The following is a 60948-nucleotide window of genomic DNA, read 5'->3' on the forward strand; positions in this document are numbered from 1 at the left end:
ACTCAGCTCCAAGATGTGAAGGATGGTCTACATTTCCCTGAGCCTCGTGTGCTTCAGCACACGTGAGGGGAGAGGTTCAGGCCATGAGGAAGAGCAATAAAAAACACTCTGAAGGCAAGAAGTGGCCACAGCAGCGGGCCAGAGGGCAACTTACTTGGGACAACCCTCTCTGAGTGACATCCAGCGAGCCCAGGATGTCCACGTGCAGGGCTCGAAGAGCTCTGTCCTCCTGCGGCTCCCAGGCAAAAGGGCCTCCTGCCGCCTGTAAGACAGAGTTGCAAAACCCCCGTTCCTCTCAGCTCCTGACCGACCAGGCTCAGGCACGGCCCCACCACTGCTGCTGCACCAGCATCCCGGGAGCAGCGACCTCCCGAAGGAGAATCCAGAAGCCCTTTCCTTTGCCCTGCTCCCAAAACAGCCTTCTGGAGCTCTGGAGAAGAGTGGCACACACCCATCTCCCAGCCAGACAGATGCTCCAGCCAGAGAGGGAAGATCCTTGGCAAGCCAGCAGGAGGCTGGGCCATCCCTGGCCTTCATCTCCTGGGTGCCCGGCTGGAAACACTCACCACAGGGGCTGCCGCACAGCCTGTCCCCTTGCCAGAAGGGCTGTGGGCCCCAGGCTGCTATGGGATGGGCAGGGCATGCTTTGGAGAGCCGGGGCACGAGAACACCACAGAAAGCTCCTCTAGCCAGGCCCACCTGTGTGCACGGGCTGAGATGGGCTGATGGCCCATCAGCATTTCGGGACGGATGATGTCCTCTCCCCACAAGTCTGCCCCTCCCTTCACAAGGCAGCTTTGCTGGAGGTGCGTGTGTGCACAGTTCAGCCCATGGGGCATGCAGGCAGTCCCGGGTGGCGTGTCCAGGTGCAAACCCACGTCACCCCGACATCTCCACCACCATGGCACAGCCCTGTGGAGGCCGCTGCGATGGCTGAGCTGGCACCAATGGCCCTGCAGTATGGAGCTCTCCATGGGCAAGGGTGCCTGCAGGAGCTCTCAGCACGGCCCCGGCACCGGCTGAAGCCCTGGTGTCCTGCTCTGTCCTTACCAGTCTGCTCGAGCTCTGGCTGTACTCGCTGAAGATGTGCCCCACCACATCCCATGGCCAGCAGCTCTGGGAGCCGGAGCTGAGCATTTCCCGGATGAACTCCAGAACTGCCCTCCGCACCTGCCGGGGAGAGCGTGGTTATCACCCTCCTGCTCCAAACCACAGGGAAGTCGCCTGCGCTTGGGGAAGCCTTTGTGGCTCACGGGGAGATGATGAGGGCACGGCAGAAGTTTTTGCTGCTGCCATGGCCTGGCCAGGCTCTGCCCCGAGGGGAAGGGTTTCTCTGCCTTCCCTGGCAGCACTGTCCCTTCCCAAACCAGCTCACCTGGGCGCTGGGGTCGGTGCACACCAGCTGCTCAGCCACCACCCACCGGGGCAGCTTCTTCCTTGCTGCAGGAACTGGAAGAGACACAGAGAGGTGTGTTGAGGCAGAGCTCCAACGGCAGAAGGATCCCTTGAAGCTTCCAAGCTTCACATACACTGGTGGGACAGAGAAGCAGGGCCTGACTCTGAATTCACAGGAGGGAGGGGTGTGCCCAGAGTGACTGTTTCTAGAGGCACAGCTATTTTGTAGGCACCGAAAGCTCTGGTAATGCAGAGAATGGGAGAAACGCCACTGGTACGAGCATCTCCTGTGCAAACCATCCACTCATGTCACTGAGCCTGGAGCATCGTCCCTGGTGTTCCCCCATTTCTAACTGCCGGGGACAGCTTGAGCATGATCACAGGGTGTCAGCTCGGCTGGGGGACCCGCTCTTTGCAGCTCCTCTCGGGTGCAGCTGCACCACTTCCAGCCCATTCCAGCATTCAGCCCAGCAGCCCCAGCCCCTGCCGTGTGTCCCCAGCCCTGGCACTGACCATCAGAGCGGGCCAGCTCTCTCAGCAGGCTCAGGGTTGCCACATGCTGGGCCTTGCTCCCATGCCTCAGCTGGGACCACAGAACAGCTGTGGGCAGGTTTGGGCTGCAGGGAAGAAATTGCATTCCGCATTAGCAGGTGGCTGCCCCTGGCTGCCGAGGACAGGGGCAGAGCTGCCACGGCACAGGGACATCGCCCCGTCCCCTCTCCTTACCCTGCAGCGTCATGGGGCGGGATGGCTTTGCCTTACGGGCCAGGGCAGGCACCTCAGTCACATCAGGGACCTATGGGAACAAGGGTCGTTTGAGAGAAATGTGCATCGGCCTTGAGAGGGACTGAAAAGAATTGGTGCTCTCTGCCTTCCTCCCCTCCCTTGCTCCTCCTGCAGCTTGGCCGAGAGGGAAATGGCTGTGGGAACCAGGCTGCCCCTCCAGCCCCTTCCAAGCATAGAATCAGAGAATGTCCTGAGTTGGAAGGAACCCACAAGGATCTCGAGTCCAACTCATGTCCCTGCACAGGACACCCCACAGGTCACCCCATGTGTCTGAGGATGTTGTCCAGTCTCTTCTTGAACACTGTCAGGTTGGGGCCGTGACACCTCCCTGGGAGCCTGTTCAGTGTCCAGCACCTCTGGGTGAAGAACCTTTTCCTCATGTCCAACCGACCCTCCCCAGCACATCTTCTGCCATTCCCTGGGATCCCAGCATTGCTCTTCCTGCAGCCTTAAGGCACCTCCGTGGCCCCTGGCTCACACCCTGGCATGCTGGTCTGCAGCTGGTCCTGGCGAAGGGACACCCTGCCCTGTCCCGCAGGCTCCCCTTACCTGGCGGTGCCCAGTGGTGCGGGTGGCGAGAGCTGAGCCCCGTGGGGTTGGCATCTGACCTCCCCCCAGCATCTGCAGTACGTGGATGAGGTTCTACAGGAGAATGGGGAGGGGACAAAGAGGAGGCTAAAGCCAGCGCAATGCCCCAGGGAAAGGAGAAGTCCAGCACAGATGGGATGAGGGGAGCCCCCGATGTCAGCTCCCAGGGACATTCGCAAACCCTCCTGCCCAGGGTCCTTGTTTGCCCCCTCTCAGAGCAGCATCAGAGGGTCTCTGCTCTCTGCACAGGGACACTGCTGACAACTCCGATTCATGGAATCATAGAATAATTTTGGTTGGAAAAGTCCCTCAAGATCATAAAGTCCAACAATAGCCCACCCCTGGCACTATCCCATGTCCCTGAGAACCTGTCCTGGTTTTGTTAAAAACAAGTTTCTCTTGTAGTGAATTTTGCCTGTCAGCTAAAGCCTTCATATGAGCTGCATTTTCCTGGAGAACCAGACACATGTTTTGGTAAACCTAGCAATGGAATGCAAACTTATTGATAAGTACGGATGGACATCTTGCGAGAGTGGCAACGAGAAACCGGTGACCGAGAGACTGACCAACGGTGTATAACATGCCATTCACGTGAATACTTCATATAAAAGTGGGAGATGACGAGGATCTCATCCCTTTTTCCTTCCTTCTGCTTGTGGCCGACATTAGGAGAGGACCTTGCTGGTCGTCCCTGCGAACTGAGGCCAGTGACAGACTGAATCCAGCTCCGGTTGGCTACAGAGCCTAATCCAGGACTTTGGGTGCTGGCTCTGCAGTTGCTGAGACTTTCAAGATTGGTTTTGTATATTTTGTATTATTTTCTCTATTCTTATCAGTAGCATTAGTAAAACATCTTTAATTTTTCCAACTCTCTTCTCTCTGTCCTTCTTTCCCTCCCGATCGCCTGTCCTGAGTGGGAAGGGGGGAGAGAGAAGGGCAAAAGGGGGAAGTGGGGGGGGAGAGCTGGTTAACAACACATCTGCCAGGGTTTGATTGTCACCCCGCAATCTTAACCCTCGACAGAACCTCATCTCCATGTCTGTTCAACCCCTCCAGGGATGGTGACTCCACCACTCCCCTGTGCAGCCTCTTTCAATGCCTGACAGCCCTTTCCAGGAAGAAATGCCTCCTCCTGGCACTTCCCACTCAGAACTTGTCCCTCACTGGACGTTACAGCAAAGCTCTGCCCACACACATAGCCCCAGGGAGGTGCCAGTGCCTCCCTTCCCAAGAAGATGAGCCCCAGGGACTCTTGGTTCCCCCTGTCCCCGTCCCCCCCATTGCTCTTTTCTAGCCCAAAGAGCCCAGGAAGCCTCAGGCCTCCTATGCTCTCCCTGCTCCTTCTCTAAGGGCTTCCCAGCTCCCCTGGCACCCCACAGCTCCCCAGCACCGCGTGGCACTGGCACAGACCCGCTGATCAGCCACGCCGGGCACTGCGCGAGTCCTCACCTCGGTGACCTGGGAGGTGTCCTGGACCCGCTGGTGCTGGCGCAGGAGCTGGAGGAGCTGCTCCCGGGCACGCTGGCAGTGCCACTGCTCACACACAAGGACACCAACCACGGCAGACACCGCACCCAGGACAGCCCGATTATCCTGGGGAGGGAAGGGAGAGGCTCTGCTTGGGCGGCTGAAGCTCTGCCTGGTGCTCAGCACGCCCTGGACACCAGTCTGCCCTTCCCACTGGGAGGGGTTCCCTTTCCCTTCTGCCCCATGGGAGAGGGACTCCAGAGCAAAGCCAGCGTTTCCCCAGGCTGGTAGCCCAAGGCCACAGGACTCGGCTGCTTCTCTCCAGGGAGCCTCCATCCCCAGGCACAGTGCCAGCAGGCTCCTGGCTCAGGGGCTTTCCCCCCAGACCCCCTCCCTTCCCCACCTCCCTCTGCTCCACCCCACGGGGCACAGATGGACCCACTGACATGGACACCCCCTCTGCAGCCCCAGCTGTGGGAAGCAGCACTTCTCACCTGTTCCTCCTTGCAGCCCAGCCAATTTACCACCGCGTGATGGAAGAGCGGGTAAATGTCTCCACAGAGCTGTGCTGCCCTGCTGCGAGGAAAGGGGCGGCGCTTCTGGCTGCACAAGTACACGGTGATGCCCTTGGACCATTGCTCCAGAACTGCACCAGGAGAAAGGACAAGGGAGCACATGGGAGTCTGCAGCAAGGGTCTGCCCTTGCACCCTCCCCCAAGCCTGCTTTACGTACAGCCCCAGGCCCAGTCCAGGACCAGATCTGGATCCAAGGACAAGCTGTGCTCTGCAGGTGTCTGGATTCTAACACCCCACTGTTTCTCTCCTCCCCACTGCACCTGTTCCTCCTCAGTGGCCCCTTTGCCTCCAGCACTTGCTACTACAGCCCCTTCCCTTCCCACATACTTCCCTTTCAGTGCAGGGACTTCAAACCCCAGGGAAGAGCAGGGGAATCATAAAACCACAGACTGGCTGAGGTTGCAGGGCCCTCTGTAGATCCCCAGCCCCACTTGCTCACGCAGGGTCACAGAGCAGATCACACAGGATCCCAGGCAGGTTCGAATGTCTCAGAGAAGGAGACTTCACACGCGCTCTGGGCAGCCTGGGCCAGGCTCTGGCACCTCACAGCAGAGAAGTTTCTCCTCACGTTTAGATGGAACCTCCTGTGTTTCAGTCTGTGCCCATTGCCCCTCACCCTGGCGTTGGGCACCACTGAACAGAGTCTGCTCCACCCTCTGACATCCACCCTTCAGATATTTACCAGAATAAATGAGGTTCCCTCTCAGCCTCCTCCAGGCTGAACAGCCCCAGCTCTCTCAGCCTTTCCTCAGAAGAAAGATGCTCCAGACCCCTCAGCATCTTCGTAGCTCCTCTTTGTAAGGAACAGAAGCCACGGGAAGGGACCCGGGAGCTCCTGACGTGTCCTGCCCACAGAAACCTCCCAGGCTTCCCCCGCTCCTCCGCACACCCAGCAGTTCGAGGTCCCGGGTGGGCTGACACCCACCACCTCTCCTCTGTGGTCACATGGAGCCACCAAAGGCCACCCAGCCCCTGCGTGGGCCCTGGCCGAGCTGACACTCACCCCCGCAGATGGTGCGCAGGGTCCGGCCGCTCCCCGCCCGGCTCAGTGTCCTGCGCAGGGCCAGCAGCATCGTTCCCGCGAAGGGGACACAGCGCAGGGCTGCAGAGAAGGGACAGAGGGACCCAGAGGGTCAGTGGCACACAGGGGACACCAGGGTCCATCTCTGGCAAGGCTGGAGCTGCTGGGATGTGTGGGGCATGTCAGAGGGCACCGGGAGGGTGGCCTCCCCGAGGGGGACACGGGGAAGCCCTGTGGGGAAATAGGGGGGACAGAGACCCTGCGGGTTTGTCTCCAGTGGGTTCCTACTGTCCAAGCACCAGGACTGGGCTGGTGAGGCAGAGCTGCTGGCCGGTCCTGGCACCAAGCGAGGAGGCACGGCAACTCCAGAGTCCCCCCAGTTCAAGACAGGGCATTTAGGGAGGGGGGATCCCTTCTCCCTGTTATCACAGACCCCTGCCAAAACCAGGAGGCTGCATGTGCTGTCCCATAGCTGCCAGCCATCTTGCCCAAGGTGACGAGCACAGCCTCATCAGGGACCTTCCCCACCACCTTCAGGTGGCTCTGGAGCTCAGCCATGACAAAGTAGAAGTGGGAGCGGGCCAGAGCCACCAAGAAGTCACTGGCGGCCATCTTCACATCATCCAAAAAAAAAAAAGTGCCACATAGAATTACAGAATCATTTTGGTTGGAAAAGACTCTCAAAATCAAGAGTCCAGCTGTTAACCCACCCCTGGCACTGCCCCATGTCCTGAGAACCTCATGTCCGTCTGTCCAACCCTCCAGGGATGGTGACTCCAGCACTGCCCTGGGCAGCCTGTTCCAATGCCCCACAGCCCTTTGGGGAAGAAATTGTTCCCCAGATCCAACCTCAACCTCCCCTGGCGCAACTTGAGGCCGTTTCCTCTGCTCCTGGCGCTTGCTCCTGGGGAGCAGAGCCCAACCCCCCTGGCTCCAAGCTCCTTTCAGGCAGTTCAGAGATCAGAAGGTCTCCCCTCAGCTCCTGTTCTCCAGCTGAACCCCCAGGTCCCTCAGCCTGCAGGGTCTGGGGTTCAGGATTTGTGGTGCATTCATTTGGGGGGGAGGATCAGGGGGGTGCAGGGTTTAAGGGTTCAGGATTTGGAGGTGTAGTTTTGGGGTGCAGGGTTCTGTGGTTCAGGTTTTGGGGGTGCAAGGTGTGGGGCAGGATTAAGGATTGCAAGGTTTTGGCGGTAGGATTTGGGGTGTAGGGTATGGGGTGCAGGAACTGGGGGTGCCTGATTTGGGGGTTCTGGGTTTGGGGTTGCAGTGTTTTGAAGTGAAGGGTTTGGAGGGGGGAGGTTTTTCGGGTGCAAGATTTGGTGGTGCAGGTTTTAGGGGTGCAAGGCTGGGGGGGCAGGGTTTTGGGGGGCCTGATTTGGGACTACAGAGTCTGGGTGTGCAGGTTCTGGGGGTTCAGGGTTTAGGGCAGAAGGATCTTTGGGTGCAGGAGTTTGGGGTTGCAGGGTTCTGGAGTGCCAAGTTTGGGGTGCAGTGTTTTGAGGTGCAGGGCTTAGGGAAGGATGATATGGGGGTGCAGAGTATAGGGCAGCAGGATCTTGGGGTGCAGGGATTTGGAGTGGAGGACTTGGTAGGGCAGGATTTGGGGGTGGACCGTTTAGGGGGGTAGGGTTTGGGGTGCAGGATTTGGGGGTGCAGAGGTTAGGGGGTGCAAGATTTGGGGTGTAGAGTTTGGGGGGCAGGGTGTGGGGGTACAAAGTTTAGGAGGCAGGGTTTGGGGTGCAGGTTTGGGGGTCCATTGTATCTTGGGGTCTATGAGCTTTCGGTGTGAGATTTGAAGGAAAATTATTTGGGGGTGCAGGGTTCAGGGGTGCAGGGTTTGGGGTTGCTGCTTTTGGAGATTCGAGATGTGGGTGTCAAGGATCTGGGGGTACAGGGTTTGGGTGCAGGATTTGGGGGTACAGGTCTTGGGTTCAAGACTTCGGGGTACAGGGGTTTGAAGGGGACAGGATTTGCAGGTGCAAGATTTGGTGGGCTGGGGTACTGGGGTGCAGGGTTTTGGGGTGAGGGGTTTGGGGGTCAGGATGTGGGGTGGAGGATTCAAGCATGCGTCCAGAGTTTCAGGGGACAGATTTGGGGGTGCAGGGTTTGTGGGGCAGGATTTAGAGTTCAAGGTTTAGGGCTTTGGGGTGCAGGGCTGTGGAAGGCAGGATCTGGGGGTGCAGCATTTGGGGCTGCAGGCTTTGGGGTGCAGGGGTTTAAGGTGCAGGGTTTGGGGCACGCGATTTTGGGGATGCAGCTTGGAGAGTGCAGGGTTTGGAGGTGGAGGGGCTTGGGGGACAGGATTTGAGGCAGCGCAGTGTTGGGGAAGGATCTGGGGGTGCAGCGTTCAGGGGGCAGAATTTGGAGTGCAGGGTTTGGGACTGCGGGATTTGGGGTGCAGGGTTTGGAAGGGCAGGATCTGGAGAGTCAGGATTTGGGGGTGAATGGTTTGGGGGCACACAGGTTTTGGGGGTGCATGATTTGAGAGTGCAGGGTTTGCGGTGCAGGATCTAGGGGTGCAGGTTTTGGGGATGCAGGATTTTGGGTCTGCAGGGTTTGAGGGTTCGGGACATCGGGTTGGAGGATTTTTGGGTACAGGACCTGGGGATGCAGAGTTTGGGAGGGAAGGATCTTGGGGTGTAGGGCTTGGGGGTGCAGAGTTTTGGGGTGTAGGATTTAGGGGGCAGAACTTGGAGGGGCAGGGTTATGGGGGTACAGGATTTGGGGCTGCAGGGTTTTGGGTGCCAGGATTAGGGGTGCAGGGTTTAGGGTAGCAGGATCTTGGGGTGCAGGGGTTTGGGACAAAAGGATTGGTAGGACAGGATTTGGGGGTGCAGGTGTTTGGGACAAAAGGATTGGTAGGACAGGATTTGGGGGTGCAGGATTTGAGGTGAGGGTTTGGGGGTGCAAGGTTTGGAGGTGCCAGGTTTGGAGGGGTGTGTTGTTGGGGGCAGAATTTGGAGTGCAGGATTCGAGGTGCATGCTTTTGGGGTGCAAGTTTTGAGGCTGCAGGATTTGGGTGTTTAGAACCTGGGGGTGCAGAATTTGGGCATGCAGGGTTTGGCTGTGCAGAGTTCTGGATGGCAATGATCTGAGGGTATAAGATTTGGGGGTTCAGTGTTTAGGGTAGCACAGTCTGGGATGCAGAGGTTTGCAGTGAAAGGTTTGGGAGGGCAGGATTTGGGGTGCAGGATTCTGGGGTGCTGGGTTTTGGGGTACAGGATTTAGTGTTGCAGGGATGGGGTTGAAGGGCTTGGGTTTCCAGGACTTTGAGGTGCAGGATTTGGAGGTGCAAGGTTTGGGAGGGAATTCTTTGGGGTGCAGGGTTTTGGGGTGCAGGGTTGGGGTGTTCAGGACCTGGGGATGCTGCGTTTGGGGGTGCAGTGTTTTGGGGTGCAGGGTTTGGGGAGGCAAATTATGGGTTTAGGGTGAAGGGTTTTGGGGGTGCACTGTTGGGGGTGAATGGTTGGTTTGGGGGGTTCAGGATTCTGGGGTGTAGGATTTAAGAGGTGTAGGGTTTAGATGTGCAGGGTTTGAGGGTTCAGGACGTGGGGGTGGACAATTTGGGCGTTTAGGGTTTGGGGGTTCAGGGTGTTGGGGAGGGATTTCAGGTTGCAAGATTTGGTGGTCCAGGGTTTTTGGATGAAGGATCTGGGGGTGCAGGGTTTGGAGGTTGAGGAAATGGGGTTGAAGGATTTGGGGGTGCAGGGTTTGAGAGGTGCAGGGTTTTTGGTGAGGGATTTGGGGTTCAGGGTTAGGGGGTGTAGGGTTTGGGGTGCAGGGTGTTTGGGAAGGATTTGGGGGTGCAGGGTTTGGAGATGCAGTGTTTCAGGGATCAGGGTTTGGGAGGCAGAATTTTGGGTGCAGGGTTTGGGATTGCAGGGTTTGGGGGCACAAGACTGTGGGGTGCAGGGTTTTGGGGTGAAGGGTTGGGTAGAGCAGGATTTGGGGTGCAGGTTTTGGGAAGGAAGGAAGGAAGGAAGGAAGGAAGGAAGGAAGGAAGGAAGGAAGGAAGGAAGGAAGGAAGGAAGGAAGGAAGGAAGGAAGGAAGGAAGGAAGGAAGGAAGGAAGGAAGGGGGGACCTGGGCATGCAGAATTTGGGGGTCCAGGGTTTAAGGCCGTAGGATCTTTGGGTGCAGGGTTTGGAAGTCTGGTACATAGGGTGGGAGTACTTGAGGGTGCAGGGTTCTGGGGTGCAGAGTATGGGGTGCATTGTTTCTTGGGAGAGGATTTGGGGTGCAGGGTTTAAGGGTTTAGGATCTGGAGGTGCAGAGTTCTGGGGTGCAGGGTGTTGGGTGCAGGATCTGGGGGTGCAAGATTTATGGGTGCAGGGTGTTGGGGGTTTAGGGTAGGAGGATCTTGGGGTGCAGGGCTTTGGGGCACAGGATTTGGGCATGCAGGCTGTTGCAGTTCAGGATAGGGGGGTGCAGGGTTCAGGTGTTTAGGAGCTGGGGGTGCAGAGTTTTGAGGCTGCAAAATCTGGGGGTGTACGGTTTTGGGGTGCAGTGTCTCAAGTGAAGGCTTTTCCAGAGGAGTATTTGGGGATGCAGGGTTAGGGGTGCAGGTTTCTCATGTTGAGGAGCTGGGGGTGCAGGATCTGAGGGTTGAAGGTTTGGGGGGCTGGATGAGGTGGTGCACGATTTAGGGTTGCAGATCTTGGGGGGCAGGGCTTTGTTGGAAAAATTTGGGGGTGCAGGGTTTTGGGGTGCAGAGCTTGGGAGATTGGGGTCTGAGGGTGCAGGGGTTTAGGGGTGCAATTTAATATTGCGGAGTGTGGGTTGCACTGGTTTTGGGGTGAAGGATTTGGGGGTGTGGGATTTGAGAGGTGCAGGGTTTTTGGGTGAGGGATTTGTGGTGCAGGATTTGAGAGTGCAGGGTGCAGGGTTTGGGTGGGCAGGATCTGGGGGTGCAGGGTTTTGGGGTGCAGGATTCAGGGGTGCAGAGTTTGGTATTACAGGTTTTGGGGGTCCATGGCTTGGGGGTGAAGGATTTGGGGGGACAGAATTTAGGGGTGCACGTTTTGAGGGTGCAGAGTTCAGGGGTGAAGAATTGGGGATGCAGGGTTTTGGGGGCATTATCTGGGGGGTCAGGATTTGGGGGTGCAGGGTTTTGAGGTGCAGGGTTCAGGTGTTCAGGACATTGGGGTGCAGGGTTTGAGGGAAGGATCTGGAGGTGCACGGTGTCAGGTGCAGGGTTTTGGAGGATTTTGGGGGGCAGTGTTTGGGGGCCAGGGTTAGTTGGGATTTGGTTTGCAGGGATTTGGGGTGTAGGGTTTGGGGGTGTAGGATCTGGGGGTGAAGGATTTCAGGGTGCAGGATTGAGGGGAAGGATTTGGGGTGCAGGGTTAGGTGGGATATGGGGCTGCAGGGTTTAAGCAGGGAAGATTTTGGGGTGCAGGGGTTTGTAGTGCAAGGTTTGGGAGGGCAGGGCTTTGGGGTGAGGGTTTGGGGGTGCAGGACTCACGTGTTTAAGAACTGAGGCTGCAGGATTTGGGGATTCAGGGACTGAGAGTGCAAGCGTTTGGAGATGCAGGAGTGTGGGGTGCAGGGTCTAATGGTGCAAGGTATGGGGGAGCAGGATCGGGGGTGCACGTCATGGGGCATGATTTGGGGGTGCAGGGTTTCAGGGTGTTTTATTTTTGGGGTTCAGGGCTTTGGGGAGGAGGATCTGAGGGGGCAGGATTTGGGAGTACAAGGTTTGTGTGTTCAGAACCGGGGGTGCAGCATTTAGGGGCCAGGATTTGGGCTGCAAGGTTTGGGGGTGCAGGATTTACAGTGCAGGCTTTTGGGGTGCAGGGTTTTAGGGTACAGGGCTTGCTGAGGCAGGATCTTGGGGTGTAGGGCTTTGGGGTGCAGGATTCGGGGTTGCAGAGTTTGGTATTACAGGTTTTGGGGGTACATGGCTTGGGAGGAATGATTTGGGGGGGCAGAATTTAGGGGTGCACGTTTTGAGGGTGCAGAGTTCAGGTGTGAAGAATTGGGGATGCAAGGTATTGGGGGCATTATCTGGGGGGCCAGGATTTGGGGGTGCATGTTTTGGGGTGTAGGCTTTGGGGGCAGGATGTTGGGGTACAAAGTTTAGGGGGCAGGATTTTGGGGTGCAGGATCTCGGGGTGTATGAGTTTTGGGTATGGGATTTGAAGGAAAATGATTTGGGGTGCAAGGTTTTGGGGTGCAGGGTTGCAGGGGCATGTTTTGCGTGTTCGGGTACTGGGGGTGCACGGTTTGGGGTACAGGGTTTTGGAGTGCAGTATTTTGGGGGGGCCAAATCTTGGGGTGCAGGGTTTTGGTGTGCAGGATTCGGGGTTGCAGAGTTTGCTATTACAGGTTTTGGGGGTCCATGGCTTGGGAGGAAGGATTTGGGGGTGCAGAATTTACGGGTGCACGTTTTGAGGGTGCAGAGTTCAGTGGTGAAGAATTGGGGATGCAGGGTTTTGGGGGCATTATCTGGGGGGTCAGGATTTGGGGGTGCAGGGTTTTGAGGTGCAGGGTTCAGGTGTTCAGGACACTGGGGTGCAGGTGTTATAGTTGAACTGTTTTTTTGTAAGCTGTATTCGGTTTTGTAAATTATGTCCAAGATTCTTACTTTACCTCTGAAGCTTTGCAGGTTGTATTCAGGTTCTTTTCTTAGTTTGAGAATAGAGAGCTGAAAGTTAGTCCTTATCTTGAAAGTGTAGGATGTGCATCCAGGAATCTCACATGATTTTATAATGAGCATATGGATAGTGCACATGTGCTGTGACAAGAGGTGAAAAGGACACGAGTGAAGAAGACTACTTACTTCATCCTGAAGACCACCTGAACGACCACCAGAGGACACTGCGCAAGCTTAGAGTATTTCCAAAGATGTCGCAATTGAAATTGTAAAATAGTTGTGTAATCTAATGAATATGCAACACATACATTGTAAACCTAATGAATATGTATGTAACCAAATTGTATAAATGTAATGGAGTTCGAATCAGCTGTTGAAACCAGCTTTGGGTGCGAACCCCTGGATTCCCAGCACCGAAATAAAAGCACCACATGTAACTACGCCCATGGTTATGTTTTGTTTGCTAACACAGGGTTTGAGGGAAGGATCTGGAGGTGCACGGTTTCAGGGTGCAGGGTTTTAGACAGGAGGATTTTGGGGGGCAGTGATTGGGCGGGCAGGGTTAGTTGGGATTTGGGGGTGCAGGATTTGGGGGTGCAGGTTTTGGGTGGGGAATTTGGGGGTACAGGGTGTTGAGGAAGGACCTAGGGGTGCAATATTTGGGCTTTAAGGGTTACGGGGGGCAGGATCTGGCAGTGCAGAGTTTGGGGACAGGATCTGGAGGTGCAGCATTTGGGGGTACAGGTTTTGGGGGTGCAGGGTGGAGGGAATTATTTGAGGTGCAGGGTTATGAGAGTGCAGGATTTCCAGGTGCAGAGTTTGGGGTGCTGGGTATGGGGCAGCAGGATCTGGGGGTTCAGGTTTTGGGGGTGCCTTCATCTGGGGGGAAGGATCTAGGGGTGCAGGTTTTGGGGGTCCAAGGTTAGACGGGATTTGGGGCTGCAGGGATCTAGAGTGCAGGGTTTAAGGCTGCAGTGTTCTGGAGGAAGGATTTGGGGTGCAGGGTTTGGGGGTGCAGGGTTTGGGGCTGCAGGGGTTTGGGTACAAAGTTTTGGTAGGGCATGGTTTGGGGTGCAGGATTTTGGGGTGCAGAATTTGGGGGTTTGCAGTTTAAGTGGACAGGATTTGGCGTTGCAGGGTTCTGGGGTGTCAGGTTTGGGGTGCAGTGTTTTGGGGTGCAGGGTTTAGGGAAGGATGATATGGGGGTGCAGGGTTTAGGGCAGCAGGATCTTGGTGTGCAGGGGTTTGGGGTGGAGGGCTTGGCAGGGCAGAGTTTGGGGGTAGACCATTTAGGGGGGTAGGGTTTGGGGTGCAGGGTTCTGGGGTGCAGGGTTCGGGAGTCCTGGATGTGGGTCTGGAGGATTTGAGGGTGCAGGGTTCTGGGGTGCAGAGTGTGGGGCTGCAGGGTTTGGGGCAGCAGGATCTGGGGGTGCAGAGTTGGGGGTGCATTGTATTTTGGGGGAGGATTTGGGGGGCAGGCTTTAAGGGTTTAGGATCTGGGGGTGCAGAGTTCTGGGGTACAGGGTGTTGGGTGCAGGATCTGGGGTACAGGATTTATGGGTGCAGGATGTTGGGGGTTTAGGGTAGCAGGATCTTGGGGTGCAGGGCTGAATGGTTTGGTAGGGCAGGATTTGGGGGTGCAGGGCTCTGGAGTAAGGGGTGGGAGTGAGGCTTTGGGGCTGTCGGTTTCGTGTTTTTCAAGAACTCAGGGTGCAGGGTTTGGGGGTAAAGACTTTTGGGGTGCAGGGTTTGAAGGGTGCAGGGTTCAGGTGTTCAGGACCTGGAGGTTGGAGGATTTGGGGGTGCAGGGTAGGGCAAGGAAGGCTCTGAAGGTGCAGAGTTTGAAGTTTCAGGACATGGGGGTGCAGGATTAATGGGTGCAGGGTGTTTGGGAGAAGGATTTAGGGGTGCAGGGTTTTGAAGTGCAGGGTATAAAGGGGCAGGATATGGGGTGAACTGTTTGGGGTGCACAGTTTCTGGGGGTGCAAGATTTGAGAGTGCAGGGATTTTGGGGTTGCAGGATTTGTGGGTGCAGGATTTGGGGGGGAAGGATCTGCAGGTGCATGGTTTGTAAGTGCCTTGATTGGGGTCAGAATTTGGGGGTGCAGAGTTTGTGGGGCAGGATTTTGGGTGCAGGGATTTTGGGTGAGGGATTTGGGGTTCAGGGTTAGGGGGTGCAGGGTGTTGGGGAAAGATCTGGGGGGGCAGGGTTTGGGAGAGTAGGATCTGGGGAGCAGGATTTGGGGTTGCAGGCTTTAAAGATGAGGAAATGAGGTTGAAGGATTTAGGGGGTGCAGGGTTTTGAAGTGCAGGATTTGGGGGACAGGATCTGGGGGTGCAGGATTTGGGCATGAATGCTTTCAGGGTGCAGGGTTTTTGGGGGAGGGATGACGGATTTATGGGGCAGCGATTAGGGGGGCAGGATCTAGGGGCGCAAGATTTTGGGGTGCAGGGTTGTGGAGAGCAGGAACGGAGGTGCCGGGGTGCAGGATTTAGTGGGGCAGGAATTGGGGGTGTAGGGTGTTGGGGGGAAGGATCTGCTGGTGCAGGTTTTAGGGTAAGGGGTTTTGGGGTGCAGGGTTTTGGGCTGAAGGATTTGGGGGTAGAGGGTTTGGGGGTGAAGGGTGTTGGGGGAAGGATCTGTTGGTTCAAGTTCTGGGGGTGCAGGGTTCGGGGGTGCAGGGTTTGGGCAGCAGGGTCTGGGTTGTGGGATTTAAGGTTGCAGGATTTGGGGGTGAAGGGTTTGGGGGACAGAATTTCAAGGTGAAGGCTTTGGGGTGCAGGATCTGGGGGTGCAGGATCTGGGTTTCAGGGATGGGGTGCAAGGTTTGGGTGATCAAAGTTTAGGGCAGCAAGATCTTGTGGTGCATGGTTTGAGGGGTGCAGGGTTTTTGGGTGAGGGATTTGGGGTTCAGGGTTAGGGGGTGCAGGGTTTGGGGGTGCAGGGTGTTTGGGGAAGGATCTGGGGATGCGGAATTTAGGAGAGTAGGGTTGGGAGAGCAGGGCTTTGGTGTGCAGGGTTTGGGACTGCAGGTTTTGGGGTGTAGGGCTTGGGGGACAGGGTGTGGGGGTACAAAGTTTAGGGGGCAGGGTTTTGGGGTACAGGATCTTGGGGTGTATGAGTTTTGAGTGTGAGCTTTGAAGGAAAATGATTTGTGGTGCAAGATTTTGGGGTGCAGAGCTTGGGGGGGCAGGTTTTCCGTGTTCAGGAACTGGGGTGCAGGATTTTGCATTGAAGGGCTCTGGGGTGCCGGGGTTGGCCTGCAGGGGTTGGGGTGCAGTATTTTGGGGTGCAGGGGCTTGGGTTTCAGGACGTGGGGGTGCAGGGTCTTAGGGAACAGGATTTCAGGGGTGCAGCATTTGAGGGGTGATGGCCTTAGGGGTCTTGGGGATGAAGGATTGGGGAGTGCAGGGTTTGGGGGTGCAGATTTGGGGTGCAGGGTTTAGGGGGTGTAGGGTTTTGGAGGGGCAGGATATTGGGGTGCAGGATTTAGTGGAGCCAACTTTTGGTCGGTAGGATTGGGGGGGCAAGGATCTTGGGTTGCAGGGTTTCAGGGTGCAGGGTTTAAGGCTGCAGGATTAGGGGGTGGAGGTTTGGGGGTGCAGGGTTTTGGGGTGCAGGATCTGGGGGATGTATGGCGCAGGATTTGCGGGTGCAGGGTTTGGAGGGGCCAAAATGGGGAGTGTACGTTTGTGGGGTGCAGGGTTTGGGGTGCACGATTTCTGGGGGAAGGGATTCAGGTTGCAGGATTTGGGGGTGCAGTGTTTGTGTGTTTGGGACCTCGGGATGCAGGATTTTGGGGTGCAAGATTTGGTGGTTCAGGATTCTGGGGTGCCAGTTTTTGAGGTGAAGGATTGGGGGTGCAGGGTTCTGGGGTGCAGTGTGGGGCTGCAGGATGTGGGGCAGCAGGATCTGGGGGTGCAGAGTTGGGGGTGTATTGTTTTTGGGGGAGGATTTGGGGTGCAGGGTTGAAGGGTTTAGGATCTGGAGGTGCAGAGTTCTGGGGTGCAGGGTGTTTGGTGCAGGATCTGGGGGTACAGGATTTACGGATGCAGGGTGTTGGGGTTTAGGGTAGGAGGATCTTGGGGTGCAGGGCTGAAGGGTTTGGTAGGGCCGGATTTGGGGCTGCAGGGCTTTAGGGTGAGGCTTTGGGGGTGCAGGTTTCATGTCTTTAGGAACTGGGGTTGCAGGATTTTGTGGTGCTGACTTTTGAGTGCAAGTTTGAGGGGCCTTGATTTTTGGGGTACATGGTTTGGGGGGACAGGATTTTGGGTGTAAGGTTTGGGGGTGCAGATTTCACACATTAAGGAACCGGGGCTGCAGAAGTTGGGGGTGCAGGGTTTGGGGTGCAGGGTTGAAGGGTGCAGGGTTATGGTGTACAGGTTTTGGGAGGGAAGGATCTGGGGGTGCAGGGATTAGGGAACAGAATATGGGGGTGCAGAACCTTGTTGTTCAGGTATTCAGGACCTGGGGGTGCCGTGTTTGGGGGTGCAGGCCTTTGGGGTGCAGAATCTAGAAAGGCAGGGTTGGGGTGCAGGGTTTGGGGGTGCAGGGTTTGCTGCTTCATGACATGGAGATGGAGGAATTAGGGGTGCAGGGTTGGGGACTGCAGGATGTTGGGGGAAGGATCTGCGGGTACAAGATTTGGGGCAGCAGGGGATGGGGAGCAGGGTTTAGGGGTCAGGCTTTAGGGGGACAGGGTTTGTGGGGCAGGGTTGGGAGGGTTGATTTTAGGGTGCAGGGTTTAGGGCATCAGGATCTTCGGGTGAAGGGGGTTGGGGTGAAGGGTTAGGTAGGACAGGATATGGGGTCCAGGTTTTTAGGGTGCAACTTGTGGGGGGCAGGATTTGGGGTATAGGGGTTTAGGGGTGCAGAATTTAGTGGTGAAGGGATTGGGGATGCAGGTCTTGGGGAGACAGAATTGGGGCTGCAGGTTTTGGGAGTTCAGGGATTTGGGGGTGCAGACTTTGGGTGTTCAGGACATAGGGGTACAGGATTTGGGGGTGAAGGGTTTGGGGGGCAGGGTTTGGGGTGCTGGGTTTGGGAGAGGTTCAGAACATGGGTCTGCAGGATTTGAGGGTGCAGGGCTAAGGGGATTAGGATTTTGGGGTGAAGGGTTCTGGGGTGCAGAGTTAGGGGGGACAGGGTTTCGGGAGGCAGGGGCTGAAGCGTTTGGGTGTGCAGGGTGTTAAGGTGCAGGATCTGGGGGTGCATGTTTTGGGGGTGCAGTGTTCTGGGGCTGTAGGTTATTGGGGTGCAGGATTTGGGGTTGTAGGAGGCAGGATCTGGGGCACAGTTTTTGAAGTTGCAGGTTTTGGGGGTGCAGGATCTGGAGAGTCAGGATTTGGGGGTGCACGGTTTAGGGTGCACATGTTTTGGGCGTGCATGATTTGAGAGTGCAGGGCTTTGGGGTGCAGGATCTGGGGGTGCAGGGTTTTGGGGTCAGGATCTGGGGGTGTAGGGTGTTGGGAAGAAGGATTTGGGGTGCAGCATTTTGAAGTGCAGGGTTTGGATGGGGGAGGTTTTGGGGGTGCAAGGTTTGGTGGTGCAGGTTTTGGGGGTGCAGTGTTAAGGGGGTGGAGGATTAGAGGTGCAGGATTTGGGGGTGCAGGGTTGGGCGTGCAGGGTTTTTGGGGGGTCTAATTTGGGGGTGCAGGATCTGGGGGTGCAAGATCCTGGAGTTCAGGATCTGGGGGTTCAGGATTTGGGCTGCAGGGTATGGGAGGGAAGGATCTGGGGCTTCAGGATTTGGGGCTGCATTGTTTGGGGGTGCAGGGTTTAGAAGTCAGGTCTAAGTGCAGGGTTTGGGGGTGCAGGGGTTTGGGGAGAAATTTAAGGCTGCAGAGTGTGGGGTGCAGAGCATTGGTCCACAGGATTTCGGGGTGCGGGGTTTCAGGGTTCAGGATTTGGAGGTGTGGAGTTTTGGGGTGCAGGGGTTGGGGGGTGAAGGATTTGAGGGTGCAGGGTGGTGGGGGAAGGATTTGGGAGTGAGAGATTTGGGGTGCAGGATTTGGGGGTGCAGGATCTGGGGGTTCAATGTTTAGGGTAACACAGTCTTGGGGTGCAGGGGTTTGCAGTGAAAGGTTTGGTAGGGCAGGATTTGGGGTGAAGGATTCTGGGGTGCTGGGTTTTGGGGCACAGGATTTGGTGTTGCAGGGATGGGGTTGAAGGGCTTGGGTTTCCAGGACATTGAGGTGCAGGATTTGGAGGTGCAAGGTTTGGGAGGGAATTCTTTGGGGTACATGGTTTGGGGTTTCAGGAGGTGGGGGAAGGATCTTGGGGTGTAGGGTTTGGGGCGGCAGGGTGTCGGGGGCAGGATTTGGGGGTGTAGCGTTTCAGGCTGGCATGACTTTGGGGGTGCACATGTGGGGGTCCCAGTTTGGGGGTGCAGAGTATGGGAATGGAGGATTTTGGGGTGCTGGGTTTGGGGCTGCCTGATTTGGGGGTGCAGGGTTTTGGGGTGCAGTGTTTGGGTGTTCAGGACCTGGGGGTGCTGTGTTTGGGGGTGCAGAGTTTTGGGTGCAGGGTTTGGTGGTGTATTGTTGGGGGACAGGATCTGGGGGTGCGGGGTTTGGGGTGCAGGGTGTACAGGGAAGGAGCTGGTGGTGAAAGATTATGGGGTGGAGGTTTTGGGGGATTTCAAGGAAAATGGGTTTGGGTTGCCGGATTTGGGGAGGCAAAATGGGGGGTGCAAGGTTTGGGGTTCAGAGCCTGGGGGTACAGGGTTTGGGGTTGCAAGGACTGGGGGAAGGATTTGGGGTGCAGGTTGTTGGGGGAAGGATCTGAGGGTGCAAGACTCGGGAGTGCAGGGTTTGGGGGTCCAGGTCTGGGTGTGCAGGGTTTTAAGGTGCAGGACTTGGGGGTGCAGGATTTGGAGTGCAGGGTTTGGGGGGGCAGGATCTGGGGGTGCAGCATCTGGGAATGCGGTATCTGGGGTGCCTGATTTGGGGTGCAGGATTTAGGGTGCAGGTTTTTGGGTTTCAGGGTTTTAGGGTACAGGGCTGGGTGAGGCAAGATTTGGGGGTGCAGGGTTTGGGATTGAAGGGTTTCGGGGAAAGAATTTCAGGGTGCAGGGTTTAGGGGTGGAAGGATTGTGGGACAGAATCTGGGGGTAGATTTGAAGGTTCAGCATTTGGGGGTGCACAGTTTGTACAGCAGAATTGGGGGTGCAGGATTTGGGAGGGAAGGATCTGGGGGTGCAGGATCTTGGGGCTCAGGGGTTTGGGTGAAGGGTTTGCTGCAGCAAGATTTTGGGGTGCTGGGTTTAGGGGTGCAGGATCTGGGGTGCAGATTTGGGGGTTCAGGGTTTAGAGGTCAGGATCTAAGGGGGCAGGGTTTGGAGATGCAGGGTTTGTGGTTGCAGGCTTTAGGGGTGCTGGGTTTGGGGGTTCAGGTGGTGGGAGTGGAGGATTTGGGGGTGCAGGACTTCCAAGTTAAGGGCTAGGGGTGCACAGTTAGGGCATGGAGAAATAGGGGTTGCCGGATCTGGGGGTGCAGTATTTGGGGGTTCAGAGTCTAAGGTAGCAGGATCCCAGAATCATTCTGGTTGGCAAACACCTCGAAGATGCTGGAGTCCAAGCATAAGCCCCTGGCACTGCCCCACGTCCCTCAGGAGCTCACGGGGAAACCCCTCCAGGGATGGCGACTCCAGCACTGCCCTGGGCAGCCTGTCCAGTGCCCGACAGCCCTCGCTGGGAGGAACACTTTCCAGTCTCCAGTCTCCAGTCAGAACCTCACCTGGTACCGCTGGGGCCGTCTCCTCTCCTCCTGCCGCTCGTTCCCGGGCAGAGTCCCCGAAGCCCGCTCTCCGGGCGCTCTGCGGGCGGCTCCTGGCCCGGCCGCCCCCCGCACTCCCGCTCTGGCTCCGCCCCAAGGCTCAGGCGGGAACGGCCGCTGCGTCCCGGCCGGCCAATCGCAGCTCGCCGCCTCAGCCCCGCGCGCCGCCGGCCGGTGGCCCCGCCCCCTCATCCCCCATCCCCTCACGGAGGAGCCGCACCCGCTGGTGCTGAGCGCGGAGCTGCTGGCGCCACTCGGAGAGGCTCCAGGGGACACCCCCAAAAGGTGATGGAGCCCTGCCCTGTTGGGCAGAGGGAGAGGACCCGAGACAGCCCCTGCCCTGTCGCTGTCGGGCACCGCTAGGGGACCGAAAAGATGACGAGGGTTGGAAGCGAGTTCCAGTTCGGCGCCACGGGCATCCTGGGAAAAATAGGCAGGCTGACCCTCAGAAAGGTACAGCCACCGAGCAGAGCTTAGCTGAGAGAAAATCACTAAAAGAGACCCGGTCTGGTTTGTGACAAAACCAGGACACCTCCAAATTGCGTACTTTGCCCGAAAAATGGGCCCCAAAAATGCTTTTTCCCCATAAAAATGGGTTCCCCGCAAAATTGAGTGTTTTCCCCCAAAAATGGGCCTCAAGTATTGGAAGTATTGGCTTTTTTCCAAAACAATGGGTCTTGTTCCCTCCAGAATGGGTACTACCCCACGAAAAATGGGACTGAAAATGGGTGTTTCATTCCAAAAATGTGTCCAAAAAATGGTGTTTACCCACAAAATGTGGGCCCAAAAGTTGTTTTTTCACCCCCAAAAAAATGAGTGCACCCACAACTGTGTGCACCCTCCGAAAATGGTTCGAAAAATGGGTGTTTCTCCCCAAATATGGCCCTAAAATTGGGGTTTTCCCCAAAATATGCACTTGTTTCTAATAAAAAAATGTGTTTCCCCCGAAAAAATGGATAAAAAAATAGTGTTTCCCCCAAAAAGGTTATACATTTTTTTGCAAGATTTGCCAAGTTTGGGCAAAATTACGGATTTTCTGGTCCAGATTTGTAGATTTTGGCGCAAAATTGCAAGGTTTTGGGGCAAGATTTGCAATTGGGGGGGAAATTAGTATTTTGAGGCAAGATTTCGCGTTTTTTGGTTAAATTACAAATTTATTTGCAAGAGTTTGGAAGATTTGCAATTTCTTTTTGGTAAAACTACTCAGTTTGGGGGCATTATTGTGCAAGATGATGAGAGAGGTTCTCCTGCCCCCCTGCTCTGCCCTGGGGAGACCACCCCTGGAATATTGTGTCCAGTTCTCCCTCAGCTCCAGAAGGACAGGGAACTGCTGCAGAGAGTCCAGCGCAGCCACCAAGATGCTGAAGGGAGTGGAGCATCTCCCGTGTGAGGAAAGGCTGAGGGAGCTGGGGCTCTGGAGCTGGAGAAGAGGAGACTGAGGGGGGGCTCATTCCTGGGGATCAATATGGAAAGGGGGGTGTCCCGGAGGCACCCCAGGTTCGTTTAAGGGACAACAGGGTCCAAACCAACTTTTGTTAAACCAGTGAGAAACAGGGTTTTAGCATCCAAAAGTGACTTGAATACAAGTTCGGAAAATTATGAAGGGGCAGCAACCAATACGACAGGCGGTCCACAGAGTGCATGCACGTGGCTTCACCAAAACAATGCCGGAGCCGTCCCTGAGTCCGGGAGGAGTACGCACTTGCCTGTACACGGTGTGGGGTTATTTTGAAGAGATACACGTACTGGTAGTGAGTACGGAAAGTGCACACTCGCGATTGTGCGAGGGTAAATTTACAATACACTCGCAATCCTGCGAGGGTTAATACACGTGCAGATGTGCACGGAAAGTTACACGTGCTTGTGCGGAAGCAGGGGAGGAAAATACACCCGCGATTGTGCGAGGAAATAATTGATACACGTGCTTGTGTTAAGCACGGAAAGTACGCGTGCAAACGTGCACGGTGTTACAGACGATCACGATAAACAGCACGCACTCGTCGGAATAAATTGCTTAGAATTTATTGCAGCAAGCGGGCAAAAGAGCGCTGGGCGGCCGGGGAGCCTGCGCTGCACCACGGCGCCTTTCCAGGAGCAGCCAGCTTGGTTACATGTGGTAAAGGATTACATAGTCATGGTTACTCCAGGAACGCCTATACACATTCATAACTTTTCCTCGAAAAGGCCATTATTATTAAAATGAGTTCCAAGGAATTATATCTATAGTCTTCAGCTCTGGCTCCTTCCTGTTGCGCCTGCGCAGTGTCTGCGGGTGGTCACGGGCGGGGGTCTTTTGGATGAAGGCTGCGGTCCGTTTTTTTGTGCATTTCTTATCTTTGGCCTAGCACGCTGGGTTTGGCCAGGGCTCCAAGGGCTTGAGCTGGTTTTCCTCCCGCTTTGTGCTGAAGACCCCGTTATCCCGTTCACACAAGGATGCAACTGGGCCCTTCTCTCTGTCCCTCTCTTCCTGAATGTTCTGCAGGGTACGCTAAATTAGGCTTTTACACATATCTGTGGAACAAGTTTTTTACAAAGACTACATACAGGTTGCATTGTTTAATGGCAGCATATACTAATATTATATGCTCAGGTTTCACAGCCACTGATAACATATCCATTTAGACCGGTTTGATTAACAAATATATCGTTAAGTCTATTACAGTCCCTAACCCCAGGAAAAATACACCCACGTGTTTAGTGAGAAATTATATTACGGATATACGCTTGCCTGAATCTGGCAAGGAATTCTTCAAGAAAATCCACAGGTCCACAAGGCAGAAAGGCCGAGGCACTGCCTGTGTGGCCCCAGGGATGGGTCCCCAGCTTGGTGACCTGCAAACCACGTTTTTGTGCAGACGGGGAGGAATGGGGACTGAATCATTGTTAAGGGAGGACGAGACAGGAGGGTGCTGGAGACCCGGAGGGGTTCTGAGAAAAGGATTGTCAGCGTTGTGGCGATGAGGAACGATTCATACAGACGCAGACGGGGCGCACAGGCACAGAGTTCTTGTTAGCAGCAAGAGCAGAGCCGGGCAGAGCTGAGCTCTCTTTTATTAACGGTTCTCCATTTATAGATTTACAGGGATGAGCTTGGGCTAAGAGGTTAGACAAAATGATTTTGTTCAATAATTGTTATTCTAAACACACCACACTCCTATTGTGACTGGTTTCAGTCACGTTCCCATGCGTATCTTGTGGGCGGCGTTCCGACCCACTCGTTCACACGCCCAGGCCCAACATTCACACATCACACACACGGGGGTGGTTTTCTGACCCGAGATATCGTTCTCACTGGTCTGGGCCATCACGTCTTACACCCATAGAAAACATACTTCCGTGTAATCTGTCCAAGGCCCTTTAGCTGGAACCGCACATCCTGCCATTCCCGCAAGAGTTATCGACCCTGAACCCTTCGACGGCCCGTGGGACCAGGCGGGCGGCCTGGAGCCGGGCGACCTGTGGCACGGAGCGTTAATGAGCCTTAGGGCACCGCGAGTGCTGCTGCATGGACAGGCCTCTCTCCTGGGAACACCAAGGGAGCAGCGGCCATCCATCACCACCCTGTTTGGTTCGGCAGCCCGAACCCCCTCCCCGAGTTTGGCAACTGCACCCCCCTCAGCACCTTCAGCAAATCCGAGCAGTCCTCTCCATGGCACCTGGGAACCGTGAGCAGCGGGAGCTGCAGCGGGACCCGTGTGGGAGCAGGTCCGGTGCTGCCGGGGCCGGTGGGAGAGGGTTGCAGCCGGCTCCAAAGCCGGTGTGAGCAGCCATCGCCTGCCAAAGCTGCGCCAGGCAGGGCAGCCGCGCTCCCCGCTGCAGACACTTTGGGTGAGAGGGGCAGGAAGAAGCGGGGAAGGGTGGAAGGAAGCCCATCGGCGCTTGCAGCCCGGTGTCCCCATGTGGGGACATGGCAGGGGTGGCCTGGGGAAACCCCTCCCGCTCAGGAGACAGTGGGGTGGGGGCAGCTCCCAGAAACCCCTGCCCACTGCAGAGCCCCTGGCAGGGCCTGGGGGGAGGGTGTGTGCAGCCCCTCTGTGACACGGTCCGAGGTCACAGTGGGACAGCCAGACGTCACAGTGGTGACAGCCCCCCTTTCCCTGTCGTGACCAGCATCTGCCCCACTCACCCCGGTGAGGCCGAGTGGACTCCAAGTGCTGAGAGCTGCTCTCGCACCGCTCTGCTCTGGAGTAGCTGCTCTGCAGTGAGGAGGAGAAGGCGGAGAGAGGGAGCACGACAGCACCAAGGAGGGTGAAGGGTGGAGAAGGAGAAGGAGGAGGAGGAGGAAGAGAAGAGAAAAAGAAGGAGGAGGAGGAGAAGAGAAAAAGAAGGAGGAAGAGCAGGAGGAGGAGGAGAAGGAGGAGGACAAGGAGAAGCAGTAAAGCCATTGTCCAGCCACTTGCTGCAGTTGTTAACTTGAAGCAGAGTGGAACTAAGATGGCAAGACAGCTCTTCTTGCAGCCTCACCTGAGCCCAACTATTGAGAAGCTGGAGCGTTATGGTAAGGCCTTCAGGCCCAATTTCACATGTGTGTCTGGGTCAAGGACATCTCTGAAATCAGGCATGGAAACCCGAGGACTGGGGGGGGTGGTTGCTGAGGAGTGGTGACTGCAAGGAGGGACCTGCTTGACCATCCCAAAGGGCTGAGGGGCTGATGTGGCAGCCAGGGCTCCTGGTTCCCTTCCTGACGTGGCCCCTGCCTTCCTGGGGCAGCCCAGGCAGAAGCCCCTGACCCCAAGGGGCTGCCCTTGCCTGGCGCTGGGCATTGCCCACGCTGAGCTCATGTCTGAATGGAAGAGCTGAAGGTGCTTGTGGGCCACGTGGGCTCTGTGTGTTCAGAGATGTGACCCGGCAAAACTGGCCCCTGCTGGGGAGACACCAGGGCCTGCCCTGAGCCTCCGAGAGCCGCGTGGAGCACAGCCCCGTGCCCCCGCGGGCATGGCAGAGCACTGCCGGCTTCCCGGCTGCTGCCTCAGAGCATGACGGGTCTTTCCCTTGTTCTTCCAGAGTTCACTAAGATTTGGGCCAGCACATCGTATCACCTCAGCCTGCAGCTGGCTCTCCACCAGGTGGGCCTCACCTCCTTCTCCCCTCACACCCTGATGAACGCTGATCAATTCCTGACAGCCCTTTGCCATCGGGTGCAGCTGTTCTTCCCCTCCGTTGGAAGCAGGAGCAACGCCCCAGCACAACACTGCAATGCACACAGTGACATGGACACCTTCTCTGTCCATTCAGATGTACAAGAAGGTCCCCCCGTCAGGTTGCATGTGAAAACCTGGAAGCCCGGGACACATCTGGATTTATTCCAAGCGTGGGAACCCCCTGCCTTCTATCTGATTGAGCCAGAGGGTGTTTGTCAGCTTTCCCTCACCTATTTGGTTCTTCGTAGCTGAAGGGGGGTGCGAGGGAAAAGCGCAGCCCCTGTTTGTGTTCTCCCAAGGAGCCCATCTTGCTCCTTTGTACCTCAGGCCAGGACAGGGCACTAAACACCATCAGCCTCCTCTGACAAGTCACCCGTCTGCCCCTCCAAGACTTCTTCCCATCCGCCATCTCCTCTGTTCCAGGCTGTCCGCATTCCCGGAATCGGGACTTTTGCGGTTGTCACAAAGCGAGTAGCCCTCAGTGACCAGGATCTGGTGATCGTGGAGAGACCCGTGTTTCAACCTGAAAAGGCTGTTGCGCAGGACCGTGAGCTCCGCTGTGCTTGCACAGACTTCCCTGGTAAGCAGCGTGAAAGCGGCGCTGGCCTTGAGCAGGGTGGGGAGGGGTGCTGTGCTCTCCAGAGGTGACTGAGGGGAGCACCAACCACCCACCGCGGTCCTGCCAAGAGCTTCACTCGACAAAACCAGCCGGCTGTGAAAGGACCCTGCCTAGCGGTTTGTTTTAAAGAATCACCAGAGGACAATACAGCTAAGAGCGCACTCTCTTTGTCCTGCTTCAACAACAGGGTCCCTCACAGCTTCCTTGGGGTGGTGTCTTCTGGTTCCATGATGCTTCAACTGTTGCTCCCCCTTTCCGCTGCACTAGACCTCGTCCAGGCAAATGCCGGGGCTCTTCCCAGCTCCCTCAGCCTCCTTGCACGGGGGAAAAGCAGGGGAAACCCAGGGGGGAAAGACGGTTCCTTCCAAAAGCCACTGGCGGGACACCTGCGCCTTCTGGTCACTACTGCCTTTGGGGCAGCTGTTGTGGGACCCCGGGGAGCACCAAGAGCTTGGGGCTGTGTTTGGGGTGCGTTTCTCTCTAAAGACAAAGACAGCACCGAGTGTGGGCTGGCACCCTCCAGCTTGCCCTGGGACCTGGCGCCTATCTCCCCACTTTGTCCCGCAGTCACTCTTCTTCCCACCAAGTGCCTAAGACCCTTTGTTTCCCTTTCTGTATCAGAGAAGCCACAGCTGTCTGCTGCGCACCTCACTGTCCACTTTAAGAGGAAGGGACAAGCCGAGCGTCTCCTCAGAGGCGCTGGCCCAGCCACACAGCCCAGTACCAAAGTGTTGCCCGAGGGCCTGGAGGCTGCAGACCTTTGATTGTAGCCTGCCCAGCAGGTCTGCAAGCTCATGTGTTCCTCTTCTCTCGTCTTTCAGGCCATCAAGATTTCGAGCAACTGCCGTATGCTCAGATAGCCTCAGAGAACGCTGTCTCTGAGGGCACCGTGCAGCTCTACATGGAAAGGACCACGCACCTTTTCCATGCCTGCGTAGAGAACGGGCAGAACGTTGCCATCATCTGGAGGGACGTGGGCATGCTGATTGTCCAGGGAAAAGACATAAAAATGAGATTTTACTTACACTTTTTGGAAAGGCTGAATGGCACTGGCAAGATGCTGCAAGCTCTTCTCGAGGTAGGATTTTCACTTTCCCAGCGCCACTCCTGCTGCTTCTGAAATGCTTTCTGGGGGCTGCTTTCCCCTGGCCGGCCATGCCTCGTTCAGCCACCTGGGCTCCTGGAGCTCTAGAGCACAGCAGGCTCTCTGCAGAGCACCTCCCTGGCGTGCAATGGCCCGGCTTTGCAAGAGCCACCCCCAGAGGAGCTGCACTTTGCGAGAAAAGGCCGGCGTTGATGGCGGGGAGCGCTGCGTGCCCCACTCTGGGGGCCGGGAGCAGAGGCACAGGCAGAGCAAGGCTTGCTGAGCCCAGAGCCCTTGGGCGGCTCTGGCTCTTTGCTGGCGTTGGGCCGAGGCGGAGCGAGCAGCCGGCCCTTCCCAGTGTCCGCTCCTCCCGTCATCCGCCTCTGTCCTCGTTGCAGATGCCGGAGATGAGGGACTCGGTCATCTCACGCCATGACACCGCTGCTTCCCAGACCTCTTCTGGACGTGTTATCGTCCTGCCATGGTACGTTTGACTTCACTTGGAGGAACGGGGGACAGTGGCACGGCTTCTGCATCTGTCCTACTGTGGACCTAGAGACGCATTTAGGCAACATTTCCCACTACGTTTCTCCTGCTCCTTTTCTTTCCTCTCTGGGAGAGACTGCTCTTAGGTCCAGAAACGTTAATCTGCAAGGCTCTACGAGGAACTTGGAGGGCAAGATCAGAATTCAAAAGGGTGTTAGAAAATCAGAGCACTAGATAATACTCTGCTCTCCATGTGCACGATGAGCAGAATCATTTCCCCAGAAGCAGCAAGGGGGTTTTGTGGGAGGACGGCCATTCTCAGGGAAGGATGGAGAAACGCGGGCACAGGCTGACGGGGCCTCTCCCAGCACTGGAGCTTCTACTGCGTCCCTCCGGGTTGGGCTGCCTTGGGAAACAACGTGGTGTCCTTTCTTCAGCCTGCTGCCTTCTTCCTCTTCCAGGTACCAACTTGAGACCGTGCCCAAAATGCCAGCGCTGATAGACCTGAAAGGATGTGTGAAGGGAAAAGGTGATGGCCTGTGGTGTGAACCTGCCCCAGCAGCAAATCTGTGTGCATGGGACCAATGCAGAAACCCCAGAGCCGGGTTCCCTTGAGATAAATGATTCCCCTCCCCAGAATGACTCCTGGACAGCACCAGTATCTCCCATGGAACCCCCCGTTTCAGCACACGGATGAGAGAAAGCCATGCAAACAGTCTTCCCCAGGGAATAACGGTGCACTGTAGGCATGGGGCGTTGGATGTTAAAACAGTGTCAGAAAAGGCCTAAGACCTCCCAGGAAACATGGCTTTCTTCCAAAGGGATGAAAAGGACCACCTTCCCCAGTGTTACCACAGCCCTGAGCAGACCCGCACGTCACTCTCCTTGGAACTGGCACACGAGTGGCACCCGGTTCCCAGAACAACACCGAGATGCTGTTCTGAAGAACCGTCTCCTTTCCCGTTTCTAGAGGATGCTGCCGGGAAGCGCCTCCTCCGTCGAGCCAGGCTTCCTCCAAATCGGTTACCTGCACCGACTGTGAAGCCGGAGCAGGGTCAGAAAGCTGAGGGGAGTGAGCCTCGCGCCAGGTGAGACACTCGCATAAATGGGTGAGCGTGACCCCCTGCTCCGGTCTCTGTGGGAGCGAGACGTTTCTCCCGGAAACACCCCACGTGCGCTTTTCCCACGTCCCACTGACTCATGGTTTCTTGCTCATGGCAGTGTCTTGTAGCTTCTTGGCAGACTCTGCTGGCACCACTATTTCTTTCTTCCCTTCCGATGTGCAGATCTCTTGAGTAGCCAAGTGCAAAGGCTCGTTCCAGGAGCAGAAGGTCATTTTGGCTTTCCCTTCAGGTTGAAATGAGCCTGGCCTTTCTGTTTGCTGAGAACAGAGTTCTGCAGTTAGTTACTGCAGAGGATTGCCCTGAGCAACCAGGAGCCTCTTCTACGCTGATGCCTGTCTTACGGAGAGCTCAGTGGCAGGATGGCTTTTCTCATGGGGTCGTGTCCTCCCCCCTTTGACACTGTGTCCCCAGAGCCCAACCTGCCCGTACAGGACATAGCGCTATCTCCGGGCACAGGACCCTGTTCCTCTGGTTGCTCCAGCAAGAGAGGGCCGAGACCTGGGCATCCTGAGTTGCAGGGAGGCTGTTGGGCACATCCGAGGCTGACAGTTTGGGGTCTTCTCTGTGTCTGGGGACTTGATCACAAGGATGTGAGCAGAGCCCGTTCTGCTGCAGAAGCAGGTGCGCCACCTGGAAGCACAGGATGCAGAACCAGCTCCTCCTGCGCTCCTGCCAACACGCCCTGTTGTGTCTTTGCAGGCAGCTACCGGTCATCCAGAGGAGCTGCTTGAAGGAAAAGGAGGAGAAAGGAAAGCTACCGCCTCTGGTTGCCCCCAGAGAAGTGGACTTCATAGCCAGAGCCATTGAGAGGAGAGAAAAGGTACCCGACACCGGATGCTGCAGGAGCACATCCTACTGGACTGTAGAGCAGCGTTGCTCCACACATGCCAGTGCTCACAAGATTCTTCACTGGGTGTTCACGGGACCACTGACCGGTTGCTTTGGTGTTTGCTTGGAGAGAGGCGGGTCACTGTCAGTTGAGAATATACTTGTCACTTCCAGTAGCCTGGAAACACCCCCAGAGCCCTCACTTGAGGCCGTTTCTGTCGGCCGGGTGACTGCAGGGCTTGTCTGGGCTCGCCAGCTGCCGGCTGGTTTGTAGCCCGGTGGTGGCTGATCTCCCTGGTCATTCCAGACGGGCTCCTCGGTGGAGCCTGCGGGAACCTGGGAGCAAACCAGCGTGGACAGCAAGGCAGAAGAGAAGGGAGGGAAGGGAGGAAAACAGCTCAGCCGTGGCAGGACAGACTAATGCTGCCTGCTATTGCATTTCATTCGGCCTCCAGAATAAACGGGAGAAGAAGAAAGAGGAGAAGCTTCCACAGTATATCCAGAAATTCCTGGAAGCAGAGGAAAAGAAGAAAAAAGAGGCGGCGGTAGGGGAAAAAAGTAAACGGCAGTCAGCCGGAGCAATGAAAGCAAAGGCCGAGGCAGAAAAGGAGACACCCGGTGTGGAAGGAAAGGCAGAAAACCCAGAGGAGATGCAGAGGAGCCAGGTACTTGGGATTCCTGCAGAAAAAGAGCACTTTCTCCCGCGGGGCGGCTGAGACCGCAAAGTACCTCTGGCACCCAAGCCGTCACAGCAGCGTTGCTGCAGCAGAGCCGGGCGGGTGATGCTGCCCTTCCTGAGCAAGAAGGGGGACACAGAGTTGCAGTGAAACCCTGGTGACACTCAGAGGTCACCCCAGGGCCTGCTGAGCTCCTTCTCCCGGTTCTCCCTGTCCCCTGTGGTCCATTCAGAAGTGTTCTGGGGTCTGCGTGCTGGGAAGCAGCACCCTCCGGGTGCGGGGCTGTTGTATGAGAGTCTCCTCCTGCGCAGGAATCCAGCTCCCCCGAGTGCTCCTCAGACAGCTCCCCGAGCAGCGTGGAGTCAGACGAGTCCAGCTGTGACCTGCTGGAGATTAGGACCATTATGGAGGACTGGGAAGAGGCCGGAGAAGAGCCCCCCACAGTCCCTGAGGACAACAGCGTCCCCCCGAAGCGGTACGAGTGTGCCCGCTCCAGCCGAGCCCTGGGGCGGTGGGGAGTGAGCCAGAGGTGGTGGGTACAGGGAGCCAACCCCCGAGCCACGGGGCTGCACAGGGCGCCCGGGGATTTCTGCAGCCACGGGAACGGGCTGGGTTAGACCCCACGGCAGGGGCCAGAGCAGGGGCTTGAAACCCCTCCTGCCTCCAGGGGGCTGTGGGGCAGAACGGGGCCGCATAGCTGTGGGGCTGAGTGTGGGAAGAGGCAGGACGGTCCCAGCTGCAGAGTCAGGGAGACTTTGTCCTTGCTGTTGCAGGAGCCTTTCCCCACGGACAGACCGGGCCCTGCGGGAGGTGGTGACCTGCATCCTGGGGCAGGTGGCCCGCAAGAGGAGAGGGGAGAGGGATGAGCAGCTGGATCTGCAGGACAAGCTCCAGTGGTAAATCTCTCCGGACACGGGCAGTGCTTCCTCTCCCGCAGTCCCTTCCTCCTGCTCCCCGCAGCCCCGCGGGAGAGAGCCGCTTCTCCTGGCACCGGCCTCTCGGCAGAGCCGCTCCTGCGGCCGCGGCTGGCGCCCAGCTGGGAGCCCGGCTGGAGCGCTCTCCTGTGCTCACACCACCTCCTCCCGCTGTGTGTCTGCAGCGAGCTGGCCGTGCTGCGCTGGGAACGGTCGGGGAAAGAGGCAGGCAGCAGCCAACACCTGCGGGAAGCTGCACCCCAGGCTGCACCCCCTGCCAAGGCGGGGGAGAGGAGGGCAGGACCGGTACGTCCCCAAGGCTCGATGTGGTGGCGTTTGTAATGGCGACGGCGCAACGGTGCGGCCAGGCTGGTCTGGGATAGCAAGCAGCTGGGTTGCTTTCAGCCCCGCGCTCCCTTGGCTCAGGGGTTGTTGCAGAAAGGCTCTGCAGTCAGGACCGTGAGCAAAGCAGGGCTGATGGAGAGGCTGAAAAGAAGGGGCAGGAGGGAGCGGGGGCGCTGACATCCCCCCAGCCCCTGCCAGGGACACCAACACTGCCTGCTGCTGCATTGCCGTGGTCCTGCAGGCGCAGCCCCGCGTGTGCACGGAGGAGGAAACACGCAAGCTCTGGGAGTCCTTGTGCAGCAAGATAGAGCAGAAGCGCAGCAGTGGCACCGCCAAAGGCCTGGAAAAAAGAGCCAGAGCAATGGGAGGCCCAGGTACCGCAGGCCGTGAAAAACAACTGGGGAAAGAGCATTCCCAGTTGAGTGTTTGCCTTTTGGAGTGCTCGCCTCTGAAAAAGGGGGTGTGGGCCAGCTTCAGGCCAGAGCTGGGCAAAGAGGGTGTTTTCCTGACAGCCCTGGGGGCACAGAGAGCAGCAGGGTGGGACTGCATCCCAGGGACCTGGACCTGCTCTCTCCAGACAGCAGCAGATCCCACCACAGGTGTCCTGACCAGACTTGTTGCTCTGCACCTCTGTGCATACAAGACTGCAGAGCTTTGTACTCAACTCCGCAGCTCTGGAGAGCAGATCTGCTCCACGTCGGCCAGTGCCAGGAGACCGTCTCAGGCGCTGAGGCTCACGAGAGAGACGTCCAGCAAGAGCCTTCTCCGGCGTGACGAGCGCCAGTGCCGGCCAGCCAGGCTGCTGACACCAGCTCTTGCCCCGATCAGTAAAGCCCCACCTGCAAACCGCTGGGTCTCACGCTGTGGGTGTTTCCTTGGTGGCTGTGGAAGCTGCGCTGGGCAGTGGGTGAGCGCTGGGGGGGCAGGGAAAGGCCTGCAGGGAGAGGGCTGGAGCTCCGGCCCTGCTCCAAGGGCAGCCCTCCCCAAGGCTCTGCTGGACCCACTCGGCTGCGGCCCCGCTCTTGGTGCCCCTGCAGCCCGTGGCCCTGGCACTGAGCCTGCTGCAGCTGCACATCCCGGACAGGAGCGGGAGGAGGAGGAGGAGGAGGAGGAGGAGGATGTGAAAAATGCAGTTGTGATTCGTGCTAAGATGTTGAATGTTTACAGATATAACCAAATGAGGCACGGACTCTGAACTTGGAAAAGGGAAAAGGTGGTTAAGTTCTATGTAAAAAGTTATGAAACTTGTTTAGGAAGTTATATTGATAGAGGGAACTAACCTTTTAAGGGTTAAGCAACTGTATAGTAAGGGCCTACTAACAAGCTAACATTTTAAACCACGTAATGAATATCTAGTTTAGAGCTGTATGTAACCAAGTGTGCTAAAAAAAGCAGGACTTCATTCAATGCCGAGATAAGAAGTTTTACAGCACCAGCTGCAACCTTGAGGAGACAAGACAGCCAAGATTTACAGCAAAAAGGGGGCGCCAGTCCGGTTTCGGTCGGTTTGGTAGCTTGGGTTCCAGGCAGTTCCTTGTAATGAGCCAAAGGGAAAAAGTCCACTGTGACGGAGCTGAAGGAGCCTTCATCCAGAGACCCCTAAAGACCCCTCCTCAAATTCACCAAGTGACACTGCGCAGGCGAACAGGGGAGGGGCGAGGAGGGGCTGTGGAAATGGTGATCTGAGACTCACTTCATGAATATGTAGAGGCGTTCCTGGGGTCATTATGAATATGTAATACCTTACTGTATTTAAGCACACTTCTTATTGTTAAAAGTGTGCGTGCTGGGCGGAGTGAATCCCCCGCGCACCCAGCGCTGTTTTGCTTATGCTCTAATGAACACATGTTTAAAGAATACAATTAAGGAATTGGATTAAACGTTGTTTATCTATAGAAAAAGCGTAAGTTATTTATTTCAAGGAGGAGGCTGGGCAGCCAGGGGAGCCGAGCTGCAGGGGAACATCCGGGGGCTCGCCCAGCCAGGGCACTGCGGGGCGCCCAGGCCAGCGCTGTCAGGGGCACCCAGAGCTGTGCAGGAACCACCGTGTGGTTCCACGTGGCACCACGGGGACAGCGACAGCCAGGGCAGGAGCCGTGCCTGGGGAGAGGAAAGCCATGGGGGGCAGTTGGGCAGCCGGACTCTGCCAAAGCTCTGCTGGGGCTCCCGAGCCTTTTGTCGGACAGCCCCTGGTAGGACAGGCAGGCTGGGGCTGAGGTGGGATGGCCAGGCAGGCTTCAGCCGGGAGGGGAAGGATGGGGTTCCGCTGCTCCACGCGGGGCTGATCTCAAGTCTTGCTCAGTCACTCTCTTCCAGCTCACTGCTGCTTTTTGCATTAACGATTCAGCCTGTCCCTCGGTATGAGGATATTAGGATCCCACTCTGGACCGTCCGAGGGACAATTTTGGCGAGTGTGGCCTCAGCCCTGGGTCCTGGCCCCAGTGATAGTAATCAACCTTACTAGATCCGGTAAGTGCTGGGTGGCCGGCGTGCCTATGGGCGGTAGCTGCTACAGTAATACTGATCCAGGAGGTCCGAAAATTAACTATGGGAAAAAGGATAGAAGTGTTTGTATCCCATATGGTGACAACAGTACTGGAACAAAAGGGGGGCGATTGGCTGTCCCCAAGCAGAATGATGAAATACCAGGTAATTCTGACAGAACAAGATGATGTTGTTCTAAAAACTACTAACCTAATGAACCCTGCTGAGTTTTTGGGTGCAGGTACTGAAGAAGGAGACCTGGAACATGATTGCGTGGAAGTCATCGAATACACCCACGCAAGTCGCCCTGATTTGGAAGACACTCCGCTGGCAGAAACTGACTGGGAACTCTTTACTGATGGCAGTAGCTTTGTGGAGAACGGAATGCGGCATGCAGGATATGCCATCGCTACTGCCAAGACAGTAATTGAGGCTAAACCCTTACCACCAAACACCTCAGCACAAAAAGCGGAGTTAATCGCCTTAACCAGGGCATTGGAACTCAGCGAAAACAAGAAAGTTAATATATGGACTGATTCAAAATATGCTTTCGGAGTTGTTCATGTGCATGGAGCCCTTTGGAAAGAGCGGGGACTGCTCTCTTCACAAGGAACAAACATTAAATACCAGGAGGAGATACTGAACCTGATCAATGCCATTCAAAAGCCATCACAAGTTGCTGTAATGCACTGTAAAGCTCATCAAAGTGGAACATCAAAAATCATCGAGGGAAATTGGCTTGCTGATCAAACAGCTCGGTCAGTAGCACGGCAAGTGAGGACAATGGTGGGTCTTGTCTCTCAGAAGGTAAGAGCAATTGATTTATTACCTTCAGAACCACCTAAATATTCTAGAGAAGATGAAAAATTGGCAAGTCTAGTAAGAGCCAGCAAGAATAATTCTGGGTGGTATGTAACCACCAATGGACAAGTTGTGGTACCAACCACTGTTATGAGAGGAATACTTCAGCCGGAACACCAGAAGTGTCACTGGGGTGGAGAAACATTGGTAACTTATCTAAGAAAACGAATTATCTTGGTCCAGATGTTAACAATGGCAAAGTCTATCACAGCTAAGTGTGAAATTTGCTTAAAAAATAATCCTTTAATAAAAAGAAAAATAGAAATGGGGAAAATAAAGACAGGCATACAACCTGGGGATTATTGGCAAATAGACTACGCGGAACTTCCCAGAACCCGAGGATTCAGGTATATACTAGTAGGGGTAGATACCTTTTCAGGATGGCCGGAAGCTTTCCCTTGTCGCACCAACCAGGCGAAAGAAACTGTAAAATGGTTACTGAAGGATATAATCCCTAGATTTGGGGTACCATTGGGGATATCTTCCGATAGGGGACCACACTTTGTTGCACAATTGGTAAAAGAAATCAGCAGATGTTTGGGAATTAAGTGGGAGTTACATACCCCATGGAGACCCCAGTCTAGTGGACAAGTGGAGAAAATGAATCAAACCCTAAAAAGGCAACTTAGCAAGATCTGTCAGGAAGCAAAAATTCAATGGCCTCAGGCCTTGCCAATAGCATTGTTGCGTATTAGGATTAAACCTAGGAGTGGGATGTCAGTGAGTCCATACGAGATTTTGTATGGCAAACCATATGAAGCACCGAACCCAAACCCAGAGGTACATGTGAAAGGAAATCAGGACTTGTACAATTATGTGTTGTCTCTTGGCAGGACATTGAATCGACTCAGATCCGCACTAGTGTGGAATCGCCCACTAGCGCTCGAGAATCCGGTACATGATATAGAGTCTGGAGACACGGTGTATCTAAGAACTTGGAATGAAGAACCTTTAAAAGAGCGTTGGGACGGACCCTGTCAAGTACTCCTGACTACATTCACCGCAGTCAAAGTTGCTGGAGTAGACTCATGGGTACACTATACCCAAGTGAAAAGAGTCCCAAGACTGTGGAAATCGCAGATAGTGGGTCCTACCTCGCTCAAGATTACATCGCAGTAATGTCTGGTTTGCATTACCGAATTCTGATCTTGGTTAGAGTGTTTGTACTTTTGAAAACTGGAAAGGGAAGTGCCACTCTATTCCACAAGGCCTCTGATAGACAGTGGGAAAATGAGACTATTCAAATGGAATTGCAAATTAGGCCACGAAGAGCAGTAGGCAATAACGAAAGTACCCAGATACCACAGGTGGTACAAAGCGTACAGAATCAGGCAGAGAATCTGATGATAGGATTAATTTGAGATTTCACACTGACTCAGAATACCAGTAGCATCACTGCTTGCCTTCCAATTCCAAAATCAGCCAAAGACCCAATACAGTGGGGAATAATATCTACCACCTTAACAGAAATAAATAGAACTGGTAAAATAGCATGCGAATCCCGCACTAGAAAAGAAGTCGTCCCAACGGAACAAAAGGTAAAAGAACAAGGAAAATGGAAAACACCAGGGCCAAGGGAGGATTGTTTAAAATTACCTGGGGCGAAATGGGTTAAAATAGGAATGACCAGACCATTCAAACACATAGGTTGGTGTTATTATGACACGTGGACCACCAAAGTAGTAAACCGAACGGTTGAACGGACCTGCTGGGAATGCAAAGATCAGGATAATAAAAATATAACTGAATCATGGAGTAACATGTGGACATTGAGTATTGTACAACAATACCAATATAGTGAAGCATTTCCATGGTGTGTACGGTGGTCCAATGTAACAGGAGGAACAACAGTACCATGGTGGAATTGTTCACGAGTAATAACTTGCCAGACAGATCTGAGGGAGATACCTATATCCATCGTTAAGGTTGCAGTAATTGCAGGTTGCATTTGTCAGAAACAATTGGATCCAAAGGAAGGAACCAAGGTAGGTATCGATGGAGATAGAATTGATTGTAGAGGCGTTATAGGTAGTGTGGGACATCTGGTTTGGGCCTTAAGTGATGGGACCTGGACAACGCATTTACCAATAGCAGGACCAGTAAGGGAAATTACCTTGGGACTGCCAACCGTATGTCCTATTTGGAAAAAGTCTCCCTTGAAAAATGGGCAAGAACTTCTACATGTTAGGCACAAACGAGAAATAGGTGAAGATGATGTGTGGCACGAACCATCAAGCAGTGTTAAATTCGACTGGGCACTAGAATCCTTCTTTGCACCAACTGCGGCATACAGAAACAGAGAAATGATTGATAAATTGATCAGGCAAATGGATCGATTGGCCAGAATAACTAAAAAAGGTTTTCGGGAACTTAATATACAATTACAGGCTACGACTAAAATGACCTTGCAGAATAGAATGGCACTCGACATAATGCTATTGAAAGAAAATGGTGTCTGTGGATATTTGAAAGACAGAATTGATCATTGCTGCATCCATATTCCAAATGTAACTTCGGAGGTCGAGAAGGACATTTCTCAACTGACCCAAACAGAGATGGAGCTGCAAAAGGAAAAGCAGGATGCAGAACAGAGCTGGATAGGAGCTCTGTTGAATTCATTTGGTTTAAATTTAGGAGGATGGGTACATTCACTACTAGAAAGCTTAGTTGTACTTACAATTGTGATTATACTTCTTTGTTTATTATATGTAGGTATTAAACGTGTAATTAGTCAAAGAAATGGTAAGAATAACCGCATTTTCAGTGTCCTGAGTAGGAATTACGCTAATCCTGTATTTGACAGCCATCCAGCTAGCCCTCCAGCTTATGAACTGTCACATTTGCCAAATCACCAATCAAATAAATAATTGAAGAGGTTGTTTAAAGCGAAAATCCATTGTTTAAAGAAAAGGATTTTCAAAGGGGGGAAGATGATAGTAATCAACCTTACAAAATGTTTTTTTCTGTGGAACAGGACAGAATGGGTCTTCCCTGAATATCACTGGATCTGTTACAGTTGGATTAATATTAGGATAGCAACCAGCCCTGTAGCCATAGAACTCTTGTAATCAGTAACCAAACTCTGTTCTTAAAGCTGCCATAGATTTATGGTATATTCTTATAAGGCAGGTAACTATAACCGAGCCTTATTCTTAAGGTGGACATGGATTTACGATATATTCTTTTAAAGTTGGTACCGTAGAAAATAACTGATAATTATAGCATCTTTTAGATAGGAAGTTTGTGTTAGAATAGGTGTGGAATATGCTAATGGTTGTCAGGGGTGTAATGAATATGTATGTGACTGACTTGTATAATAAGGTATGGTCTGAATCAGCTGTTTGAAGCCAGCTTTGGGTACGAACCTCTGGTTTCCCAGCGCTGAAATAAAGCACTGCATATAACTACGTCCGTGGTTATGTGTCCTGATTGCTAACAGCTTTCTCTCATCCTCGTGCTGAAACGGGGGGTTCCCTGGCAGAGCCGGTGGTCTCCAGGAGTCATTCTGGGGAGGGCAATCATTTTGCTCAAGGGAACCCAGCTCTGGGATTGCTGCACTGGTCCCGTGCACACACATTGCTGCTGGAGCAGGTTCACTCTACAGGCATTGCTTCTGAGACATCTGAGCACATGATGGAAAGAAGCTCTGATTATCCAACACCCTTTTGAATTCTAATCTTGCCCTCCAAGTTCCTTGTCCAGCCTCACAGATTAATGCCTCTGCAGCTAAAAGGAGTCACCTCCTTCCCCTCAGTCATTGATAGCACTGCACAGCAAGGCTGGCACAAGGCAGAGCTCTGCAGAACCCCACCCTTAGTCCCCATAGAATAGTTTGGGTTGAAAAGGACCTTCACAACTCATCTAGTCAAATCGCCCAGCCATGAGCAGGGACATCTTCACCAGCTCAGGTTGCTCAGAGCCCTGTCCAACCTGACATTGAATGTTTCCAGGGATGGGGCATTCGCCACTTCTCTGGACAGCCTGGGACAGTATTTTACCTCTCTCATAAAAAATTTCTTCCTCATCTCCAGCCCAAATCTCCCCTCCTTCAGTTTAAAGCCATCATCCCTTGTCCTGTCACAACAGGCCCTGCTAAAAAGTCTTCATCTTTCTCGTGGGTGCCTTTTAAGTATGGAAAGGCCACACTAAGGTCTCCCCGGAGCTTCTCCTCTCCAGCTGAACACCCCAGCTCTCTCAGCCTGTCCTCCCAGCAGAGCTGTTCCAGCCTCGGATCATTCCTGGGGCTCCTCTGGCCCCTCTCCAGCAGGTCCATGTGTGCCCTGTGCTGAGGACCCAGAGCTGGACCAGCACTGCAGGGGTCTCACAGAGCGGGGCAGAGGGGACAATCCCCTCCCTGCTCTGCTGCCCACGGCGCTGGAGATGCAGACAGGGTACGATTTGCCTTCAGGGCTGCAAGCACACGGTGGCTCATGTCCAGTCTTTCACCTCCCAGGACCCCAAGTCCTTCTCCACAGGGCTGCTCCCCATCCCTTCATCCCCAGCCTGGACTGATACTGGGGGTTGCCCAGACCCAGGTGCAGGACCTTGAACTTGGCCTCATTGAACCTCATGGGGTTCACATGGACACATTTCTCCAGCTTGTCTGGGTCCCTCTGGACGGATCCCGCCCCTCAGGTGTGTCACCTGCCCCACTCAGCCTGGTGTCATCTGCAAATTTGCTGAGGCTGCCCTCGATCCCACTGTCTGTGTCACTGCTGAAGATGTTAAACAGTTCTGGTCCCAGTATGGACCGCTGTGGGACACCACTTGTCACCAGTGTCCATCCACACATTGTGCCATTGACCACCACTCTCTGAGTGTGACAGTCCACCCATCACCTCCACACTTCTCCCATTTAGAGAGAAAGATGTTGTGGCGGACCATGTCAAAGGCTTTGCAGAAGTCCAGACAGACGACATCCACAGCCCTTGCTCTGTCCACTGAGGTAGTTACTCCATCATAGAAGGCCACGAGTTTGGTCAGGCAGGACTTGTCCTTGGTGAAGCCTGAACATTTGTCGAGTTCCACAGAACAACTCTGTGTGTATGTCTATGCGTGTATTCAGCTTGCTAGTTTTAAACTATCATGTTTTATTTTAGAGGAGGGGAAATATCTATATCCTTTATATATCTTATATATTATTCGTTATTATACAGTATGACTCATTGCGGCCTACAGCTTCTTCCCAAGGGAGCAGGAGAGGCAGGGCTGAGCTCTTCTCTGTGACAGTGACAGAGCCCAGGGAACAGCAGAAGATGTGCCAGGGAGGGTCAGTGGGACATGAGGAAAAGGTTCTTCACCCAGAGGTGCTGGACACTGAACAGGCTCCCAGGGAGGTGTCACGGCCCCAACCTGACGGTGTTCAAGGAGAGACTGGACAGCGTCCTCAGACACACGGGGTGACCTGTGGGGTGTCCTGTGCAGGGACACGAGTTGGACTCCATGATCCTGGTGGGTCTCTTCTGTGAGAACCTTGAAGCACTTCCCCCACCCCATCCTTAGCAGAACAAAGGACCATGTTATGCCTTAAACATCTGAGTTTTGTTACTTTGGGAGGATAAGACAGATGGCTGTGTAGGCAGACATCTCCCTTATCTTTCCCAAGGTGTTGTGTTTGGCAGAAGAGATAGATAGTTATGGTGTCAGACACCTTGTCAATCACTGTGAAGGCCTCATGGACTAATTGGAAGGAGATGAACCATCTGTTGGACAACGAATTATCAGAAGAAACCACGAACCAACAGCTACCCCTGACAGGCAAGACAATTCACTTCTGGTCAGTGCTGTGAACTTTCCCCTAGTTTGAAGACCCCAGATCCATTTTCAGAAGAATCTTCCTAATCAGTATGAAGAGCGAACAGAGGGAGGAGATGAACTGCTCACATGTAAATGAACCGGGTTATAAAAGGACCCTGTGCGTGGCGTCAGGTGTGGTATGTATGTGCTGCACAGCGTGACCGAAGTCTTCAACACAACCACCCTCCCTCCACTGGACATCCCTGGATCGATAACCTGTGTAGTGGGGATATCTTATTTTCTCTCCTCTCTTTCTTCTATCTTAATTTTCCTTTTCTCTCTCTCTTTTTTCCTTTTTCTTGAACATATAAAAATAATCATTTCAAGTTCTGCTGTTAAAGTCTTGTTCAGTTTTGCATTATAGTTACTAATTGTTGCCAATCCACCGTTTTTAGAAGGACTTTTGCTGTCAATGTATTGATAAGCTTTGTGATACTATAACATGCTTTTGCCAAGTCACTAATCCCTGTAATTTGTATTGCACCGCTGTTGTGTATTGATAAGGATCATGGCTGAAAACATTGTGGTGAAACTGGTTCATCCAGCCACAGGAGGTGACACTTTCAGTATGGGGGAACTGCGATTTACATATCAACGACAAGCTAAGGAGCCACAGCCCAGGCCAGTTGGCCGATACCGGAGATGGGGCATGAGCCGGAGGGCACAGAGCTCCATCTTCTGATACGCCCAGCTTGGCACACAAAGGGGAAAAACTGAGACCCCTTAATATGGCCCAAGACTTGTCGAGACTTGTCAATCTTTTCCAATCGCCTGTTCTCCCCGGACTTTCCCCTACTCAGAGAGCTATAAAAAAGCTCACCAAACCCAGCACTGATAGGGAATCCACCACCCTGAGGAGCCCTGGCGCACCAGGCTCACCGCAGGAACCAGACCGGACATCGGAGGACGCTGCGCTCCCAAACTACAAACCCCAGCATCCTCGCCGCAGGACACCAGAGGCCATACATCATCATACAAGTTCTGTCATCCCCACTGCGGAGCCGTAAGAGTGACTGGGTCCCTCACCCTTCTCATTCTTCCTTTGTCTTTGCTCTTTCCTTCTCTCCTTTTATCTATATCCCTATTTCTTTGTCTCTCCTTCCGTGATATATTACTCTCTTTCTCTCTCTCTGACGCCTTAGTTTTTCTTCCCTCTCTACCACTCTCTTTCCCTCTTTTCCTTTCGAACATATAAGAGTAATATCTTAAGCTCTGCGGTTGGATTCTTGTGAAGTCTTGTATTATAGCTACTAATGGTTGCCAATACATTGCTCATAGTAGGACTTTTGCTGTTAATGTATTGATAAGTTCTGTGATATCATAAAATACTTTTGCCAAGACCCTCTTCGCTGTAGCTAGTTTTCCAACACGTACTTTTAGTAAAACTCACAATTGAATTGGACACCTGGAGTGATTGTCACTTCGCACAACCGCGCAGATATACCCAGAGTTAACTCACACCTGGTCTCATCTGTTGAGTAAGGGCACAAGTCGCGTTCAGAGTGAACTCATCCCGTCTGTTGGGTCGGGACACCTTCTAACTCAGGATGTTCCATGATTCTATAAAATGTCCATAAATTATTTCCAGAGTAAAAATTCTGTGTCGGAGTCTACCAAATCAATTATGAGTGATGTTCATGTTCCTAGGAAATAAATTGTATTGCTTCAGTGCCTCCGTGTCAATCTAATATTAAGAGTAAAACTGAGATGATGACGCTGCGTATCACAGGGTTTTCTTTATGACAGTTCCCAAGCCAAATCCTATAATTGGATTATTTAACAAAATTGATCCCAAATACTAGAAGGACAAGCAAATATTTTGCCATCAAAGGGAGAGGTGCAATGAGCCAGAGTGAGGGACTTGACATATTAGTTGAATGAAAACAAAAAGTACAGCAACGGTGTTGTCCTGCAGGATAACTCCAGGCACAACATGGTAAGAAATTCACAGTGAGAAATTAACTACTAAACAATGTCATTTTGTTTCAGAACCCTTCTGCCAAGCCTGAGCTGCCAGCCCAAAGCGAAAGGCCAGATCACAATTTGCTGCTGTGAACAGAGAAGCTCATGAATAGATGGAAATGTTTACCATGTGTTGGAGTGCAGGTGTGGAGGACTTGCTTCAAAGTGCAGCTGAAGGGTGCTGGAGTCTTATGAACACACTTGGACACATAATGGTTTGGAATACATGCTGAGGTCTCTGATCACAGTATCACAGTATCACAGCATGTTTGGGATCAGAAGGGACCTCAAATGATCATCCAGTCCAATCCCCCTGCTGGAGCAGGAACGCCTAGGAGAGGTCACACAGGAAGGTGTCCAGGTGGGCTTTGAATGTCTGCAGGGAAGGAGACTCCACAACCTCCCTGGGCAGCCTGTTCCAGTGCTCTGTTACCCTCACTGAGAAGAAGTTCTTTCTCAAATTTAAGTGGAACCTCTTGTGTTCCAGCTTGATCCCATTGCCCCTTGTCCTATCATTGTTTGCCACTGAGAAGAGCCTGACTCCATCCTCGTGGCACTCACCCTTTATATATTTATAAACATTAATAAGGTCACCCCTCAGTCTCCTCTTCTCCAAACTAAAGAGCCCCAGCTCCCTCAGCCTTTCTTCATAAGGGAGATGCTCCACTCCCTTAATCATCTTTGTTGCCCTACGCTGGACCCTCTCCAGCAGTTCCCTGTCCTTCTTGAACTGAGGGGCCCAGAACTGGACACAGTATTCCAGATGTGGTCTCACCAGGGCGGAGTAGAGGGGAAGGAGGACCTCTCTCGATCTACTGACCACCCCCGTTGTAATACACCCAAGGATGCCATTGGCCTTCCTGGCTACAAGGGCACAGTGCTGGCTCATGGTCATCCTGTTGTCCACCAGGACCCCCAGGTCCCTTTCCCCTACACTGCTCTCTAATAGGTCATTCCCCAACCTATACTGGAACCTGGGGTTGTTCCTGCCCAGATGCAGGACTCCACACATTCCCTTGTTAAATTCCATCAGGTTATCCCCCGCCCAACTCTCCAGCCTGTCCAGGTCTCTGGATGGCAGCACAGCCTTCTGGCGTGTCAGCCACTCCTCCCAGCTTAGTGTCATCAGCAAACTTGCCGATAGTACACTCAATTCCCTCGTCTAAATCATTAATGGATATATTGAATAACATTGGCCCCAGTACTGACCCCTGAGGCACTCCGCTAGATACTGGCCTCCAACTGGACTCCGCACCATTGACCACCACTATCTGGCTTCTCTCTTTAAGCCAGTTTGCAACCCACCTCACTACTCTATTGTCTGGACCACACCTCCTCAATTTAGCTGTGAGGATGCTGTGAGGGACTGTGTCAAAGGCTTTACTGAAGTCAAGGTAGACCACATCCACCGCTCTGCCATCATCCATCCACCTTGGTACATTCTCATAAAAGGCTATGAGGTGCTGACTATGCTTCAGAATAGACCTGGCATGGGCTTTAAAAGGTGATATATGAAATAAAGACCTGTAAGAAACACCAAAAAACCTCCTGTTCAAGCAGATGATCAATACACCTTGTGACTTTTCTGAAGCCCGGCAATTAAACAGAAGCTCATATTTTTAGCAGAGGCACAACAATTGCAGCTCAGTTTCTATAGCTCTTCTTTGTAGTCTTACTGCCATTGCAACTCACATCATGTTTGTTTGGATAATATGGAAGAACATATAAGCCATAACCCTTTCTAAATCGTGTACTTATGGATTGAATACATTATTTGATAGCACTCTGACACAGTTACGATGGTCCCTGAAGTGTATCATAAGTTACTTTGCCTCAGTTTACCAACAAAAATGGGAGGCATCAGTGGTAAGAAGCTGAGCCATGCTGAGCTAAGGCTTGACTTAATTATTGCATGATATATGATTTCTAACTTAGCAGAATCAGTAAAACAAATATTCTTTCATTACACATAGCACATAAACCCAAAGTAATTAGACGAAAATAAAAATTATTGTTTGAGACATTTGAACAAACCCCTGCCAGTCTAATTTTATTTTAAAAGAATGTATGTGTAAATAAGGACATTTTATAACCCTGAGTGGATTAGAACTTCTATCTCAGCATGCCATAATGCCTCAATTTCTTCCTTTATGTTAGTACAACAGTATGAATAGGAATTATTGATGCAAATTTGTTAAAATAAACCTGAACATCGGTGGTCACAGGATATCGCAGCTTTGCAAAGTACAGTTAACTGAATATTGGTGAAAATCACCTTCTATAATGGACATCTGGAGGAATTTCATGTCATTATTGGTTTGGTTTTGTGGTGTGTTTTTTTCTGTTTGGTTTGGTTTTGGTTTTGTTTTACAAGCCCTATGGGGAGAGGCTGAGGGAGCTGGGCTTGTTCAGTCTGGAGCAGAGGAGGCTTAGAGCTGAGCTCAGCACTCTCTCGAACGACCTGAAGGGCAGTTCTAGCCAGGGGGGATTGGGCTCTTCTCCCAGGCACTCAGCAATAGGACAAGGGGGCATGGGCTTCAACTCTGCCAGGGGAAATTGAGGCTGGAGATTAGAAAGCAATTCTGTGCAGAGAGAGTGGTCAGCATTGGAATGGCTGCCCAGGGAGGTGCTGGACTCACTGTCCTGGAGGTTTGTAAACTGAGATTGGCCATGGCACTTAGTGCCATGATCTGGTCAATGGACTGGAGTTGGACCAAGGGTTGGACTGGATGATCTCTGAGGGCTTTTCCAACCCAGTCCATTCTGTGATTCTGTGATTTGTTTGGTTTGTTTTGTTCTGGTTTGTTGTGTTTTGTTTTTTTTTTTTTTAATGTGGTTTTTGGTTTTGTTTTGTTTTGTTTTGTTTTGTTTTGTTTTGTTTTGTTTTCAATGGGCAGGGTACTTTTCACTGATTGAGGTTTCCTTTAAAGAACATTTGAATTTTTCTTCCATTTTTAAATTGTCTCTCCAGAAGGTTTTTAATGCTGGGTTGGAATCCTCAGAGATTAATAATAATAATAATAATAACAAGAACAATAATAATAATAATAACAACAACAACAATAATAATAATCTGTTTTGACTCCTCATGGGATGAAAAGAATATTTAAAATTGTATTTTTCTTGCAATGTAAATTGGAAGTTCAAATAGCTCCCTGCAACAGTAAAATACTGACATATGGGGTTTTAAACTTCTTGCTGCCCTCCTGTGGATCAAACGAATAATTCAGTAACAATGGTGTGGGGGAACAAAATAGGTGGAAAGTAAATTCCAGATAAACTAATAAGATCTATGAGTGATCTGTGGGACATGGATGCTGATCCTGCTGCTCAAGAAAACTGTTGAAATGAGGCAAATCAGATTTTATCTTGGTTACAGTTTTCTGTATGATGTAGACAACTGAAGGGTTGGCTGTAAAGATAAAATTAATAAAGTATATTGAAGTGCAAAATATTTTTACGGAGCACATTGATGCCAGACTAAGTGTGCGATCAAACAACAAGTTCCAGGATGGCAGAAAAGATGGGACTTAATCTAAACAGCCCTAAAACTGCCGCTTTATGTGGCTGGGCTACCATAAAGGACGTTGAAGAGTATTCAGTTCTCCTTTTCTGTCACCACAGTGGAAGATGAATGGGTCAATTAGAAAACTGTCTTGAATCCTAGATCCAGGAGGTTCCTGGATTCAGAGCTCCTGTCCAATTGCTTTGCCACAAGAAGATGAAATTACACAAGAAGTTACACTTGAAATGAACAACTTTAAGAAAACTACCTTTAGTATTAACTGCTAAAGCCCCCTTTTCTAAGACAACCTCATTTCTACATTTATTCTTCCCAGTACAAAAATTCCTGAGAGACGGCATCACTTTCACATGCTGGCGTGATCTTACAGGTCTTTTCCAACCTAAATTATTCTATGATTCTATGATCTACCAGAATATCTCACATCATAATTCAAAACAGCACCTGTGAAACAGAGGAAAGTGCTTAATTAAAATTTTTGTCCAAAATTATACAACAATTTTTAAAACATAGTGTGGATTTTAGAAGCCAAATCCTGAGTGCAAACCTACAGGTCTTGTGTTCTCAATCTCTCTGATGCTGCTCAGAGTCTCATACAGACCTCTTACCATTTGATTGGGTTGCGCTAAAACACATGGAACTACATCTATTTCCTGGGGCTGCAGACCTTAAAATTATAGAATCATTAGGTTTGAAAAGACCTTTAAGATCATCAAGTCCAACCATAAAACCTAACACTGCCAAGTCCACCACTACACCGTGTCCCCAAGTGCCAAATCTTCTAAACCCCTCCAGGGGTGGTGACTTGACCTGGGCAGCCTGTTCCAATGCCCAACAACAAAAGAAATGTTTTGGTATGGAAGACAGCAGATCTGGGGAGGTCACATGAGGGTCTGGGAGCCCCTTCTCCAGCCCACGTGACCCAGGGGACCCATGTGTCTGGTTATCCCCACTCGTGGAATCAGACATCTGGGACCTGCCTAGTAACACCACTGTCCCCTGGAGACCCAGGTGCTGGAGCTCCACCTAGGAACCTTGCTGTTCCCTGGGCACCCAGGCACCTGGGCTCCACCTAGGAACCCCACTGTTCCTTAGGGACTTGGGCACCTGGGTGCTACGCTTTGGGGCCATGGGGTGGTGGTGTGCACCCATGATGCTGCTGTTGGTCCTCTGGCTCCCTCGAAACCCAGGCATACGGGCAGGGGGGCTTGGCTTGTGGTGGTGGGTGGCCTTGTTGTCGTGGCTCCCTGGCGTGCACCCCTGCCTGCTCTGCTTTTTGGCTCCCACTGATCAGAGGCAGCTGTGCCGTTACATTACTGGGACCAGTGCCAAGGACACCCAACATCAACTCTGCCTTGAAGCCCTTCTTAAGGCTGCTGAACCACTTGCCTCTGTCATTGTGGGTGCGTCATGGGACCCCAGGGACACCCAACGCAACAGGGATCCTGACCAAGGACCCCCATCCTGACTGCCACTTCCATCCCACCAGAGACCCCATCCCAAGGTGGACCCCCACCCTGAACCCCAGAGCCCTCTGTGTTCCCCACTTCAACCAAGGCCCTCACTCTGACACTGGCCAAGATCCCAGGCAGTTGAGGGTGCTTTCCTAAACAGGGACCCACCACAGACAAGCACCTTAAGGACTCCCAACCATGACAAGGTCTCCCCAGTCCTGACCTGGACCCCAGGGACCTCTGGGATCCCCAACCCTGAGAATCATCCAAGCCTGAACAGGAACACAGTGGGGACTCCCTAGGACTCCCTACCCCTAGGACCCCTGCCTAGGACCTTAGGAATCCCCAGGGGTAGCTGACTTTCCCGGTATCCCTAATCCCTAATCAGGGCTCCAGGAACCCCTGGGAATCCCCAGCCCTTACTGGACCCTCCTGTTCCTGAACCTCCAACCCCAACTCCGTACTGGTCTCAATGCCCCTATACTGGTCTCAGGGGAGGAGCAGCATATGGCACTTCAGAAGATCATCATGGACGCTGTGGATTTTGTGAAGAAGCAGAAGGGCAAGAGTGAGCAGGGAACACGGGATGTGTGAGGGGATAGGGTCAGGACATGGGGCATAGGGAATGGGATGTGGAGGCCTTGAATGGGGGGTGTGGTGAAATACAGGATATATGGAGGTCTGGGGGCTATAAGGGGATATGTGGGGAATCATGAGTGCAGAGGGGTTTCAAGGTACACAGCTTCTGGGTTTTTTTTGAGGGGATATATGGGACTCCAGAATGGATATTTGGGGTCCAGTTGTACAGGCAATCTGTGGGATCCAGGGAGGATCAGGTGCAGGGTACATCGTCTCACCCAGACATCTGGGACACCCCAGAGTCCTTTCAAGTGTCTCTGAAGGAAGCCATCAAGAAAATCTGGGTGAAGCTGAGCCAGATGAAGGAAGGTATGGGGTCAATGGGCACACCCACCAAGGACTCCCACCCTGAGGAACCCCTGGGACTCAGGGGACTGTCACAGAGACCCCCACCCTCGACATCTACATCCCAGGGACCCCCACCCTGGGCACCTCCCCATCCTGCAGAGACCCTCAGACACCCCATCTGGGCTGGACAAGGGCTGAGCCCTGACAGCTCATCACAATGAACCCCAGTCTAATGTTGCTTCCTCTCCATCAGCTCCAGCCTGCATCCCCCCCTGTGGTGAGTGCTGATCCCCCTGTTTTGCCACCCCTGATCCCTAATACATCTCCCATACCCCTGGGACCACCAAGTTTCTCCCTCCCAGGAAATCAGAAAGCTGCCCGTGTCTTCCAATGTGCTACCTGCCACATCATGCACTGCCCGTTTCCCCTGGACTGCCCAGGTATGGGGTCACAGTAGACCCAGGCATCCAGTCTGGGCTGAGCTCTGCCCTAGAGCTGGGTGCCTCCAGGGCTATGGGAGCAACCCTCATTTCTCACACATGGACATGCCTGGTGGGCCCACCATGAGCACACAGGAGTGTGCCAAGATAAATGCCTACCCCTCTCCACCATGAGCACATGCAGATGTGAACTCACGTGCGTGTCAATGCTCCCAGTGCAGGAGGTGTGGGCCCGCGCGGATGAAGTCGTCACACTGCACTGTGACGTGCCCTTTGCTGTCCCCCCGAACTGGTCCATTACCTGGATGTTTGCCAAGGATGTGAGTTGCACGTACATGCACAGGGGCATATTAGACATTAATAAGAACACTGGGTATGGGAAGCAAGGCCTGCATGCACATAGTTGTGCGCTTGGCATAAAGACTATCAATAGATACAGGTATTACTTATACAGTAGATATGTGTGTTATAAGTAGCACGTGTATCAGCATGCACAGGATGCAAGCAAGTGCTCATCCATGTGAAGGGTGCATGCAAAGTGGGAGGTGGGTCGCTCGTGTTTGCAGATTTGTGTGCATTTGTGCATGCAGGTGTGTGTAGGAAGTGACTTTTGTATCTCTTCTGCTTGTGCATCCCTCTGTGCACACACACAGGGCATAAAGAGCACATGTGGGACATGAGGTGCATGCACATGCACAAGCAAAGAGTACAAGCAGCATGAAGGGGACGTGATGAGCATGTGCAGGACACAGGAGCCTTTGCATGCACGTGTATGCTATTTTGTGTACCTGGTGCACCAGTCTGTGCTGATGTGTTCCCCCATGCCCCAGATGCGCACACAGGATCTGACACTGTTTGAGGAGCTGCAGACGAGTGAAGAGGGACCTCTCAGTCTGACCCTCTGGGGCCCCGTTCAGGGCACCTTCGCCTGTCGTCTGGCAGACCTTTATGAGCCCTTCATCCGCAAGTACTTCTACCTCAATGGTGCGCTGACACAACTGAGTGCCCTGGGGGCAGTGAGCAGTGTGGGGTGGAGTGGGGCCCCAGACACCTGAGTCCACCGGAGTGGGGCGCATGGGGGTGTGAACAGAGTGCCAGGACACCTGGGTCCATGGTGGACAGGTGGAGTGGAGCAGGTGTTCCCTGATGCCTGACTCCTCTGGGGCCAGTGGGGCATGTGGAATGGAGCAAGGACTCCAGACATCTGGCTCCCTGGGGGCAGTGAGACCTGTGGCTGGAGCAGGTGCTGCAGGGACACCTGGTCCCTGGGGGGCAATGCCCCATGACCTGAGGTGCCTGGGTCCCCACAGTATCAGGGCAAAACGTGGAGGCAGAGCAGGGACTTCAGGCTCGGCTCAGAGTTGTGCTGCGCTGGCCCCATGACGTGGCCCCCCTGCACCCCATGGCGTGGCTGGGGCTGGGGCTGGCACTTGGCTCCATGACACTCGTGATGCTGCTGGGGTGAGTCCTCATGACCTGGTAAACCTTACCCTCAAAATCCCTACACTTCTGGGGCTCCCCGCAGACCAGCGTGGTACTTGTAACCCACCCTCCCCAGACCCCTCAGTCCCTTGGGATTCCCTACAAATGTGAGGGGACCTGGGTGTCCAAGGGGAGTTGTAGACTGCCAGGACTCACAGGGCCCCCTGTTTCCCCCTGGGACTCCCATTGTCCTCTGGACCATTCCATGACCCCTCCCTTGCACCCAGGACCTCTCCAGGCTGCCTTGCCTCCCCCAGATTCCCTAATTGCCCCTGAGACCCTGCCATTTTCCTCCATTTTCCCCAGAACTCCCACTGTCCCTTTGGGGGCCCAAGTTACAGTCATTTGACCCCAGGCTACCATACTTGCACCCTTAGACCCATCTGTTGTTCCCAGGAACCCCCAGTTGCCCCTTGGGCTCCCCAGATGCCCCATGATTCCCAGCCCCCCAGATGGGGATATAGGGGGTCCTTCCCCCTCCTCCTGTTTCTCTGTTCTTCCTTCTGCCTCCCAGAGCCATCTGGCAGTGTTGGAGCTTCTCCAGACCTCGCTGACTGCCGGACATCCCACAGACCTGGACAGCGGGCTCCTCCGGGGGATTTCAGATGCCCGGACTCACCATGGGGGAGCTTGACATGTGGATCCAACCCTGAGGACCAATTTTTTTTTGCAATTGCTTTTCTTGCACTGGGGGTAGCATGTGCAAATGGGAACAGTAAAAAGAGAACCACCAAGCTCTAAAAATCTGGATTATGCTGGAAAATCGAAGGATGTTGGGCTTGCATACAGAAAAATTGGGTACTGGGCAGTGCATAAGCAGTCCAAAACATAGTCCTGACTCTCCTGACCCTCATTTAAACAGCTAGCACTAAAGGAAAGTCAGACCTGTAGGAAAGCTTTTTCTTGATACTGATGTATTAAAGAGATTCACATATAATAATACCTCTATGTGTCATGGCCACCACAAATGCCAAGTTACTTTCTCCTCTGACTGTTTGCCTAAAAGCATTTCATAACATATTTACTTTTATACCACTGGATAACCTAGCTGACTTCAATTTGGTAATTTGGATAAATGGCTGCTACAGATCTTTTAGACATGATGTTTGTAACAAAACGGCCAAACAGCAGAGGAAGAATGTTACACAACTCCTTGAAGAAGAGATAAAAATAAAACCAAACCAAACACTTAAGAATGTGACCAAGATATCTCCAGTTCTCTATGTTGCCTTTAAATATACCTAGACTTATGTTAGAAAAAACAAGTACCAGAAAAACATGAAAACCCAGGCTGCACACACAGTGCACACAGCGTGTTCCCATAGCCCATCGGTGCGTTGTCCCAAGCAGCTGGTGAAACGCTTCCATCACCTGGGCTGACATTCCAGCTGTATTCAGCGCTGGCACTGCTGGTGACGGTTGAGGAACCTGAGCTGCAATCTCTGGGCTGAAGCTCCAGCCTGCGCCCCCCCCAACACACAGCCCGGGCCTGATCCGAGCAGGGACCTTCTCGCCTTGCAGGCATCTGGTAACGCAACAGCCATGGTGTGCCCATCCCGGAGGCTGCAGCTCACGTTTCTCATCCAAGTAGTAACATCTATTAGGAACACAATGTGTTTTTGTGATACCCCTGCCTATTTCTTCTACTGCTAACAAGTGGACTTTGGGGGGGCGAGGGGGTGGAAATCACATTCATTTCAGTTGCAGGTTGCCCTCGGGTGGATGGCTGTGTGAAGCAAAGGGAAGGGGATGAAGCTCTTCCCATCCTGAATACTGATGACAGGAGCATACCCAAATGGTGAAGGCAGGTGACAGCATTGGTTCTCCTTTCCTCTCAGACGTCTTTGGCTCTTTTCTTGTCTTGGGCACAGGGCACAGCAAGCACTGGAGGGGCCCAGCACGGCGTGGAGCAGCTGAGAGCAGAAAGGGAGTTGGTTTGCTGCAGTCCCACTGTGGAGGGCTTGCTACGTGGTCATTCTTTACATGGAGTGCAGGAACCCTGTCCTCCAGGACCCTCACTCCTTATTGAATCTCTGGAGCCATTCGGCAGGGGGGTCAGCTGTACAGCAGCAGCTCCCACAGCCTTGCTGGAGTTCCAGCACAGAAGTCATCAGCTGCCAAGCACAAAATCCAGTTCATGAAACTATCCAAAGGGACTGACCCGTGGGAAGGAGCACTTGTGGCCCACTGCAGGTTGGGGCTGACTAAGGGTCTCCATGATGAAACGGCCAGAGTGGACTCTCCCCAGAGGCTGAGGCAGCTCTTGGGCCTTCTGTCATTTTGGAGAGGAAGCTGGCAGTGCATCAGAAAGTGTACCAGCATCCTCAGAGGTGATGTGCCTGCTCTGCACCGCCTACCTTGCAACCCCAAGCAGAGAAACCCATGGAAGTGGGGCTCGCCAGCCCACCCTCCTCACTCCAAAAGCAAAACAGTAGATGGAGACAGGGGACATATTTTTATTATTTATGTTTACATCGCATTTTTCTTACATATTTCCTGCAAATGAGCAAGAAATCAAGCAAAAGTAGCAGAAGGCTTGTGTGGATCAGCAAGGAGTTCCCAAGTAAACTTAGACACATAAAGAAAGTGTTCAAGAGATGGGTGCAGGGCATGCTGGCTCCTGGAATAAAGCGATGCTGTCCAGTCATTCGGGGGTGAGGTGGGGAAAGTGAAGGCTGACTTGCAGTTGAATCTGGCAAGGGATGTGAAGGGCAGCAAGAAAGATTTCTACAAGTATATAAACAAAAGGAATAGTAGCAAAAATGTGGCTCTGCTACTGAACCCACATTAAAGGGCCCTGGTGACACAGGACATGGAAAAGGCCAAGGTACTCAATGACTTCTTCACTTCTGTCTTTACTGGGAAGACCAACCCTCAGTAATCCCAGGCCCAAGAGATCGGGGGAAAGTCTGAAGCAAGAAAGATGTATTCTCAGTGGAAGAAGACCAGGTTAGGGAATACTTAAGCAAACTGGGCATGCAGAAGTCCATGGGTCCTGATGAGGTGCACCCGCAAGTGCTGAGGGAGCTGCCCAGTGTCATTGCCAGGCCACTCTCCATAATCTTTGATCAGTCTGGACAACTGGGACAAGTGTCTGAAGACTGCAGGAAAGTAAATGTCATTTCTATCTTCAAGAACAAGAAGGAGGATGCAGGGAATTGCAGGCTGGTCAGCCTCACCCTGGTCCCTGGAACAGTGATGAAGCAGCTAGTTCTGGTACCCATTTAAAGACACACGAAAGACAAGAAGGTGATCTGGAATAGCCACTGTGGATTTGCAAGGGGAAAATCATTTTTAAGTAACCTCATAACCTTCTACAACAGGGGACTATCGCGATGGATGAGGGGAGAGCAATAGACATGGTTTACCTTGATTTTAAAAAGCTTTTGACACTGTCTTCCAAAACATCCTAACAGACAAACTGCCAAAATATGGGTTAGATAAGTGAAAAGTGAGGTGGAATGAAAACAGATGAATAGACAGGCCCAGAGAGTGCTGATCAGTGGCACAAGGTCTAGCCGGACATCAGTCACCAGTGCTGTACCCCAGGAGCCAATCCTGCGGCCATCCAGCTGCAAGGTACGGCCTCGAAAAAGGACACGGAGATCTTGCCTGGCAAGAAACTGTCTGGGCAAATTCAGAAGCCACAAACCTATGGGAGGCCCTTGATTGAACTAGAGGATTGTTTTGGAGGGTGTGCCCATCCAGGACCATGAGGATAGGAGTACTGCAATGCGAGACCTTAATAAGTGCGGTCTGACCACACTTTGCTGCTGTTGAGGTGATTTTCTGGCACTGGGAAGAGGCGAGAAATTGTCCATCAGCCAGCAATGTATGGTCATGGTAAAGAATGCCACCAGGAGCCTGGGCTGCATTAAGGGGAGTGTTGCAAGCAGGTCAAGGCAGGTGATCCTTTCCCTTTGTTCAGCACTGGTGAGGCCATTCCTGGCATCCAGTTCTGGGTTCCCCAACACGAGAGAGACACGGACATGCTAGACAGAGTCCATCAAAGAACTGTGAAGATGATTAAGGGACTGGAGCATCTCTCCTTTGAGGACAGGCTGAGAGAGCTGGGACTGTTGAGCCTGGAGAAAAGAAGGCTTAGAGGGGAATCTTATCAATGTACTTCAATGCCTGAATGGATGGAATGAAGAAGTGGGAGCCAAGCTCTTTCCAGTGATGCCCAGTGCCAGGACAAGATGCAATGAACACAAATTCACATACAGCCAATTCCATCTAAACACAAGAAAACACTTTTTCACTGTGAGGGTGACAAAACACTGGCACAGGTTGCCCAGGGAAAGAGTCTCCATTCTTGGGGCCATTCAGATCCCAACTGGACACTTGTCTGGGTGGCCTGCTTTAGCTGACCTTTCATGAGGAGGGGTTGGACCAGATGATCTCCAGAGGTCCTTTCACATCTTGCCATCGCGTCCCAATGAGATGGCAAGAGAGGCCATCACATTGCTATTTGCCTCAGCAAACCTCTTTCCAGCGCCAGAAAATCTCTCACCTCAACGGCAGCAAAGTGTGGTCAGACCACACTTATTAAGGTCTCGCATTGCAGTACTCCTATCCTCATGGTCCTAGATGGGCACACCCTCCAAAACAATCCTCTAGTTCAGTCAAGGGCCTCCCATAGGTTTGTGGTCTCTGAATTTGCCCAGAGGACCCAGACCCTTACCCAGCCCACCCCAAACACTGTCACTGGTACAGATGAAACAACACACGGTGGGGCCATAACCCAAGAGACCTTAGAGTACCATGGCACTTGGGCACCCAATGACTCTGTCCTTTAGCCTTCGTTACAGAAGCACAAACCTGTCTTTAACTGGTACTTGGGATCCTTCTCTATCTCTGCAGACATGCTGGGTCTGTGGCTCCAAGCAAGCAATGGGCTGTCACTGTCTCCAGACTGGCGTCTTACCCTGACTTTCTGCTGAGCGTCCTGCACAAAGAGGTCCCTGCTACCCAGGACCCTGCCATGGCCTCTGAGGTGACAGGATTTGCAAGGGGGAACAGAGTGCGTAAGAAGGCAGTGGAGAGCTTGTGGAGCACCTAAGGGCATATGGAGGGTTGTGGCATGAAAAGGAATGCAAATGCAGGACAGTGGGATGCACTGCAAAGAAAGTAGGGGGCAGGCCCAGAGGGGAAATGGAGGAGTCTGAGGTGTACATGAGGGAAACTGGAGGCCTCCAAAAGTGCACCTTCTTTTGGGTACACCAGAAGTTAAATTGAGTGATTCTTAGGGGACGAGAGGACCAATGGAAGCCTCTGCATTGTACAAGAGAGCTAAGAGAAGACCCTGGAGAGCACATCAAAACCATTCATTCAATTCTGTGTGCATTCAGATCCCCTCCATTTCCCTCCACACACTGTCTGTTCTCCCACATGCCATTGCGGTCCCTTCCATTCTTCTCTAGGTGTGCTCAGGCTTCCTCTGTTCCCCTCTGTGCAGCCTTGATTACCCCCATTCCCTTCGGGTGTTAGCAGATCCTCTCTGCTTCCCTACCTGTGCCTTGGAACCTCACAGTTCCCACCCATGCATGCTCAGATCTTCTCCACTCCACTTTGTGCACCCCCAGTCCCTGCCACCCTTTCTGACTGCCTTACATCCATGGCCCCTCCACATGCTTTCAGATTCCCTCTGTTCCCTTCTGGCTGCTTCTAGATCCCCTCCAACTCATTCTGTCAACTTCCAAGCACCATAAGATGCTCTCCATCCCTATCCAACTGCTTTCACATCCTCTCCATTCCCCTCATTGTGCTCTCTTGGAACCCTTCTGTTGTCTTCCTTGCATGGATTCTCTCCATTCCCCCTATTGTATGCTCAAGTGTCCTTCATTCCCCTCTCTATACATTCAGATCTCCCTTGTTCCTCTCCTCTCTTCCCCTCCTTACATATTCAGATCTCTATTACTTTCAGTGTCTACTTAGTGCTGACTTCTCCCCTCTGTGCACACTCACATCCCCCTATTCCACAAGTGCCCTCAGATTCCCCCCTGTTGCCCTCCTTCAACACTCAGGTCCCACCTGTCCCTTCTGTGGGTGCTCAGTTCCAGTGGGTTCTGCTGTCAGATCCTTTCCAGTCCCTCTGTGCCCTCATTATCCTTTGTTTTCCCTCCATACACACTCAGATCTCCATTCCTTTCCGTGCACACAGGGTCAGGTATTATGCTTTCCCCGCTATGCACGCTCAGACCCCTCCATCCCCTCTGTACATTCTCCGATTGCTATTGCTGCCCTCCATCCACCCAGTTTCGCTCCACTGCTTGTTCTCCTCTGTAGCTGTCCATCCTGCATGACCAGTCTCCCAAACCCAGTGCCACAGAGACCACATCTCTCTCAATTGGCCTACAGACACCTTTTAGCCAATGTCTTTCAGCAGGTCCATTCATCTCTGTAGGACTGTAGCCTGCTGGGGAATAGAGACCTCTCCTGCATCCCCAGATGGAGAACACCTCCGCCACAACCCCCTGTCTGCTGTCATGCAGTCCAGAAAACACCAGCTGCTCCAACACTGTCCTGCAGTAGTCAGTCTCTCTGGGAGTGTCTGGGCTGCTCTGACTTCCACACCAAGACCTTGACTGAGCTTATCAAAAGCACATCGAACAAGAACCAATTGACCTGGCAGCACCCTGCTGAAATGTGGGAGGCGGGGACATCCCCACTGTTTGCTTTCCATGCCGATTGGTGACTGGTATTTAAGTGTTTATTTGCTGAACTGCATTCTTCAAGGCTCCCAAATATGCAGTTCCCAGGGGAAATTCCATCCAAGGAGCTAAGCACTCACAGAAGAGACCATTCCAAGGACTCTTGCTGGCGCGGAGGTTATTTTCTTTGCAGCTCAGGAAGCTAAGCACCTGGAACCACAGGTACCTTCATCTCAGCTTGTGTTTTCTAAGGGTACGAAGGAAACCCAGCCTGATTTCCTCCTCCAGGAGAAAAGAAGCTGAGAGAGGGGGTAGGTCCCACTCACCCCACCCACTGCAGAGAGCACTACAAATGCCTCCAAGCGACCTGCCCCTGCACAGCACTGTGCTCCAGAGGCCACTCCTGTGTGGACGCCATGGGTGAGTACGGGGCTGGGAAGTGGGGTGCTCCTTGCTAGCAATGGCAAGTGCACGGGCAGGGCAGCCCAGCAATGGGGAGAGGCTCTGTGCACTGGTCCTCATATACTGATGGGGAGCAGTGGCACCAGTGCCCTCTGAGGGCACGTTCCCCTGCCAGCCCTTCAAACACCAGCAGCTTGGGCCCTGCCTTCTGGCCCACCCCAGCCTGTCCCCTGCTTCAGTGGCCAGGAATGAAACTTGTCTCGGTCAGTTGTTTGATGCTTTGCTCCACCTGAAACTATCTCATGCATGGCAGCTGGTCAGGGGGAAAAGACAAGGTTATCTGCCCCTTGGGCATTGAGGCCTTTTGTCAAGCTTTCCGTCTTGCACAGACCAGCCTGATGCAGCCCTACGTGCTTGGTGCACCCCTGCATCTTGCATGGTCATGTTTCACTGTGCCCTGCTGGACCCACGAGCGTATTTCCCATCTCTCTGGAGGGAGGGTCACATTTCATCTTTTCTCCATCTTTTCCCTTTCTAGCAGCCCAGGGCCTTCTACTCCTTGCTTGTGTGCTGGTCTTGGCTGCCCCAGGCCACTCCCTGCATATGCAAACCCTAAACATCTTCAAGAAATCTCCCTCCAACACTTCGGCGAGTGCTCTGAAGAAAACCAGTATGTAGCATCCTGTGGGCATCACAGTGCTCTCACCAACTCCTTTCAGTTCCTTAGCCCAGGTCAGCCCTGGCTGGTGAGCTGCCCCAGCCCATGCTCTGGGCCAGTGGAGGTTTGGTAAAATGGTGCTTGGCAGAGGGTGTGCTGTGATGACTTCGATCTCCAAAACACCTCCATGGTGCACACAGGCAGGCAGGCTGAGGAGACGCAGCATCTAGCCCAGGTTTGCTCAGCCAGGGAGAGGGGCTCTGCCCATCTGGTAGGATGACCTTACTGCAGCGGGAGGTCCTGCAGCAAGCGAGCTGAAGGCGTGGGGAGACCACATCTGCCAGCACAGGGGGAAATGTGTTGTGTGCTCATGTAGGCCAGCTCTGGGTGGGGGAGGCCATACACTGTCCCCAGCCCGGGCCCTGCTGCAGGACAGAGGATGTGAGGTGTACTGCAGTGCTGTGTGTGTGCGCACAGTGTGCAGCATGGAAAGGGTGTGTGTTACAAGGGGTCATTTTTCTCCTGTTCCCTCAGTCACAGGTAGGGGCAAGGTCCTTTTCACCTTCCTCCCCAGTGTGACCCTGTTTTAGTGACACAACCCCTATTTCAGGAGGCCCAAATGAGCCCACTGGTGTCCACATCAGTGTCCTGGCCTCACACCAGCATAGCCCAGTGAGTCTGAGGTCTTTCACTGGGGGTGCTTCCTGTTAGGGGACATATGGAAGAGGAACAGAGGGCAGAGGCAAACCTATCTCACCACCAGCAAAGCGCATTGACCTCTCTGGGCTAGGACAGCTGATCACCCCCTGGGTACGCAGGTCAGATGCCCCTCTATCTTGCCACAGGGCAAAACATGTTCTTTGTCCTGTCACACAGGCTTCTGTTAAATCACCTTCTCTCCCGCCTCAGGTTTGCCTGCTGACTGCAGCGAGGTGTCTCCTGGCAGCCCCAGTGGCGTCTACTTCATCCAGCCCACCGGCCTGCACCCCATCATGGTGTACTGCGAAATGAGCGTGGCAGACGGGGGCTGGACGGTCATCCAGAGGAACCGGCACAGCACGGACATCACCTGGTCCGAGTCCTGGACCACCTACAAGTACGGCTTTGGGAACCTGCACACCGACTACTGGCTGGGCACTGAGTACATCCATCAGATCTCTAGGCAGAAGGTCTACCGGGTCAGGTTTATCATCTGGGACGCTGCAAACAATGCCAGGTTTGCAGACTACAACCCGTTCAGTGTGGAAGATGAGTCCCAGGGCTACCGGCTGAGGCTGGGAGTGTACTCAGGGACAGCGGAGGACGCCATGTCCTCAGACAATCCCAGGAAAGTGCACAACAACATGAAATTCTCCACAAAAGATCGGGATCAGGACACTTACAGAGGGAACTGTGCCTCCCGCTCTGGGGGTGGCTGGTGGTACTCGGCGTGTTATTCTGTACGGCTGAATGTCAAGGAGGGCATAACGTGGGGCAGACTGTGCAACGGGAACTGCAAAGCGTCTGCCATTCTCATCAAACCAGCTCCGTACCAGTAGTGCTCTTTCCCCTCCCGTCTGCACTGGGCGGGCCTGCTTTTGTGGCTGCAGGGCTGGGGGTGAATGGGGGTGTTCCTGTATATCAAGAGCTGGTTTATTTTCCTCTTCCCTTGAAAAGCAGCAAAGCTCCCTGCTTTGTCTCTGGCTTTTCACCTGTGGTGGGTTTTCAGGGATCATTATTAGAACAAGTCTTTATAAATGCTGTGGTTTCCCAGCGTGTTCCTTGCGGGGAGAAAATTGTGCTCAGAAACCTGAACCCCTCCTGAACTTATTATTTCACTTTGAGGGTATAGATGACTTCAGCAGAACAAGATTAGTCATCACTAGCTAACCTGATCTAAGCTGCTCTGAACCCAGGCGGGCCATGTACACACCACATCTCAGCTGTAGTCTGTGTTCACCCTGCGGAATAAAAATGCTTTCAGAACCTGCACAGACGTCCAAATGTCCTTCATTTGTTCAGGAACTTCTCAGAACTGCTGTGCTTTCTTGCCAGGAGCAGACCTGAGGTTTCTGGTGCAGTAAAAACAGACTTTCAAAGGGAAAATTTTTCATAAGACTCAAATGAGGAATTAAAGACAAAACTTCCCCTTAAAGAAGGGAGTTGGGTTTCAAGGTGGGGACCTTTCAAAAAGGGAATGCAGTACCACATGGGCAAGAGCAAGCACTGAGCGTAGGAGGGAAGCCACAGCTCAGTTCAGGCCCTACCAGCCATGATCTGGAGCTAATCAGAGACAGCAGGAAATTGCTGTTTACCAGAAACCACAAGCCCTGTTCTGCCAACTTCTCCCCTCCAGTTAGCTTGTATACCCAGGCTGGAGTGCAAATGACTATTTAAACCAGCAGACACATCTCTCAGTCCATAGAATCATAGAATCATTTTGGTTGGAAGAGACACTTAAAATCGAGTCCAACCATAGCCTAAATCTAGCACTAAACCATGTCCCTTGTCTATACATCTTTTAAATACCTCCAGGGCTGGTGACTCCAGCACTGCCCTGGGCAGCCTGTTCCAATGCCCCACAGCCCTTTGGGGAAGAAATTGTTCCCCACATCCAACCTCAGCCTCCCCTGGCGCAACTTGAGGCCGTTTCCTCTGCTCCTGGCGCTTGTTCCTGGGGAGCAGAGCCCGGTGATGGGACTGACTTACCTGCACCTCTTGCCCTCAGGGAGTCCACCACCCTCTCCATGCTCCAGTCTATGGTGGTTTCTTCACTTCCCAGCACGGAGCAACCACCCAGACATGAATAGGGGCAAACTATGAGTGAGGGTTTTGTGAGATACTGGGCTTTGCTGGCCCTGTTATTTAACCATAGTCTTATGTAAAGTGGCCAAAACAAGCCACT

The 60948-nt window shown here is 53.2% G+C and overlaps 3 protein-coding genes across 5 annotated transcripts; all 3 read left to right on the plus strand.

The window, feature by feature from the left end:
- The first annotated feature begins 26790 nt into the window (after positions 1 to 26790).
- On the plus strand, positions 26791 to 31609 carry LOC136109978 (uncharacterized). The gene is made up of 7 exons (XM_071817039.1): positions 26791 to 27042; positions 27447 to 27532; positions 27996 to 28622; positions 29358 to 29478; positions 29942 to 30151; positions 30475 to 30638; positions 30937 to 31609. Exons 3-7 carry the CDS (start codon positions 28339 to 28341, stop codon positions 31061 to 31063), a joined length of 906 nt encoding a protein of 301 aa, XP_071673140.1. The 5' UTR covers positions 26791 to 27042; positions 27447 to 27532; positions 27996 to 28338; the 3' UTR covers positions 31064 to 31609.
- A 15568-nt stretch (positions 31610 to 47177) lies between these two features.
- On the plus strand, positions 47178 to 50700 carry SPACA6 (sperm acrosome associated 6). The gene is made up of 10 exons (XM_065853424.1): positions 47178 to 47217; positions 47287 to 47451; positions 47996 to 48070; positions 48382 to 48450; positions 48683 to 48706; positions 48792 to 48869; positions 49086 to 49189; positions 49700 to 49853; positions 50180 to 50330; positions 50658 to 50700. The coding sequence occupies exons 1-10, from the start codon at positions 47178 to 47180 to the stop codon at positions 50698 to 50700; spliced, it is 903 nt and encodes a 300-aa protein (XP_065709496.1).
- A 6440-nt stretch (positions 50701 to 57140) lies between these two features.
- On the plus strand, positions 57141 to 60028 carry LOC136110159 (fibrinogen-like protein 1-like protein). Of its 3 annotated transcripts, none has more exons than XM_065853372.2 (3): positions 57141 to 57424; positions 57948 to 58076; positions 58974 to 60028. In XM_065853372.2, the coding sequence occupies exons 1-3, from the start codon at positions 57421 to 57423 to the stop codon at positions 59600 to 59602; spliced, it is 762 nt and encodes a 253-aa protein (XP_065709444.1). In that variant the 5' UTR covers positions 57141 to 57420; the 3' UTR covers positions 59603 to 60028. The 3 variants fall into 3 exon arrangements, with proteins under 3 accessions (XP_065709444.1, XP_065709443.1, XP_065709446.1); XM_065853371.2 differs by having other exon boundaries at positions 57142 to 57424; positions 57945 to 58076; XM_065853374.2 differs by lacking the exon at positions 57948 to 58076 and having other exon boundaries at positions 57143 to 57424.
- The last annotated feature ends 920 nt before the right edge of the window (positions 60029 to 60948 follow it).

Source organism: Patagioenas fasciata, chromosome 19 (genome assembly GCF_037038585.1).
Source record: "Patagioenas fasciata isolate bPatFas1 chromosome 19, bPatFas1.hap1, whole genome shotgun sequence".
Classification (NCBI taxonomy): Eukaryota; Metazoa; Chordata; class Aves; order Columbiformes; family Columbidae; genus Patagioenas; species Patagioenas fasciata.

What these genes read in the sequence shown, in the direction of transcription:
- LOC136109978 (XM_071817039.1), top strand. Translation starts at nt 28,339, where the DNA reads ATGGCTTTCTTCCAAAGGGATGAAAAGGACCACCTTCCCCAGTGTTAC. An exon ending in GGGAGTGAGCCTCGCGCCAG is followed by an intron (nt 28,623 to 29,357) that starts GTGAGACACTCG and finishes GTGTCTTTGCAG; the next exon opens with GCAGCTACCGGTCATCCAGA. An exon ending in CCATTGAGAGGAGAGAAAAG is followed by an intron (nt 29,479 to 29,941) that starts GTACCCGACACC and finishes TTCGGCCTCCAG; the next exon opens with AATAAACGGGAGAAGAAGAA.
- SPACA6 (XM_065853424.1), top strand. Translation starts at nt 47,178, where the DNA reads ATGGGGTGGTGGTGTGCACCCATGATGCTGCTGTTGGTCC. An exon ending in AGCCTGCATCCCCCCCTGTG is followed by an intron (nt 48,707 to 48,791) that starts GTGAGTGCTGAT and finishes TCTCCCTCCCAG; the next exon opens with GAAATCAGAAAGCTGCCCGT. An exon ending in GTTTCCCCTGGACTGCCCAG is followed by an intron (nt 48,870 to 49,085) that starts GTATGGGGTCAC and finishes CAATGCTCCCAG; the next exon opens with TGCAGGAGGTGTGGGCCCGC.
- LOC136110159 (XM_065853371.2), top strand. An exon ending in GAGTGCTCTGAAGAAAACCA is followed by an intron (nt 58,077 to 58,973) that starts GTATGTAGCATC and finishes CTCCCGCCTCAG; the next exon opens with GTTTGCCTGCTGACTGCAGC.